The sequence below is a fragment of the Diplotaxodon limnothrissa genome, linkage group LG12 (assembly GCF_057381915.1).
Source record: "Diplotaxodon limnothrissa isolate DT_005_m linkage group LG12, D_limnothrissa_male_GT1.1, whole genome shotgun sequence".
In the NCBI taxonomy this organism is placed as follows: Eukaryota; Metazoa; Chordata; class Actinopteri; order Cichliformes; family Cichlidae; genus Diplotaxodon; species Diplotaxodon limnothrissa.
Window position 1 is genome coordinate 10,888,177 of NC_140607.1, and position 71,409 is coordinate 10,959,585.

General features: G+C 41.9%; 4 protein-coding genes across 4 annotated transcripts; 2 read left to right on the forward strand and 2 right to left on the reverse strand.

Moving 5' to 3' along the window:
* Positions 1 to 2,070: 2,070 nt before the first annotated feature.
* top3b (DNA topoisomerase III beta) lies at positions 2,071 to 28,061 on the forward strand. The gene is made up of 18 exons (XM_085367937.1): positions 2,071 to 2,240; positions 8,138 to 8,269; positions 8,604 to 8,710; positions 9,476 to 9,550; positions 9,798 to 9,988; positions 10,449 to 10,605; positions 10,692 to 10,805; positions 11,030 to 11,120; positions 12,307 to 12,461; positions 12,661 to 12,766; positions 15,112 to 15,258; positions 20,738 to 20,911; positions 21,936 to 22,064; positions 22,297 to 22,446; positions 22,856 to 22,956; positions 24,538 to 24,739; positions 27,185 to 27,372; positions 27,780 to 28,061. Exons 1-18 carry the CDS (start codon positions 2,171 to 2,173, stop codon positions 28,059 to 28,061), a joined length of 2,571 nt encoding a protein of 856 aa, XP_085224063.1. The 5' UTR covers positions 2,071 to 2,170.
* Positions 2,817 to 5,393, reverse strand: LOC146620894 (uncharacterized). The gene is made up of 3 exons (XM_085367669.1): positions 5,312 to 5,393; positions 4,729 to 4,909; positions 2,817 to 3,098 (listed from the first exon to the last, which is right to left on the reverse strand). Exons 1-3 carry the CDS (start codon positions 5,391 to 5,393, stop codon positions 2,870 to 2,872), a joined length of 492 nt encoding a protein of 163 aa, XP_085223795.1. The 3' UTR covers positions 2,817 to 2,869.
* A 4,174-nt stretch (positions 28,062 to 32,235) lies between the features above and the next one.
* paxx (PAXX non-homologous end joining factor) lies at positions 32,236 to 34,819 on the reverse strand. The gene is made up of 7 exons (XM_085367938.1): positions 34,533 to 34,819; positions 34,243 to 34,303; positions 34,123 to 34,172; positions 33,844 to 34,022; positions 33,692 to 33,751; positions 32,502 to 32,595; positions 32,236 to 32,416 (listed from the first exon to the last, which is right to left on the reverse strand). Exons 1-7 carry the CDS (start codon positions 34,817 to 34,819, stop codon positions 32,368 to 32,370), a joined length of 780 nt encoding a protein of 259 aa, XP_085224064.1. The 3' UTR covers positions 32,236 to 32,367.
* A 10,469-nt stretch (positions 34,820 to 45,288) lies between these two features.
* On the forward strand, positions 45,289 to 45,954 carry LOC146620896 (C-X-C motif chemokine 10-like). The gene is made up of 4 exons (XM_085367939.1): positions 45,289 to 45,340; positions 45,456 to 45,582; positions 45,668 to 45,745; positions 45,860 to 45,954. The coding sequence occupies exons 1-4, from the start codon at positions 45,289 to 45,291 to the stop codon at positions 45,921 to 45,923; spliced, it is 321 nt and encodes a 106-aa protein (XP_085224065.1). The 3' UTR covers positions 45,924 to 45,954.
* Positions 45,955 to 71,409: the final 25,455 nt, after the last annotated feature.

Genomic DNA, 71,409 nt, shown 5'->3' on the forward strand with positions numbered 1-71,409 from the left:
TGCACTGGAATAGTTTGCAGCTGAGGGTGAAGCGGTGGGAATGACAATCAGCACCTAGAAATCTGATGCTCAAGAAGAAGAAGGGTGGAGTGCCCACTCAGGGACGAGTCCCTGCCCTAAGTGGAGGAGTTTAAGTATCTTGGGGTCTTGTTCACAAGTGACAGGAGAAGGGAGCAGGAGATCAACAGACCAATTGGTGCTGTGGCTGCAGTGATGCTGACACTGTACAGGTCCATAGTGGTGAAGATAGAGCTGAGTATAAAAGTGAAGCTCTCAATTTATCGGTCAATTTTTGTCTCTACCCTCATCTATGGTCACAAGCTTTGGGTAGTGTCTGAAGAACAACACTGCGAATACAAGCAGTGGAAAAAGCTTCCTCCGAAGGCTGGCTGGCCTCTCCCTTAGAGATAGGGATAGAAGTTTGGTCATCCGGGAGGGGCTCAGAGTAGAGCTGCTGCTCCTTCACATCGAAAGGAGCCAGTTGAGGTGGTTCAGGCATTTGACAAGGATGCCTCCTGGGCACCTCCTGAGTGAGGTGTCCCGGGCATGTCCCACTGGGAGGAGGCCCTGAAGCAGACCCAGAAAATGCTGGAGAGGTTATATCTCTCAGCTGGCCTAGGAATGCCTTTGTGTCCCCCCGGACAAACTGGAGGAGGTGGCTTGGGAGAGGGAGGTGTGTAGCTTCTCATAGTAAAATTTATGGCACAGAGGTAACAAACTGTTTTCCCAAAATATACACAAGAGATATTTGGAAATTATAAAAGGTTAAAAAGACTTCTTTCCAGAATCCTCAAAGACTGTTCTGAATATTAGAATAAAAACATAGCCAGTTTAATAACCAGATAAGTGTTATTGGTTAGCAACACTGTCTTTAAGAGAAAATGGTAGAGCCAGAGACTGAGCCCAGAAGATCTGCCTATTCAGTGGGCAGCATGGAGGGAACGGTTGTAAGGATGCATTTAATTGATGACTTAGTTTGAAGTGTAGCGGAGGGGGTGAATGAAACAACACACACAATTCTTTCATCACCATCTGCCTGGGGTCAGCATCCCATCACCTTCCCCAAAGATGAAGAGAAGACCAGCTTCCACACCCTCAGTTCCCTGCATCTTTTCTAGCTCTTGCCCTTTTGCCCCAGTGGCCCACGCAGTTCTCAAAGAACACTATGTACTAGATGGATGGATGTACACACAGCTGTGTAGCAGTGTTTAAAGAAAAAAAAAGGTGGATCATAGAAGTGACAGCATGACATCTTTGTTTCTTATTCTGATCATTGTCACTGTTTGCTTTCGGCCTAACAGAATCCAGGCTGCCATTATTCACATGGCTGGTCTTCATCAGTACAATAAACACGTAAATAAAAACAACCAACCAAACACAAAGATATACGTAAAACTCTTAGAAAAACAAACACCTGCTCTGCTGAGATGATCTGTTTTCTCACTTTGGGTAGAAGAAAATGACTGACGTACCCGGTTATTTCGTGTCGTCTACCGCCATCTTGTGTCCAAATTTTGATTGACACACACACACACACACACACACACACACACACACACACACACACACACACACACACACACACACACACACACACACACAGTCGTGCCATTTTATTGTCGCAAGAACGACAACGCGGCATTAAGAAAAGACAAAAAGATATGATAGCTTTTTTTGTCTCTTTTGTTTTTTAAATTCACTTTAACCTAAACAAAATCTAAAACCTTTAGATTACGGAAGAAAACGACAGCGTTACCTGAAAATAAAAATTTTCTTTCAGATTTTTGGGTTTGTCCATTTGGTAAGCTTCTTTTCAAATTATGTTACGCTCCTCACGCATATATTTTTGTTAGTTTTGTTGAGTTAGCTGAGCTACGAGTCTGTATTTAATTTGTCACCTTATTTGTCACTACCAATTTTTAATAATAATAATAATAATAATAATAATAATAATAATAATAATAATAGCAGAGAAGACGATAAAGAAAATCAAATCATTAAAACTAATTAAATGGGAGGCAAAGGCCATGATGTTCACCCGGAAGTAGATCTCGTATGGTAGAACGCGCCATGGCCACTGCAGTAGTTTCTCACACAGCCTGTTAGCCGGTCAGTGTTTCCTTTTGACAAGATTGGGACAGTAAGCGACAGCTGAGGGAAACTGCTCATCATGAGAAGTGTGCTGATGGTAGCGGAGAAGCCGTCCTTGGCTCAGGCCATTGCCAAAATCCTTTCTAAAGGTGGGTACAGAGTAAAAGCTGTGTCGATCAGCACGCAGTGGAAGTATGGTGGAGCCGAAATGAAATTGATTAGCTTTGATCGGCTGACTTTTTGGCGTTTGATTGGTTTTTGTTTTGTTTTTGTTGTTTCTTTCTTTGTTTTTTCAGAATACAAGGATTTTTTAAATCTGGGCACTCAGCATATATAAGCCTGGCTGGCCTGCTTGTCTTAATTAGAGTAATCCAAATGATGATTCCAGTGTTGGACTTGTTGGTTTGTTTCCTGTGTTTGCCTGTACTGCTAAATGATATATTATATACAATAGTTAAAGCAGTACTCTCTTTTTTTAGACACTCTTAGACTGGATCTCGAATTAAACAAAAGTGTTGTGATAACAAGGCTGTCAAAACACTACACATGGACACAGAATTGACACCGTATAATATAAAGTGTCTCAGATTGCTTTAATGAGCTGTTAACAGGTGTGTAATAACTGATAACCTTTTCAGTGTCTTCTGGAAAACAAGCACAATGAGTGAAATGGGCTATTTCTCAGTAAAATTGATGTGAAAACTATACTTTGTCTAAACAGTGGATGTTGGTGAAGTTTTCCAGTGGCCCAAGTTGACCATAGCATGCTCTGTTGTGTTCAGCTGTGTCTGGAGATGGCACATATACATGCCACAGTGATGAGCTCAAACTCCAGAGAGTAGCTGGCTGAGGGGAAGCAGCTGGGGTTCTTTTTGAGGACTGGCATCCTCAGGGATACGGGGATGGTCTCTAAACCAAATTCACTGTCGAGTCCCCTGCAGGAGTGGCCGGTGTGGCAGCTGGCCTCATGGATGACCTGAGGCACCCGGTTCAAGTCGATGTTTTCCCTGGTGAGAGATGAAGAGTAGGCCTATACTGTGAATCTGGATTTGGGCTTATCTGGATTTTCTGTACTACAAAGGTGGTTCACTTCTTACTGAGGTAATTCACCATGGTAACTCATGCTGTGAATCTAACCTGCTCTGGAGCAGGTTAAATTCCAGATTAGAAATCACCACCTACTGGCCAATCAGTTCTCCAGAAAATAGCATCAGCATCCCTGGAAGAGTAGGAAGGTGTTAAGTTTTTTAACCTTGTCTAATGTCTTTGTTTCCCCATTGAGCATCAGTAACTCAGACTCACAGACATACGCATGCAACAGCTTTTTTGCAGCTTTTTTTTTTTTTTCATTTGTTATTCTTGAGTTTAGACATTTAAAATACGTAATTCCACTCTTCTAGTGATTTAAGGAATACCGGACTTCATTATTCATTCAGAAGTTTTCTGATGCTAAATTTTCTTTTGTCATTAATCAGCTTTTTCTAATTTAACTTTAAAGACGTTCAGGTACTTTCCAACTTTGAAACAACTTCTGTGTGAACTTCAGCTTTCAACAGTTTTGCACTTTTGCTTTCAGGTGAATGATTCAATGTATTTCAGCTCATTCAAGATTTTTTAAACTAAATATTCAGCAATTATTACATTTCAGCTCAAACCATTCAGCTGTCAGCATTCACACTGCATTTTCTTCAGGAAATGCATTCTCTAGTTACACCTTGATCTGCAACAAACAAGAGGGATGTCCACGTCTCCCGTATTAGGCTGTGAGCCAGTGAGTTTTATTATTAAATGGATCGAGTTTAAAGATCCAGAGCTCTAATTTGTAGGGCTGCAGCTATCGGATATTCGAGTAATCTATCGATTATTCCATTGATTAATCACATAAGAATAACTTTTTTTTGTTATTAATGAGCATTAATAAATATTCAAATTAGAAAAAAACACAGGTCTTTAAGAATGAACTACTCATTGGTTTCCATTTTTTTTTTAAGAAACCATAATCTTAAATGTAAAAATATGTAAATAGTCTCAAGTACAGACAAAGGTCAAAGTCAAATAAAATAAAATATACAATATACTAAGGCATAAGAAATCTACCTTTACTCTGTCTTCTTGGAAGGCTTTCCGATGTTAATTGGAGGAATGTTGTTGTGCTGCTGAAAACAGATGTTATGGTGGTGTAGACATTTTTATTAATATTAATTGCTGTCTAACCTAACAACCCTCACTCAGCTCATGGCTCAGAGTGTAATGGCTCATTGGCTTGTGAAAAGTGTGGAGTTTTTAAAAAATATATATTTTAATTATAAAAATTAAGATATTTAATTAATACAATAGTTTGTATTATTTCACTTTCGATCTGAAAAATGTTACGAAAGCCTCAACTTCTGCAGACATACTGGAGATTTTTCTCTGTGTAAAACAAACAGAGAAACAAAAAGTTGCTTTTCTTCGCAAAGTTTGTGCTTTAATGAAGGACTCCCGCAGCTTTTTCTGCTAATTTGTAAAGTTCCAATATGGAGAGATGCTTTTTCTTAGTACTAGACTTAACACTGCTGGATAGACCCATCCCATTCAACATTCTCTCAGCCAAGCAGAATCAGCATAAGAGTTTGCGTTGCAGGTTCCAGCACTTACACGTAGCTCCAGGTCGCAATGCTGCGCTCGTTGATGCGGGTGGGCAGGTTGACCAGCTGGCTGTGGTAGTCCTGCAGGCTGTACGTGCAGAAAGATTCGTCCACACACTGGCTGCTCAGTGACAGGGCCACGCACTGATGAAGGGCCAGCAGACACAGCAGAAAGACACGCAGCTGCTGAACACACAGTCAGCGAGTTTATGTTTTGATGGATTGATGAGTTTCTTATCGGTGAACCCAGACACATCACCAAGGTTTCTATACCTTCTAAAGGTGGCAAATGTAATACTGGTCTCCTATGATGGGATAGTTTTTGACTTTAGACTTCCTGTCCTACTTTGTAAGTTTTGGCTTCTTACAATTATTAAAGATTTTAGCGGAAGCCACGCTCATATTTCTTAAGGAAAAATATTATACAGGTGTCAAATATTCTGTCACCTCTAAGTTAAAAAACACGCAGCGCTACTTTTGCCTTGACATAATTTTGGAAGTTGGTTTGAAGTAGATAAGGTCACCCTGTTCAGTTCATCAGGTGTGACTGGGTCCTTTATCTAATTTGTCCACAGAAGGTAAATGGGTCCCACACTGAGCCTGGTTCTGCCAGGAGTTGTTAAACTCCTGCCTGTTAAAAGATTTCCTCACCACCACTTCACTGTGCCTGTTCATGGTGGGTTGTTGTGGTTCTCTCTCTTACATTGTCTGGCTCTCAAGATTGATCACATACAGCGATGTTACAGGGTTGCTCTTTTCTTTTTTACTGACTTACTTTACTTGAACAACACTCCCTACATTATCAGAGACCCAGCTTTTAATTACTATTATATTAGGAAATCTGGCATAACCTCTTCCTATTGTACAAATTACTTATTCTGAGCTACTGGTAGATATTGCCAGTCAGGTGAATAACATTCCTGTACTGGTCTTTAAAAAATGGACTCACAGAAATGTTGTAGTGGGTTCAGCATACAAATGTTTTTCTTTTTGTAATAGATTCATACACTTAACTTGTGCAGTCAGGATATGCAGATATTTGAACACCGCTATAGATGTCTAATAAAGTAAGTATGTAGAAAATAGGGGTGGGATTTTAAAAATTGATTTTCTAATTCAAATCGATTTTAGTTTGAATAATGCAATATCGATTTTTAAATATAAATGTATTTTGCCAGAAACGCCAGAATCTCAGGTTAAACCTCACAAAACTATTTCAACAACCACCAAACGGCTAAAACAGCAATTGAGAGCAGGTAAACAGATGTAAACACAAAGCACAGCTCATTCATGTCTGCGGACATGCAGTGGGGTGCTGAAAGCTGACATCTCACACATTCAGAAGCTGCCAGTTTGAACCAGCAGCAAAAGAAGAGCAAAAGTACGCTTCATGTTTGAAAAACATTTTCACTGCTCTCTCACAGTGTGCTCAAGAGACCAGTTTACCATCAATAATCTCTGTTTTCTGCATTATTTGCTTGCTTTTTACGCACCAGTATACTGTTGATTGCACGCTGTCACCCGCCATTTTTTATTTTTTTTTCCCAAACCAACCTCCGATAAGAGAGCCTAATTTCTGCGGTTCAATACCAAAGAAATTTAAGCTTTTACAAAATATGCTTAGATTGCAAAACACTTGGCTATTTCTCTTATAAAACCTCTGTAACTTTGCTCTGATTTTCACTTCAGCAGCATTGGGTAATGTTCATATACTGACTTGTGGTTTTCTTCAGTTTTTTAACTACTGCAAAATCTTTTTAAGGGTTATCTGCTATAAAAGCCAGGCCAAGAAAATCTACTTTATTTTTTTCTGTGTTTTATCCTCAGTCACTTTGATAAAAAGGCATCTGCTGTGATGCTTGCACCTCTAAAGTCTTACAATTGTCAGCTTTGTTTTTATACATATATAAAAATATGGATATGTACTGATAAGTAATAAGAATTATAATATTTCTGACTGTCTGAGTCAAAATCAAATCAATTCAGTTATAGAAATCTGTGACGATATCCAGCTCTAATAGAAAATGAATGTTGTTTAATTTTACTAACCTGCAGATTGAATTAAATAGAGTTGAAAGATGTGAAAACATCCATAAATCTACTAGTGTGTTCCTTAAAGCCCATCTGAGTTTAACGTTGCTGTATGTCAGTCGGCATTACTAAAAACCAAAAAGGCAGCATACTTACCTGGAGCTGTTCCATGGCTTGACTGTTTGGCTGGAGTTAGGTGCAGTGGAGCTTCTTTGCCTTTCTTTGGTGGTCACTCTGTTCTTTGGCTTGGAGTCGATCTGTGAACTGTTTCTGGACCTACCTCTATATATGTGCCCTGTTCTTGGCTGGATTTCTGCTTGTGTGCATTGTTGATTGGGTTGTTCACCTCAAAGAGGCTGGGGTAGCTGTGTCTGTGTAGGGGGTGGGGAATATATTAGTTACTGTCATAATAGTCATTATAATTCAGCCTTGAGAGAGTCATTTTATTCATAAGGACATCAGCCTGTACCAGAAATTTCATGTAAGCAGGGAGAGGACGCTTGCTCACGACCACTTTGGCCTCGTGCTAATGGCTGCTTCTATGACTCATCAGCAATTAGACTACAGTATGAGAGAACAAAAAAGTGAAGTAACTTTTCTGTAAAGTTTTTGACCGTGATTCAGAAGTTCATTTTTAAATTGATTTCTAAATGTAAAATGCTCAGTAGAAAAAAAAAAAAGCAAAACAAGTCATTTATTAATTCAGTTCAGTTTTATTTATACAGCACCCAGTCACAACAACAGTCACCTCAAGGCACTTTATGTTGTAAGGTAGACCTTACACCATAAAGACCCCAAACTAATACATCAGGATGTCAAGAGGGTGGTTAGGGTGGTGCAAGATATGCATGAGGGCAGATTGGTGATTACATCAGAGAAGTGCTCTGAGCCACTTCTTGTTTGCAGTGATGATGGACAGACTGACAGATGAGCTCAGACAGAAGTGTCCGTGGACTGTGATGTTTGCAAACACGTTGTGATCTGTAGTGAGAGTAGGGAGCAGGTGGACAAGATCTTGGAGAGTTTGGAGGTATGGTCTTGAAATTCCTATACAGTCTGGAGTGAAGACCATACCTCCAAACTCTCCAAGCCCATAGAAGAAAACGGAATGCAGGGTCGTGGAGGACATGCAGAGAGTTGGTGTGACAGAGGAGGATGCTAGAGATAGGATGAGATGGGATCTCCATAAAAGGAGCAGCAAAATGAAGGTGTAAGTGTTGACCTGTCAATTAAAATTCATCTGCTGTTTGAGCTGTTAAATTTGTATTAAGGCTTCTGGTTTTTTAACATGAACATTGAAATGTTTTGAATGACCTTATCTGTTTGTAATTATAATAAGATAACCGTGTAGCCTTTTTCATGCCTAATTTGCTCTCCTTTTTCTTTAGGAAACTGTACAAGTCGCAAGGGGCTCAATGGCGCATGCTCAGTGCACGAATACACCGGCATTTTCCAGGGCCAAACTGTACACTTTAAGATGACTTCTGTTTGTGGGCATGTGATGAGTCTCGATTTTATTGGTGGGTATCCTCCATGTTAGGTCTTGCTCAGCCTTGATCTAAATTTTCACTGTTTTTTTTTTTCACCTCCTAATTTTACATGGGAGGAGTAATTAAAACAGATTATTAGGGACAGTTTTATAAAATAATACAGTTCAAAACGCCACAACTTATTGGTGTCAGATGATGAAGGGGTTATTTTCTGTGAAGCACCATTGTATAAAAAAAAAAAGTGTCAGTCATTGTATTGTAGTACACTGCAGTGATCAAGTGATATGAACTGTATGGCTGATATCGGTCCACAGCAATAGTGTAGTGAATGTGAAGGATGTTGCACTTTTTCTTTATTTTCCAGGGAAATATAACAACTGGGACAAAGTAGACCCTGCAGAACTCTTTAGTAAAGCTCCTACTGAAAAGAAGGAGGCCAACCCTAAACTCAATATGGTCAAGTTTCTTCAGGTAGGTTGACCCATTAATTGGCTTTACAATACATCGGTACTAGTTGTTATGTGATTTCTTATTTTAATCAGATTAGAGTCTGGACTTTGATTAGTCACTCCAAAACCTATTTGGCTTTTTTTTTTTTTAGCTGTTCAGATGTAGACTTGCTGGTGTATTATTATGTTATCGATCTTGATGTAGTGTCTTTCCCTAATGTAAAGTGCCTTGAATGGTTTTGGATCATTGTCCTGCGGAATAACCCAACTGAGCAATACTTTTGAAGTTTTGGAGTTGGAGTTCAGTTGTAGGTTTTTTTCTATGTGTGGATAATAGCTCTCACCGTGGTTCACTTGAGTCCCAGAGCCTGAGAAATGACTTTGTTTCTGGGTGCCACAATACAAAAAAACCCATTATGTGTTGCTTTTTGAGATCTTTTAGCCTACTTGGTTTTATTTAAAAGATCTCTTGATTCAGTAGATCTGGCACTAATCAGGCTATCTGGCTAATCAAATTAAACTCAGCTTTCCAAAATGTAGTTAATCACATTTAATTCACTATCAACAAAGGGGCCAGGTATATTTGATAGATTTTGTTCCCTTAATAAATGAAATCATCATTTTAAAACTGCACTTTGTATTTATTTCAGGTTTTCTCTTTCTAATATAATTCTTTTGAAGATTTGAAACGTGTCACAGTTGCACAGCATACTAACAAATTTGGGAGGGTGCAAATATGTTTTCACTGCACTGCATTGTTAACCGTAAGTTTGTGGTATCATGTCAGGTTGAAGCCAGAGGCAGTGACTGTGTGGTTTTGTGGTTGGACTGTGACAAAGAAGGAGAGAACATATGTTTCGAGGTAATGCTGGTCACCACATCTGTTTCTTATTAGTACTCTCTATTAACATAAGGCTTTCAAACTTTTTGATAAAACTTATAGTTGTAGCTGTATCAGATGGCCTACAGTCATCCTTTAGTGACCTGGTACATGCTCAAGCTGCTGTCATTTAATTTTGTGTGCTCTTTCTAGTTTTGTCCTGTTCGTGTTCTTGATCTTTTTGTGCTGTTTGTTTCTGTGTTCTGCCTCACCTGTAATTCTCTTCAAGGTGCTGGATGCCATTCAGCCAGTGATGAATAAGGGAAGTGCCAGGAGTGTTTACCGTGCCAAATTCAGCTCCATTACTGACACTGACATCTGGAATGCTATGAACCGCCTTGGAGAGCCCAATCACAATGAAGCTCTGTCAGTAGATGCACGGCAAGAGCTGGATCTGCGTATTGGCTGTGCCTTCACCCGGTACACTGCTCTCTTCACCCACACACAGCTGTCTACTGATGTAGAAGGTTTCAAAATTACAATTCAAATAAATACCCTGGTGATACTGGAGCCTTATTGTCTCATCTCTCTATATACTGTACTGTATGTAGCAGAGATGACAATAAAGTTTACTTTGACTTTGACTTTGATTTCTCACGTAAGCTCAGAATTGTGTGATTAATCAAGCAGAAGAGGAAGGTTAGTTAAATACCACACTTTCAAACTGCACTAATTTAAAAAAAAAAAAAAAAAGGGGGTCCCAAACTCAAAATGCCACAGAGCACTGTTTTTGTGTGATTTCACCTCCATCCAAAGCTTAGTTCATCTGGTCAGAGGTTTATGAAATTCCAGAATCTTTGAAAACATGGTTGATTACAGCTGATCAAAGATATTTATACTGTTCATTTAAGGTTTTTTTCTTGACTAAACTAATTTTCAGGTTCCAAACAAAGTATTTTCAAGGGAAATATGGCAATCTAGACTCTTCGTTAATCTCCTTTGGTCCGTGCCAGACCCCAACACTTGGCTTCTGTGTGGAACGCCATGACAAGATCCAGTCCTTTAAACCAGAGACTTACTGGGTCATCCAGGCAAAGGTAAACCATGACCTCAGTTTCCTGCCACACTGTCAAAGATTCCTTTCTGCTGTGCGGTATTGACAGAAATGATGTGCTTTGTTCAGGTTTTTAAAGGAAAGGAGAGTCCACTGACACTGGACTGGAACAGAGTTAGGGTCTTTGACAGAGAGGTGGGTCAAATGTTTGTCAACCTGGCGAAAACATCCAGGGATGCGCAGGTGAGTGCAAAAACCAGACTTTGTGGTTTGTAGATAATATTTTTTTATTGTACATGTGCTGTCTGACATTATGAAGGTCATGATTATTATTCCGTTTCCTGTTTCACCAAATATTAAATTAACTACAAAGACAAACGTCTGCTTTATAAAACATTTTCCAGTCAATCTGAATTATAATAAATTTAGGTCAGCTTGCTTAAGCAGGTGTCTGCTCTCTCTCACAGGTGGAGTTGGTGAGTAAGAAGGAGAAGACCAAGCAGAGGCCTCAAGCCTTAAACACAGTGGAGATGTTGAGAGTGGCTAGTTCTGCCTTAGGTATTTACATATGTATATTTACATTTACAGCTATTTATATTTACTTTTTCATGAGCTGTCATTTCTCCTGAGCATACAAATACACTGAGGGGATGGGTTTGTGGTTTTTCATGAGTCATGGATAGGAAAAACAATAGTTTTTTTTTTCTTGTTTTGGTTTGTTTAATCTTTATGAAGTTTGAACTAAGAATGTTAAGCTTGATTAGATGAAACTGACTCAAATATAATTGAACACGTTTGGTTCCCTGGTGATTCTAAATTGATACATGTGTTGATGCAGGATGTGTTTTATGGATATGTGGTGTAGTGTAAAGTATTTTGAGTGATCGGAATAGGATATCCTTGGTGTATCTACTAGGAGGCTGAGGGGTATCCACTATTTTTAGCTACTGTGTTACGCACCGTGAGTTAAATTGTAATCAAATGTGCTTTATAAATAAAACTGTTATTGCCAATCGCCGCTTTACACAGCGTCCCAACTTCTTCGGAATTCGGGTTGTGAATATGGCTGCTATAACACTGACAGTTGTTCTGATCTTTGATTATTATGTTTGCAAAAATAAAATGATACTGTCTTTATATTTGATCCTTGTACTTTTAATATTGTTTCAATGAAAGGTAAGGGTCATGTACTGGAAAACCCACCTTACACTTTATCCTTTGCGATCGAGAGGAACAGTCACTTACTGGAGAGTATCTTCTGTTCTATTCTTACCTTATATCTAAACTTATCATAAAAAGTCTTTTGAATGGAATTTATATTCACAGGAATGGACTCAGGTTTTCTATTGTTTTAATGTTTAATGAGTTTGACCATCACACCCATTACTTATGTGATATAAGATATCTCAATGCATTTCTCTGTTAGATGATGTATTTCTTTGTACTTATTATATGTGGCATGAAAGACTGCTGGGTGTGCCCTTGTGGCAGCACAGGTGAATGAGTCTGTTAGAGAAGATGCTCCACTGCCTGTCCATAAATGGTGCAGATGGTGATCTGGGTTATACATAGATGGATAAGAGTTTGTTTAGTGACAGCCTCTATGCCATAGTTTCAAGTGTGTCCAGTTTGCAGCCAATCACATCCAGCCTTCCTCATCGGTGTACTCTGTCTGCTGGAAGAAAAAATGTGAAAGAATTAAAGAGAAAAAGGATGTGATAAAGGATGTGATATTATGTTTCAGGCATGGGTCCCCAGCATACTATGCAGATTGCTGAGCGCCTATATACACAGGGCTACATCAGCTACCCACGTACCGAGACGACCCACTACCCAGCAAACTTCGACCTGAAGGGAACACTGAAGCAGCAGACCAACAACCCCTTCTGGGTAGAAGAGGTGAGTACATTCATTCAAGGCTGCTCATATGTGTATACATAAAGTGATTCATTCAATTCAGTTCAATTCAATTCTATTCACACAACCCCAAATCGCAACAACAGTCACATCAAGGCAATCCTACAGTAGTACAAAGAAAGAGCCACTTAGAAATTAATGTGATTGAAAATGATAAAAGGTTTTTTTAATTTTTCATCAGGTAAAAGCTCTGCTTTCAACTGGAATAAACCAACCCAGGAAGGGCACTGATGCTGGAGATCATCCACCTATTACTCCCATGTGTGCTGCCACGGAAGCAGAACTAGGTGAGCAATACAGGCAAATAACTGAACAATATCACCTCTTTTTATGATACACCTCTATTTATATAGGGCATGCCTTCAAGGAGCAATGAGCAATATTGTAGACATATTTTCTGTTAGTCAATCTAGGAAATGTTAGGTTAATAAAGAGTTTGAATATTCAAAGCCCTATATATAACATGTTAGGATGTCTGATGGTTATTATAGTTAAAATATTATTATAGTTAAAATAAAAAATATCCTTTGTTGTGGAATTTGTGAATTTGGTTTAAAAAAGCAATTTGTCACAAATTAATGATGGTTTGGGCATTTTTATTGAGGCGAGTCAACAGATTTCAAAAGCAACCTGTGCACAAAGCTTGTCATCATTTAGAAGCATTAGGTGCTCTAAAATCTCACAAATGATAGTAGTTGAAAACTTCACACAGTTGGCTGTAGTTCAGTTGATAGAGCAGATCACTTGCTAATCTTAAGTTTGGTGGTTTGACCCAGTCTGCATGCCCCAAGTTGCTCTCTGATGCATCTGACAGAGTATGAATGTGTGCATGTTTTGATAGAAAGCACTTAAAGAGTAGAAGAAAGTGCTTGTTTGAGTGGGTGAAATGTTGTATAAAAATGGCTTTGAATGCTCTGGGGGAGTGCTATATGTAAGAATCAGTCCATTTAACTTGAACTCTTAAATTCTCTCTAGCACAGGGGTGGGCAATTAATTTTCCCACAGGGCCACTGCATGACTAACTGGTAGATGGTAGCACCAATAAGATGAACTCAGTTCTTTTTACAAACTGTTACTATTAAGATTAGATGTTACAAATATTCAACAAAAATGAGCAACAGGCATAGTAAAATCAATAACTGTGTGAAAAAATGTCCTGAAAGTGGGTCAGCTATCCTTTAAAAAATTAATTAATTAAACAGGAATTTTTATTTTCAATATATACATACACACTATTCCCTACCTGCTAGCATATTAGACCCTGCTGTTATGTGATTGTCTCAGAGGCATCTTTGCACAGCCTGCACCTGGCATCTTGCTTGCTGTGGTAGACCCCAGCCTCTATCGACTTCGTGCTTCACTTTTAAGTTGTGCTGTATTGTGTACTGTGCTGCCACCATTAGTGCCTCTGTGTTTCAGTTTAGCTTTCTCCAGGTGTCAGTAGGATTTTTCAATATCAGCCACTTCTTCTGTCTGCCAGTGGTACATACCATGCAGGGGCCTGTCCGTCGATAATGGTTTCACTTCTTGCTCCTCTTCGTTCATTAGTCACCTCCTCTCCATGAATGCCTCCATCGATGCCAGGTGTGAATGACACATTGTCTTATTGACAATGGTCACAGCTGATCATGTGCTTGGTGAATACCACAGACAGCAGAAACCCAAGAATGAAGGGGAGCAATAAGAGAAACCATTATTGAAGGACAGGCCCCAGCGTGGCAGACAGAAGAAGCCAGTCTTGTTAATGATCTGGCTGAGGGGGTTCAAGGTTATGCAGAACAACAGTGGGGACAAGGCACCTCCTTGGTACATCCCGGACTTGGTGGTGACTTGTGCTATTGATTTGAAGTTGTCCCTGTTGAATCGCTGATGAATCTTAGGGTCCTGTTGATCTTGTATATTTCTAGGCATTCCAAGATCCATGTGGAAGGCACTGAGTCATAGGCTTTCTTGTAGTCAATCCAGGTAGTGCACAGGTTGGTCAGTCTGGTCTTACAGTCTCAGGCAACTGCTCTTTCTACCAGGAGCTGGTGTTTTGCCCCTCTGGTGTTTCCTTTCTGTGTCCTACTCACGTACTGAGCCATGTGCCTTTTCATCTTAGCCACCATGATGCTTGACAGGAGCTTCCATGTGGTACTGAAACAGGTATATTAAAGGACTCGTCCCATCCCAGTAACAAACTGTTTCAACTTCTGCAATGAGGCAGAAGGTTCCGCACCATGGGGGCAAAAATCACGAGACTCTAGTAGCTTCTGTCCTCTGGTCCTAAATCAGAATGTGCCCCCACTCCCCTCACAGTATCCATAAGTGACTGAAACAGGACCTTATATTGTATTCTTGTCACAGAACTTTCATGGTCATATTTCATATCGTATCTGATTCATTTTTATGTTACATGCTGCTAGACTGATCATGCTGCTTCACTACTGTGTATACTACTCTGGTCACTTGTTTTAATTGCACTGCTCTGTCAATACATTACTGTGCTAATATGGCACAAGACACACTGTTCTAAAAAGTATTTGAAATTGAATAACCCAACATCTAACAGTGTGAAGTTATTACACTGTAGAATATTAGAATAGTACATCAATAACTATGTATACCCAAATGTGTTCTTTTCTTCCCACAGGAAGTGATGGCTGGCGGCTATATGAGTACATTACCCGGCATTTTATTGCCACTGTAAGTCAAGACTGCAAGTACCTACAAACCACTATAGAGTTCAGCATTGGCACAGAGGCTTTCTCATGTAGTGGAAGAACCCTTATATCACCAGGTAAACATAGATGATTGTTTTGCAGAATTTTGCAGTACTTACCTGCAGTAAACCATTGCATTGTATTAACATCATTGTTTGCTTAGTGTATGGAGTAATTGCTTGTGACTATGTAGCTGTCAAAGGTGCCTTATGACATCATAAACTTTGCTTATAGCCAGACTCTGTGATTGTATGCCCTTTTGGTGTAGACAAGATACAGACCACATGGTGGCACTATTCAGATGGAGTTTTTAGGATTTGACACCTGTCTATATTTTGTGGTTCTTCATAACTATTTTAGAATACAGCTGCAAATAATGTCAGCAGTGAGTCCTTAATCAGCTTTCTGAGTCCGTGAACGATGGCCTGACATTGTGCTTTAGAGCTGCTTGATTAAGAATTTACTGCTTCATTAAACATAGTCTCACCCATACTTCTTACCCAGATGCAGGAAAACAGGCCCAAACTGCAACAGTATTTCCCTTTCTTCCAACAAAATTTTTATCATTTAAACGTGCAGTCATGTGGAAGAAAAATTTACATGAGTCTATGCATCTCAGGCTTGAGTGTTCTTTTTGCAGAGCAGTACTTTGTTCCCCCATAGTCTAGTCGCTTTGCTGATATGATGAGTGACAAGAATCCTGCAGAAATGTTTTTTGTTAATGTTGTGTACACTTCCTTTAAACATGTCTTGGGAAGATCAAACCTTAATAGATCTTTACATTAAGAAAGGATCTATTTGTCTACTCCTCTGACTTGTATAACAATCAGATTATGGCTTAGATCTTCAGTGCAGAGTAGGGCTGGCAATATGGCCTAAAATCCATATCGCGGTATAATTTGAAGCATGTGCGGTAACGATATATATCGCGATATATTCTTTTCTTCTGTATAACGTATTTTCCACACTTTAAGGCACCAGAGATGGGCAGTAACACGTAACACGTTACTGTAATCTGATTACTTTTTTCAAGTAACGAGTAAAGTAAGGGATTACTATTGCAAAAACGGTAATTAGATTACCGTTACTTCCCTGTAGGAACACTGCGTTACTTAAACCGTGATTTTTTTTATTTATTTTTTTGCGAGAATGTCTCATGACAATGACGTAAGCGAGTGCGACGTTCGTGACAACAGCTGTGTGCAGATCAACAATGGATAATATATCGAGTGCGGGAGAGAGTATGAGCATGCAGCATTTAAAGCGTGGAAGTACTGACCTTATTTTGAGTTTGATTCCATAAAAAGTGACAAAAACATTTGCGTCCATTGTGCGTGGGAAGAAAACTTCTTTTTACAGCAAAAAAAACCCCTAAACAAGCACCGAGTGTGCAACGACGTAATGGGAAATTCACAGAGAAACTCGCGGATTCTTCAACTGACCACTGCGGCACACCTGCACCAGGGCAAACCTCCGCCAACCCCACTCCTGCTTTACAGGTGAAAATAGAGCAAAAGGACCGCTGAGTCTTTGATTTTATTTATTTTCTGCTGTGTTTTACTTGCATCTATTTGAAAGTGTAAACACAAAAAAATGTTGTCTGTGAAGGTTCTCAGTCATCCAGGTCATCGTAGTCAAAGGAGCTTGCAAAGAAAAGCGTCTGGACTTCTTTAAGTTGCGAGAAGCTAAAATCCTCTTTCGAGGATGCCAATGTTCACATTTTGGACAGAGAGGACAGATGGTTTGAAAGAGGAGTGAAAGAAGCCATCTATGTCCACTGTGAGCGACCATCTTTGAACAGAGGCGGGGGTTTACGACACCAACTCTCTGCCATCTATAATCCAGTTTTGAGATCCCTTCCCAGACGCCTTAACGCCCACTCACATCCTGGGCCAGCTGACCTCAGGAATTCGCATGATAAGATGGGGCCAGGTTTCACAATGAGCTCACCCGAAACTCTGGCTGATTGGGACTAGAGATGGCACAATACCACTTTTTTATGTCCGATACCGATATCATAAATTTGGATATCTGCCGATACCGATATGAATCCGATATAGTGTTTTTTTAATCAACAAAACTGTTTTTTAAATATCTTGCTGCATTTTGTATAAGTTCATACTCAAGTTTAAAACAACAACTACACCAAAGCTATTCTGTTATACCTGTATGCAAAAAAAAAAATTCATAGTTCAGCAATACTGATCAATCTAATAAACTTAAACCTACACCATCCTCCCTATTCTGGTATTTTAAAGAGTACTTAGCATAAATATTAAGCAACCTAACTAATAGGGTTCCAACTCCCAGCAACAACAAAAATAAATAAATAAAAAATAGGGAACCACCCCTCACGCTCCACCTCATGATGCTTAATCGACGTAATCAACCTTAATTTGATGCAGTGTGAAAAAAAATACACAGAAATCAATTCTTTTTCAAGAAATATTAAATAGATTCAACATCTTTCTTCAACAAAATTGCAGACTGCACAGATGGTACCTTCCCAAAGGAAAAAGTACTATAGACTTAACAGTTACTATATACAATAATGGACTTCTATACATTTTACATCAGATTAAAACTTTGGGTGTAAGATTCAGATAAATATTAAATAATTAAAAGCTCGACATTTTAAATGAGAATAAGAAAGAAAAGTATGTCTTTGTGCCCCCTTTTCCCTGTTAATGCCCTATCGGCCCCCCTGGCTAAACTTTGCTAGATCCGCCCCTGCACAGTTACCAGCGTCAGCTGTAGAAAAAGATCCTGGAGTAGAAAGTAATAATAAATAAATTCTAACAACAGCTGATCAAGCTTAAACGTGCTGCTGTTGTTTAGCCGCTGGTTTCCTCTGTCTGGTGCAAAGTGGGCCAAAAGCAAACAAGAGACAAACAAGAGTCGCGACAGAAAAGCCGATCAGCTGATCATTAAGCAGTTTCATGATTGAAGTAGCAGCCGGAGAGCGAGAGGCAGTCGCTCGTTAAGCTTAACGCAGGAATGCTTTACAGACATTCAGAGATGGACTTACACACTTGCTTTACTTCTCTCGGGGATAACTTTGTCGGAGATGAAATGCCGGGTTGCTAGCGAAGCTCCAAATGCTATCCAGACCACCGACAGGTCCCGCATGCCACAGCCGCTCTATCACGTGATGCATACTGCTCCGACGTGCTAACGTTCTGAGGTGAGTTACAGCGTGTTGCAAGTTTTGTGAGGTGCTTTCGTGATATTTAATGGATCGGATTACATTTTTTATTTTTCTCCGATATCCGATCCAGTAATTTAGGTCAGTATCGGACCGATACCGATACGTAATATCGGATCGGTCCATCTCTAATTGGGACCCACGCCCAGTTTCACACCTTGGCTCAGGCGATTAGAGGATCATCAGGGGGTCCTTTTCTCCCTCTGTGGGGGGGGTTACTCCCACTAGGTTTATATCTGGGACTCTCCACCATTTGACCTTAGAACTGAAGAAGCTTCTCGGATGAGAGGTGAAACATCTTCAAGCAACTTAAAGAAGTCCAGACGCTTTTCTTTGCAAGCTCCTTTGACAAAAAAAATTTATTTTATGTGCTGGAATGTGCAGAAAATAGGTTTAAATGTTAAACTAATTTCTTCAAGTCAGAGAATGGTGCATATAATTAAATTTTTCGCTTGATGCATAAAGTTAAAAGATTAAAACTGATAAAAACAAGTTTAAAAAAAAGAGACTTTTCCATTTGATTACATTTTGTATGATGGATTATGCAGAAAAAGTAGAATTGGGCTGAAAGATCTATCGCTTTATCACCTATTCAGGTTGTAAATCGGGTTTTTAAAAAGTGACTAAGTAATTAATTACTTTTGAAAATAAGTAATCAGTAAAGTAACGGGATTACTTTTTGGGGAAGTAATCAGTAATTAGTTACTGATTACTTTTTTCAAGTAACTTGACCAACACTGTAAGGCACACTTAAAATCCTTTAATTTTCTCAAAAATTGAGAGTGTGCCTTATGTATGAATTCTGGTTGTGCTTACTGACCTCGAATCGATTTTGGCGTGCAGAAATCTGTTAAAAAATGTTTTAGTACAACTTTGGTAAGCCGCATTGCTTGATGGATTGTCAGAGCATTACGGCTGCCGTAGTGAGGAGCTTCGCGGAGTAATCTGGGTCCAAAACTCCGTCTCTTCAGGTCCCAAAGTCAAACGAACACTGAGAGTTAAACACGGTCTAAATTCTTTAATCTTTAATAAAATCATCAGCGTTGCTGCTTTACCAGGTGTAACAATTAAGTTTAACATCCATGCATCCATGAAAACAGAATTTATTAAATTTAACGGAGTTAGAAGTTAACAGGAAGTTAGCTCGCTAGTTTACAGCTAAACATAACATACCATGTTCTGACTGAGAGACTTTTGAAACTAGTTAAAACGTACAGCTCTGCTACCACTTCCGACATAAATGAAGACAGAAAACTAAACAGCAAGGGCGTTTGCAGGGTTACTGAAGTTGGACTGCCTGGTATATAATGTTGTGCTACGTGATTGCTAGTGACACAGCTATATTAGCATAATATTAGCACAGTGAAGCTGGAGGATGAACGCCAACTTTTTTTCCCACGTTAACATTTATTAACTTTTTTTCCTACTCAATAAATGTTAACGTGACGGATTCTGGTGGTCAGGGACAAATGCAATCGCATAGCAGGATGCTATACATGGGGCAAACTTCAGTCAGGAGAACAACTGAGATTATTTATCCACAATACAAGGTTAGTTATTAATATACTGCAACAATATGGGAATCAGAAATCAGAAATCAGAATGGGTTTATTGCCAGATGTTGAGGTTTACAACATTAGGAAATTGCTGCGGTGCTTCAGTGCAGACAATAAGAATTAAAGTGCTATGTAGAAAGAAAGATATGTGCATGAGATATACATGAGATATATACATGAGAATAAGAATTATGAGTGCTACGTAGAAAGATATATACATGAGTGCAGGTGGTGATCAGTGCCAAACATGAAATGATGCAGTTACACAGCGTAGGGTCATATGTTAGTGGCGGGGACAATCATGTGGTTATTGTTCATGTGTCCAACAGCAGAGGGGAAGAAACTGTTCTTGTGGCGAGAGGTTCTGGTGCGAATGGACCGGAGCCTCCTGCCTGAGGGGAGCAGGTCAAACAGCTGCGAGAGAATTCAACATTAATGAATCAATGTTACGGAAGTGGAGGAAGCACAGTTTTTAGCTTTCCCCATATTTCAAAAAGTGCTTCATCTCTTTGCTATGACTGTCCCCCGGCATAATTTGTAGATGATAGTGGTTGCTACAACTACTGTTTTGGTCGGAAGCATCGCAGCTGCTACAGCTGCGATGCTTCCGACCAAAACAGCTTGATGACATCATCATCATGCGCTATCGCGGTACCGATATCGTTGGCCAAATTTATATCGTTTCTATCGTATATCGTTTATATCACCCACCCGTAGTGAAGAGATTTGTGAACATTAAAGAATTACCACGCCTGCAGCAAGCTAATCCTTGCTAAATGTGCATTTTGTTTTCAGGTTACACGACTGTAATGCCATGGCAGGGCATCCCTCTGGAAGAGTCCATACCAGTATGTGAGCGTGGAGACACTTTCTCAGTAGATGAGATCAAGCTGATAGAAAAGCAAACCAGCCCACCAGACTACCTGACTGAGGCTGAACTCATCACCCTCATGGAGAAACATGGCATTGGTATACTTAAATACTTTTTAAATAATTTAAGCAACAAGCTGGAGTTCAAGTATCTCGGGGTCTTGTTCGCGAGTGATGGGAGAAGGGAGCCGGAGATCGACAGACGGATTGGGGCTGCAGCTGCAGTAATGCGGACGCTGCACCGGTCCGTCGTGGTGAAGAGGGAGCTGAGTATAAAAGCGAAGCTCTCAATTTACCGGTCGATCTACGTCCCTACCCTCACCTATGGCCACGAGCTGTGGGTAGTGACCGAAAGAACGAGATTGCGGATACAAGCGGCAGAAATGAGCTTCCTCCGAAGGGTGGCTGGCCTCTCCCTTAGAGATAGGGTGAGAAGTTCGGCCATCCGGGAGGGGCTCAGAGTAGAGCAGCTGCTGCTCCACATCGAAAGGAGCCAGCTGAGGTGGTTCGGGCATCTGACAAGGATGCCCCCTGGGCGCCTCCTGGGTGAGGTGTTCCAGGCATGTCCCACCGGGAGGAGGCCCCGGGGCAGACCCAGGACACGCTGGAGAGATTATATCTCTCGGCTGGCCTGGGAACGCCTTGGTATTCCCCCGGACAAGCTGGAGGAGGTGGCCGGGGAGAGGGAGGTCTGGGCCTCTTTGCTTAGGCTGCTGCCCCCGCGACCCGGCCCCGGACAAAGCGGATGAAGATGGATGGATGGATGGATGGATGGATGGAAGCAACAAGCTGCCTGTGCACATTGCTTAATTTAAACTCAGCTGTTCGCTTAGATGGAAAGCTGGTCTGTGTCCAGGAAATGGACCTGCTGTGGGTTATCACTTCATGTCTGGTCATATTTTAATTGTGTGGTATTTGGGAAGCAAGGCAGAAACGGATTGCAGATGCCAGTCACCCAGTCTGTCATCTCTATTGCATGGATGATTCATTAATCTTTCTGCTCATTACACATGTTTATTATATCTTTGAGGACAACCTTTGAGGACTTAATGCATGACAGCAGTTCTTTGGCTGTAAATTCTGAAAACAGTCTTATAGATGTTGGTCTTTGTCCTCCCCCCAGGAACTGATGCTAGTATCCCAGTCCACATCAATAACATCTGCCAGAGGAACTATGTGACAGTTGAGAGTGGACGCAAGCTGAAACCAACCAACTTAGGCATAGTCCTGGTACATGGCTACTACAAGATAGGTCATTTGCTTAAGTTACCTTTGTATTCTCTTACTCTTGTAATGAATTTGTGCTTGGTCAGTAGTGGAGGGTTTCTGGAACATAACTGATTTATCTTTGGATGCTATGGCAACTAATGCAGGTACTTGAATATAACCAAATACCTGCAGGATATAGGACCAGACAGAGTGGTTTATAGAGCTAATAAAATACAAGATTATTATTAATGCAAATTTAATTGTGTTTTTCTCAGATGCAGAACTGGTGCTTCCCACTATACGCAGTGCTGTAGAAAAGCAGCTTAACCTTATTGCGCAGGGTAAGGCCAACTACCATCAGGTCCTACAGCACGCCCTGGATATCTTCAAGAGGAAGTTTCACTACTTTGTTGACTCCATTACCAGTAAGTCCAGTGAAACCACAGGAACGCAGTGTCACAAGTTCCTTAAAGGGATTATTGATTATTATTATTGGGATTATTATTGGTAGCTGTGGCTCAGAACAGGTTGTTTGCTAATCTGAGGAAATGGTGAAGTGGCTAGTGACCTCACATTGAATCTTTGAGTAAGAAAACTGTGCCATTAAAACTGTTTTAAGTCAGATGGAAAAGATCTCAGAGCTTTAAACAGGCTGGTTTCTGCTAAATGGGTCGAACATGGCAGGGACTGGGTAACAGTGCTGTAATTACAGTTTTACATCAACAAGAAACATGTGACCTGTGAATGCAGAGGAGACATATTATTAAAGCACACTGCAGGTTCCAGTTTCTTGTATGCAGCTGAAGCTCAGACTTTGTGTGTTATTTTTTCCAGACATGGATGAGTTGATGGAGGTCTCCTTTTCTCCCATTGCTGCTACTGGTAAGCCGCTGTCCCGCTGTGGCAAATGCCACCGCTTCATGAAGTATATCCAGGTGAGCAGTCAAAGCCACTAAACCCCGTCTGAAGCATTTGAAGACAGATTGAATTATCAAGACTGTTGGAGCATGATTGTAAAAGAAAATCCTAACACTATAGTGCTCAAGATCTGTAGATGTAAAATGCAAAAATTTCTCTGCAGTTCAAATTCTTTCAACATGATTCACAGCCTAAAATATTATTGTCTGGGTTTAAGGACAAGGACTTTGGAAATTCTGCCTTTTTTGATATATTGTGGCATTTTTGAATCATCTAAGAAATTAACCATTGCAATTCTAAATCACAGCCACATGGCTGGGATTTAGACACGTGAGTTTACCCTCTGTGCTTTTGTCATTTAAAGTAATAAATGACCATTTATTTATCCTGTGTGGACCACTCACTGTGGCCTTGAGAATTAAGCTCATGTGCTTCCTTTATTACCATCTCTGTCCGATGATGGAAGGACTTTTAAGTTCATGAATGAATCATGAAGCTGCAGTTCTGCTAATTATCACTATATGAGATATATGAGCAATGTACCAACACAGTGGTCTTCATTAGCTTTTTTTCTCCAGGAACGAGCAAGTGAACAAAATTTGGTTTTTGTATTTTTGTCTTCTTTGGAGTTTAGAAAATGCCTTTAGTGTGTCTTTTACTTTTACTGTTGGGGGAAAAAACACACATCAGGACACATTGGTATAATTCTATTTTTCATAGGGCAGTAAACATGGTGCACAACAGTTAAGCAGCTTTTATACTGAAACGTATGATCAATGTTATCATTGTGCACTGCACAGAGGCTGCTGCTTTGTGTTGATGGTGTTATTTCTTACACACTAGAGTCATTCAATACTTGATCTGTATGTTCCACACAAGACTGAAGAGGACTCATATATATATATATATATATATATATATGAGGATCGCAAGTTCGATTCCTGCCTGGGGCGTCTGTATCCAGTAAGGGTCCTAAGGCTAGACCCCCTATGCTAAGCAAGCCTACCGCAGACATGAGCGAGACAGATAAATATGAAGGCATGCCGGCTCGGACGTCGCCCGGATCAACAAGGTCCGCGTCAGGTGTTGAGGAACCAGGGCACCCTGACGAAAAGTGGGCTACTGGAACAAGAAGGCATCGGTGGGCAAGAGACGAAAACAGGGCGTTGTTGGAATGCTACTACGCAAGTAACCCCGGCGGAAGGGGCTACATGAATAGGAGCACTAGGTGCGGTGACTCCCAAGCTAGGCGAGTGGCTCCAGCAGATCCCGGGAATAACATCGGAGATCTCTGTCCAGAAGAGCGCAGTCCTGGGAACAGCTAAGATACTGCGCAGGACCCTCAAGCTCCCAGGCCTCTGGTAGAGGACCCGAGCTTGAAGGATAAACCGCCCGCAGGGGCGTGCTGGGTGTTTTTTTTTTTTTTTTTATATATATATAATATAGCTTGAAGCGGCGAAGACATAGATGTGTGTTTTCAGACTTGGTGATGATATTGATCTGAAGTGGCCTTTAGCCACTTTATGGTAAAATGTGTAACTGCCCATGAGTGGCAGTGAGTGATTCTTAAATGAAATGAAGCAAACATGTGCATGCAGGCCAAGCCCAGCAGACTCCACTGCTCTCACTGTGACGAGACCTATAGTCTTCCCCAGAATGGAGCCATCAAGCTTTACAAGGAGCTCCGGTGTCCACTGGATGACTTTGAGCTTGTGCTTTGGACTTCAGGGGCGCGGGGAAAGAGCTACCCCCTGTGCCCCTACTGCTTCAGCAACCCGCCATTCAGGGACATGAAGAAAGGTAAGGCAGAATGGGAATGTTATGTTAACCACTGCCCACCAACTATAGTTAACTAGCATGAGCCTTGAAACCCTCTAAGAATCAAACTAATCCGTAATATAATTTTCTGGTACTGGACTGATTCTTTTATATAACGCTTTTCTACTCTCCTGGAGCACTCACAGAGCTTTATACAACATGCCACATACACCTATTCACACAAGCACTTCTATACTTCTATACATTAAGTGCTTCCTAGGTAACATTCATGCAGCATCGGAGAGCAACTTGGGGTTAGTATCTTGTCCAAGGATATTTGGCAGGCAGACTGGGGGAGCCAGGGATCAAACCACCATCCTTCCGATCAGTGGAAGACCTGACCTGAGCTACATTCAACCTGAAAATCATTTAATCAAGATGGACAATGCTCAACTTTAAACAATTCAAAAATACAGAGTTGCTTCTTTCTTTTAACACTAAAAGGTTAGCATGGTCAATCAGGTATGGTCAAAAAAGCCGAGAAAGACGGGGCATCAGGGAGCCACAGTGAAGGTTAGGGAACTAAGAACCAGATGTTGTAGAGAACTGGTTCCCATTATTTCAGTCTGCTTGCCCATTGATTCTGCTTATCAATTATACTTCCACTTGCATTTGCGCTGAAATCAACTGAGCTCTGAAAGTTTTTTAATAGTATTTTTTAAACCTTTGTTCACGGTATTTACACATTCACCTAAAAATGCAAGAGCTTATCGGTTCGATCCTGGGGGTGTTAGGAAGGGCATCCATGTTAAAAATGTGGCAAATAAAACATGCAGAGCCACCTGCTGTGGCAGCCCCTTGTGAGCAGCGGAAAGTAGTTTGTAAGAGTGTTTCATTTCGCAGAAATACCTTTTTGAAGATGGAGGTCCAGAGTAGGGCTGGGCCATATCATACTGTTCACGGTAATACCTGTATACTGTTGGGCAACGATAAGGAAATGAAATATCGCAATAGAATATGGGTAAAACGCGCATGCGCAGTACCTTTGTTTTCATACGCACATGGCGGGAAAAGCATGGCGGTGACAGAGAATGAGAAGGGCGAAAGCGGATCGTTGAATGAAACGGATGAACCAGAATTGGTTTGTAAAAATGCTGCAACTCCAGTGGTGTGGAAATGGTTAAGCTTTTGTCAGATACACGACAAAGCACTATTTTTGGTAGAGCATGCTAGCGGGCCGTTGTTATTCCCGTGGGTTTTTTTTTTTTTAGAAAATACGGCACACTTAAAATCAATCCTTTGATTTTTCTGAAAATCAATAGTGCCCCTTATAATCCCGTGTGCCTTATGTATGAATTCTGGTTGTGTTTACTGACCTCGAAACGATTGTATGTGGTACACGGCGCTCGAAAATCTGTCAAATGTTTTAGCACGACTTTGCTAAGCTACGAAGCCACACCGCTTGATGGATTGTAGGAGTATTACGGCTACTGTGGTCAGGAGCCTCACGGAGTGATACGTACTGTGCTTCAACATAATACTACCGGATTGTGTGTGTATAACCTCTTTTTAAGTTTTGTGGATATTATATATGGTTATGCTGAGGATTTGTCGGCCAATTTCCACTGAAAATGCCTTTAACTTTAATGCACATAAAAAGCAGCTGCTTGTTTAAGTGAAAATACATTGATGGTTTGTTTGGGTTTTTTTGCACTAATAAAGTTGTGGAGTTGTAAAGTATTTTGTCTAGTGTCAATTATATCGTTATCGCAAATTTTCAAATGTATATTGTGATAAATATTTTTGGTCATATCGCCCTGCTCTATTCCAGAGTACTTAAACTAGGTGATCTGTACTATAGTAGTAGGATTACTGCCTAGTTCTATTTAAGCATACTGTGCCCTGGTCCTCTTCTTGAGGTGGGTCTGGGGGTGGTTCAGCTGAACTCAAGCACATTACACTTATATTATCTATCCATGAAGCCAGATAACACTCACCAATTAGACTGTAGGATTGTCTTAAAGACATAAAGACCTGTATGATCTCTAATTTTCTTCTTCTAAAGTCACATAAAACTGAGGTTATTGTACTTGGCCCTAAAATCTCAGACATATGATATTTCTAAGATTGTACCAACACTGTCTTAACAACAGCTGCCTCTGTAAGATTGCTGTGTTAAATAGTTAATCAATGTTTTAGGCATGTTTGAGGACAGTGTGTCAACTCTTCTAGCATGCTCCAATGAAACCACAGAATCAAAGGGAGACTGAGAGAAAGTGAGGAAACTACAAGATATTTACATGCTGGTTATCCCTTCATTGGAACTGAAGTTGACTGTGTAATGAATGAATAATTGAAGGAGCTCAATACACACAACACAATACATACAATACACCCACTACTGTCTTAGGAAAAGCGACCCTGTTTCTTTGTGCTTTCTGGTCTCATGGGCCCCTCTGACACTGTGGCGCTGTCTGCTTTTCTCAGGTATGGGATGCAATGAATGTACCCATCCATCATGTCAGCACTCTCTCAACTCGTTGGGCATTGGACAATGTGTGGAGTGTGATAGTGGAGTTTTAGTGTTGGACCCCACATCTGGTCCAAAGTGGAGGATGGCCTGTAATAAATGCAATGTGGTGGTGCACTTCTTTGAACATGCACACAAAGTGCAGGTAAGAAAATTGTCTTACCTACCTATTGTCTTACTTTATTATTGTCTATTATGGACTGGCATGTATAGATGTTTTCAAACTGACCACACTCTATACTACAGTAACGTTCAACCTTTCTCACATATTCATACAGCACTTCATTCTATGCACTTACACTCTTTATTGCCGTTGCATCCTCACCTAATGCCAAGGTAGAATCGTCATTTCGTAATACCCATGTTGTTTGTCTGTGGGAGAAAGCCCATTGTAAGTACAGAGAGCATGTAACCTCCTCACAGAGAGGTCAAACTGTTTCAGTTTTTTCCATACAAGCATCTTTGATCTATAGCATTACTGAAACCGAAGAAAGTATGAAACAGTACCCCAGTTCCTTGATTTATTTATTTTTGTTAATGCTTTTTTCTCAGGTTGCTCAGGAGAGCTGTGATGTCTGTGATGCCTCTCTAGTTGCAGTGGACTTTAACAAGACTCGCACTCCTCTTCCTGCCAGTGAGACCCAACACACTGGCTGTGTTTTTTGTGATCCAGTGTTTCAGGATTTGGTGGAGCTCAAGCATGCCACCATGCGGCATTCCATGTACCGTGGTGGGGGTGGGAGAAGAGGAGGACGTGGACGTGGACGTGGACGTCGTGGCAATGCTAAAAAACCTAAAGATAAAATGGCTGCCCTAGCTGCTTATTTTGTATAGTTTCTGTGTGTATATTGTCCTTTTGCATGTCATTACATGAACTGGTTTTCTTCTGATAATGAATCTAAATATGGTAAATGGCCTGTATTTGTGTAGCGCTTTACTTAGTCTCTGTTGAACCCAAAGCACTTTACACTACTTTCAGTCATCCACCCATTCACACACACATTCACACACTGGTGATGGCAAGCTACATTGTAGCCACAGCTGCCCTGGGGCGCACTGACAGAGGCGAGGCTGCCGGATAATAGCGCCACCTGGCCCTCTGACCACCACCACCAGTAGGCAACGGGTGAAGTGTCTTGCCCAAGGACACAACGACCGAGACTGTCGGAGCCAGGGCTCGAACCGGCAACCTTCCGATTACAACATGAACTACCAAGTCTTGAGCCCACGATCGCCCCATAAATACACAACAAATGTTTTGGGGTTTTTTTTAAATCATTTTTTCCCATTTTGTTAAGTGCTTTGAGTGGTCAGGTAAAGTTAAAAAAACACTATATAAGAACTAGAACCATTTGTCATTGTTACTAAGCACCTAAAAGACACATGACTTTATTCTATGCACTTTTTATCTATTATTCACACTTAAAGCCACCACAACAACAATCACCTAAAGGCACTTTATATTGTTGGGAAAAGGCCCTACAATACTACAGAGTATTGTACAGAGAAAACACCACCCCTATGAGGAAATGCTTTTGGCGAAAGAAGAAAAACTCCCTTTTAAAAGGAAGAAACCTCCAGCAGAACCAGGCTGCACCAATGAGATTAACTAAATTCATCTCAATATTAATTTTAACTTTTTATAAACTGCTACTGGCATTGTAAACAGGCTAACATTTTGTCATTATTTAATCAGCATTCTCCAAAACAATTGTGAAAAAGTTTGTTATTTTACATGTAGTTTAATTACTTGATCTTCATTTAAACTATTTCACTGCAGATTTTCCTCTTTGAAGAATTTTTCACATAAAAGGAAGGTATAATTACAGAATAAAATTATAGCAGTCTTACATTACTAATGTGTTTAAGTACTGCTTTTGGCAAAATGATGATACAACATGGGAACAAATTCATGACTAGGTGTAGCCAACCAACAGACTTAACACACATGAGACGCATTCTGCTAATTGGGGGTAATTGACTGATTCAGTGAAAGGGGTGTGTTCAAATTAATAGCAGTGTGGATTTCAGGTCATTCAATCTGTGAAGAAATGGGTGTCAATTAAGGCCCTTATTTAAGGAAGGAAGGCAGCAGCTGTTGTACCTGCTGGTTTTAGCCCTTGCTCAGTGAGTAAAATGAGTTGTTCCAGACATTGCACTGGGGGAGAAAGAACTTTAATCAAAAGTTGATTGGAGAGGGGGAAATAATTGGCTGCTCAGCTAAAAAGATTTCAAATGTTTTGAAATGGGAAAGAAAAAGGAATACTACCATCTGCCTAGATGATAGAATAACAAGAATGGCAAAGAAGCATCCAGTGATCAGCTCCAGAGAGATCAAGGAAGATATATAGATCTCCATTTACCTGTGAGTACTTTAACAATCAGAGGAGAGGATGCCTATGTGAAGCCAAATTATTTCCAAGAAACCTCGTAAAAAGTATTGAAAAGGTTACAGTTTGCCAAAGAACACATTGACTGGCCCAAAGAGAAGTGGCACAATATTCTATGGACTGATGAAAGCAAGATTGTTCTTATTGGGTCTGAAGATTGCAGACAGTTTGTGAGACGACCCCCAAACACTGAATACAAGCCACAGTACACAGTGAAGACCGTAAAACAAGGAGGTGCAAGCATAATGGTTTGGGGATGTTTCGCATACTTTGGAGTTGGGTCCATTTATCACAGGCACCATGGACCAGTTTCAGTACCTAAAAATACTGGAAGAGTATTTTTAGGTACTTGATCGAAACTTTTAACATATTTTTCAAACTAAATATAATTTGTTGGTTTGTTTTGTTTTTTGCCTTACGCAGAGAAAGAAATGCCCCTAAAATGGGTGTTTCAGCAGAACAATGACCCCAAACACACCAGCAAGCAGGTAACATCCTGGTTGCAGACCAAAAAGAGCCCAGCCCAATCCCTGGACCTCAATCTGATTGAAAATTTGTGGTGTGACCTCAAAAATTCTGTTTTTGACGCAAAACCCAAGAATACAGAAAATCTGTGGAATGTGGTCCAGTTAGCCTGGGCTGCAACTTCTGTTTGAAGGTGTCAAATGCTAGTTGACTGTAAATATTCCAGTTTGTAAATGAAAATACACACTTTTTTTTTTTTTTTTTTTTTTTTTGAACAACCTAATATTCTTTTTCTTCATTTTTAGTAAAAATAAAGAAAAATAATTGTTCATGATTTCATTTGAGAGTGAATTTGCATAGCACAACATGGACCTTTTCCTCTGTTTTTAATACACTGTTAACTGTACGTAGGACACCTGGGTCAAGTGATGGATTTTTTGTTAATGCTACAAACTATTTTTTTGAGGCTAAATGGAAATCTTCTAAATCAGCAAGATGTCGTTTCCTCTGCAGCTTACACATCATCTGCTTTAAGATGTGCATTAGAGAGTTATTTCCAGGATGTCAAGTACTTCAGATTTAAGGCTTTTTCAGGAGAGCGACCTTATCCAGAGTAATATGCAGTGTAAATCCTATTTAAAAAGACAATCTATTTCTGTGGGAGTAGTTCAGGTAGCTTGCTCTCCACAAAGATAATAACACTGAATTAATTATATTCTTAATCTTAGTTACAGCACTCTCAATAGAATAGAATAGAATTCAATAGGATAGAATTCAACTTTATTGTCATTGCACATGCACAGGTACAGGGCAACGAAATGCAGTTTGCATCCATCCAGAAGTGCTTTAGTGATATAGATATATTACAATATATATTAGCAATAATATAGATATGTGAGTATATTACAGAAATGGGTCTATTATGGTATGTTATAATGTACACGGTATGAAGTATGTTGTGAATATTCTATAACTATAAGTATGTACAGGCTGTAGTGAGTACAAGCTATGTACAGGATATGAACAGGATATAAATATGAAAAACTATACAGAATATGAAATAAATAACTTTACAGAATCTGGGATATACAGCTATACAGAAATGGGAACTATGCAAGTTGTAAACAGTTGTAGGATTAAAGATTATCGAATGTACAGAATGATTATTTACACAGAGCTATACAGTAGTGCAGTTAAGATAAGTGAGGGTGTAGATAGTTTCTACAGAGGCTATATAAAGTGCTAGTGGTTGTGAGTGGTGGTTCAGTCCATGTTATTATTGTGTTTGAGGGTACAGTTGTCCATTGTGGGTGTGTGTATGTTCAGTCCATGAGTTTAACGTGGGTCAGATGTCAGGAGGCAGAGTTCAGGAGTCTGACAGCTGTGGGGAACATCTACATCCTAACCCCTACATCAATAGGACATCTACTGGGAACTTTCCTCCCTAGATAACACCTAGCACAAACAGCAGTAACTTAAATAGAGTTGAATGCTACATCTTATCAAACAAAGTGGACAAGAAAGCAGCTCGGGGGCGATCGTGGCTCAAGAGTTGGGAGTTCGCCTTGTAATCAGAAGGTTGCTGGTTTGAGCCCCGGCTTGGACAGTCTCGGTCGTTGTGTCCTTGGGCAAGACACTTCACCCGTTGCCTACTGGTGGTGGTCAGAGGGCCCGGTGACGGCAGTGTCCGGCAGCCTCGCTTCTCAGTGCGCCCCAGGGTGGCTGTGGCTACAATGTAGCTTGCCATCACCAGTGTGTAAATGGGTGGATATGTAAAGCGCTATACAAATACAGGCCATATTTTGGCTGGCAGTAGCTCAGGAAGTAGAGCAGATCACCTATTAAATTGAAGGCTGGTGGTTTGACCCCCTATCTCCATCCTTTGGGCATGATACTAACCCCAAGTTGCTCTCCAATGCATTTGAGTGTGAATGCTAGAAGCACTTGCACAGCAAAACAAGTGCTTGTGAGAATAAGGCAAGTTGTGTAAAGTGCTGTTCTCAGAGTAGAAAAGCACAATATAAGAACAAGTCCTGAAAAAGGGGGGGGGGGGGGAATTAAAAGTGTGCAAATGTGTTTCTTATGTCATTTTATTACAAATTATCATTCAATCATTTATTGGAGACAACCATTATATAGCATTAAAAGTCATTGTTTAATAAAAAGCAGTTAAAGTTTAAGCTTTGATCCCATAAATATGCACTGAGGTTTTCATGTTCTGTTAGTGGATTAAAAGATCATTCATCTCTGGCTGCGCAGCAGGACTATGAGTACAAGGAGGAAGATCAGTCTTCATCTGCATCATCAAAGGCAACGCCAGTCGCTTGCTGCTTTCTGCAAACACACATGGACAGTAGCTTTATTTCACTCACATCAGTAGCATCACTGCTCTATTGAAGTCCTGTAAGAGACACCATACTTTTTAACCCCAGGGTTGATGAGCGAGGACCCCGGAAGTCTTCTCTTCATGGTCATTGCTGGAGCGCTGCTCTGCTGCTGCCAGGGCTCAAACTCTAAAGGAGAACAGTTTTGCATTAATGAAAACGTTTAATTGCCCAATTACCTTTTTAAGCATGACATTTACATGTCTCCTTTTACTGAAAAAGATGGAATACTTCAATGTACATATAAGCACCGGATATAAGATCATTATTGTATTCAGTACTTACCTCAAAATTACCCAACACTAAGAAAATCCCATTTTAAAATCACTTAAAACAGTTTTAATATATTTAGAAGAGATTGCATTACAGCTGAAAATAAATGCAAATTTATTATGATGTTAAAAGAAAATTTGAGCCTCTTTCAAGATTAAAGTTTATTGTGACTGGTAGTCCACACTTGCAGAACCACATCTATGTGTTGGGGTTCTGTACCAGTGGGCCAGTTTCACAAAACATGCAGAACAACTACTCCAGTCAAGGCATAATGGCGAATAAATATTTGTAGTACAGTCAAACTGAGTGTTTGAAACTGTTTACAGATGTCCACGGCAACCATCGTTTATGTGGTTTTGTTTTATTTTTTTCCCCTTACTTCTTCCTCATCATATGAGTTTTCCTTTGGGATGAATAAAGCTTTTCTTATTCATGATGGAGAACAAGGGAAACTTCCAATATGATCCACTATTAACAGGTACACCTGTAGCCCCAAAATCTTACTTTCCTTCTGGTAATTTCCATTGTCTTTACAAAAGATATACCCATTTGACATTTCCCAGGTATTTTGGTTGCAGCAAAAAATTATTATGGATTTCACAACAGATCACAACATGATCTGTTGTACAGCCTCTTGTAATTTAATTTTACACATGAAAATGAAGAGCAGCATCTCCTGATCCAAGGCAACTTCAGCTACCATAACCATACTGGATTACACATACGGGAAGCTTCTGTTGTGGTTTAATCATGTTTCTAACCTGCAGAGTGTCCTGCTTTACATTCCTGACTGAAAGCATGCATCAATGGAATCATTTATGAGCAAACATCCATTAGGTTGTATAGAAAAGTTGGCCACAGCCAGTGTGACATCACATTTAGATTTTGAATCCTTGGTATTGGAGATGGCCAATGGTTATTTGAAGCCAAGAGCCATTTCACAAATGTATACCTGTGGGCCGTCTTTGGTTTTTCACTGGACTGGCTGAGGGGGGTCCACTTGAGGGGCCACCTGTGAGGGGACATGTTACAGTCAGTACTGATCTAAAAGGAAGTTAGTTTTAATTCTGCATAAAATGAGTCACAACTACAAAGTGAATTCACTGTCAAGCTGTGTGAGGCTGTCAGCCATCGTGAACAGCAGCTCCCTCAACTTGTCTGTGGCCTGTGGACCTTCCAGTCTGGACAGAGTTACACTCAGGTCTCCTGGACTGGATCCCAAACGCAGCTCTGCACCAACCTCATGCACGGAAACAGACACATCTCCACTATTGCAGGATGCCCTGAGGAAAATAGAGATATATTCAGCCTCACTTACCTGACCACAGCTTTTTATAGTTCCATGCAAGAAGTGATGCATGCAGGAGTTGAGTGTGGTCTCACCTGAGTTTTAAGACATAATCCTCTGTAGATTTTAAGGCAAACCGCTGCCCCTGAACACACAGGGAAGACAGAAATTATGACAGTATACTGAGTGAATGAGAAGAAACCCAGAATACTTACAAGGTGCTTCAGACTGTCCTTAGTGTACTCCACACTCCAGACATTTGCAGCATCTGTCAGACTACAGCACACGATGTTTTAGTGCGCATGTGTGCCTAAACTAATGCGCTCACCGTCAGACTTTCACTGTCAGTTAAAACTAAATTTTATACCACCGGGGGAAAGGCCGTAACATCAACAAACTACTAATACTTCCATTTCCTAGCTTATGTCCAAGTACAAACGTATTTTTCCGAATAAAAAAGATTTAATTTCAAATGAACTCCGGCTAATAACAACATCTGACTCACCAGACACTAAGCATTCCGTCTTTCCTGCGAGTGTAACAAAGGAATTTAGATTGGCTTGTTTTATCCAACACGGTACAATAGGAATTTACACTAACATCCATGTCTCCACTGTGGTTCACAGAAGAACAAAAGAAAAACAAGCGTATGCCTCTTGCACTCTTGCAAGAGTACACCGTTTCATAGCATGAGTGCCAGACACCTTTGACAAGCGCCATCTTCTGGCTTGGAATGGTTACTTCACTGGCTTGCAGACTACGGGGACCTCTCCCTCTCGATGTAATCGGCATACCAATTGTTGAATGGAGGAGTAAAGATCTATACTTCTGTTCCTGAATCCAGAGCACACACTCAATAGCGGTTTTAGATACGGGCGGTTGCCCGGGGCGTAGGGTTGCCAACCGTCCCTTAAAATACGGAATCGTCCCGTATTTAGGAACAAAAGTACACGTCCCGTATTGAGCTAATAAGGGACGCACTTTGTCCCGTAATACAGTGAGAATCAAAAGTAGTCTATAAATGTTTATGGAATTAACGCTTTGTTTGAAAACATAATTCCCAGCCCCTCTCCTGCTTTGTGACCAATGAGCTGACAGCACACTTATGACAATTCGAGTATGACAATTCAGATTACCGCTCATCTCATTGGTCGAGGAAAGGTCGCTTACGGAGAAAATACCGGAAGACAACAGATGACCACAACAAGAAGCATGGCCAACAGGGAAACAAACGCCGTCACTGCGGTGCAAGTCTCGGACGACAGTACACCTAAAGCTGGGCAGACACTGTGCGATTTTTTCAGTCGCGTTATTCAGCTCCTGCTCAAACTGCACGATTGACTCGCAGGGGTTAGAAGTTGGTAGGTCACGATGCAGGTCTCACACTATACCGCCCGATGCTCTGATGCGACCTGAGTGCTCACACTGTGCGTCCATAAAATTAAGGTTATAACAGAAAATCTGTCGCTCGCTCTCTGTCTCTCACTCACACAGACACACCACCACCATCAACTTTGCTAAATTGCTAATGAAAAACATGATCAGGCAGCTGTGATTTAGCAGCGATGTAGATCCAACTATTTTCACGGTTGTTGTGGTCGTGATAATTTTGTGAGGCCACATCGAAAAGGCTCGGATGAGCTTTTCAAAGTTCTACAAGTTGTGCCTCCATCGCTTGTGTCCAGATCACACGCTGCACAGCCGTGCTGCTCCGTCTTTTTCACGGCGTTTACGTGTTTGCGCGCGAGCAGTGTGAGCGCCTGTGGTAACACCTTCACGAGCGATTGATGATCGGGAGCTGGTCGTGAGGTGTTAATCACTTCTCGTTACCCCACGTATACTACACGATGAAGGCCAAAATCGGTCCGATCACTCAAAAATCGGCTCAAAATGGGCCTAAAACCGCACAGTGTGAGCCCAGCGTTAGAGCAGCAATGTTTGTTCCCCTCAGAGAAAGGGAAGAATGGGAAAAGGAAAACACCTGGCTGGAAAAAGGTAATATGGGCATGTGCAGTGAATATCAGCGCTATGTGGCCAGAAGTGTGATAATATAATTTATTTTGTGTAATAAACGACTGCAAGGATGGATGATTACAACAAATAGATGACTAATACATAAAAGTAATACATAGATGAATAATGATGATGAGTTAAGATGCGTAATCATGGGAACAAGCGGGTTTTCAAACGGGAGCAGCTGATTAGCATTAGAAAAGCTGAAATAATACCTCAACTGAAGCCAATTGTACTAAATGCACTAAATGTGCACTGTTACAAGAATATTTTTCTTTCTATTGTTTTCTATTATTTTAAGTTAAGCAGGACAGAGTTCTTTTAAAGAAAGATTTACTTATATTCTCAAAAGTTAAGCATGACAGGCTTCTGTTTAAGAAAGAGACCTGTTTTATGTGTTAATGTTGTCATTTTGAGCTAAAAATAAATGGCTAAATGATCATTTGTTTCACATGTGTTCATATCACAAAGAATACACATCTACTTAAATCAAATTCAAGTCAAAGGGTTAAAAAAAATAATTTCACACACAAAAAAAGAGCTAGAAAATTCACCACACTGGGAAGGGTGAAGACAACTGGGTCGCCCGGCCCTGGCCACGAGGTGTCCCTTATTTATTTTTCAGGGAGTTGGCAACCCTACCGGGGCGGCATCGTGGTGAGGGGTGGCATCACGGGCATCGGCAAAAAAGAAAAAAATGCTTGAACTCATGCTGCCCCGACGTCAGCCAGGGAATGGCACAGGCACCGATCGGTTTTCTATCGCCCATTTGCTGGGGGTAAGGGCGCCCTCCTGCTGCTTCCGGCACGGGGAGGAGAGGCCGGGGCGGCGGGGGATTCTCTGGCTGGTTGGAGCAGCATCTAATAATAATCTGGGTGGCTGTAGCTCAGGTGGCAGAGCAGGTCAGCCATTAATCAGAAGGTCGGTGGTTCGATCCCAGGCTGCCTCCTGGCTGCATGCCAAATATCCTTGGGCAAGATACTAACCCTGTGTTTGCCTACTGGTGGTGGTCAGAGGGCCCGGTGGCGCCTGTGTCCGGCAGCCTCGCCTCTGTCAGTGTGCCCCAGGGCAGCTGTGGCTACAATGTAGCTTGCTATCGCCAGTGTGTGAATGTGTGTGTGAATGGGTGAATGACTGAATGTAGTGTAAAGCGCTTTGGGGTCCTATGGACTAGAAAAGCGCTATACAAATGCAGGCCATTTACCATAATCAAAACAAACCAACAAACACGAAAACACCAGACGTCCAGGGCGCCAAACAGGCTAGGACCGCCACTGCACACACTTGTACACCTGTGTTAGCAAAATAGCACTGGACCATGCCCTGTGGACATTAACTTTATTGAAGAGAATACTTGCACCTAATTCAACTTCTTTCCCCCTAAGAGGAAAATCTAACAATTCCACTGCACATCTTACCTTCACGTGTTGCTTATTTACTATAATAATTCCATATGCATTTTCTTCATCTTATTGGGTTGAAACTTTCTTGATACCTTATATCTCAATCTGTTGCCATGTCACCATCACTAAGTGAAACATCATAAATAAACTATATGTTTTGAATATGTCTGTGAAGGTTCTCAGTCATCCAGGTTATCGTAGTCAAAGGAGCTTGCAAAGAAAAGCGTCTGGACACCTCAGGGTGTCCTGTGGGAGGTGCTGTGGGAGTATGGGGTGTCTGGCCCATTGCTATTTCACTGAGGGAAAAGGGAAAGAATGTTAGCCAATGGAAGAGGAAAGGGATCAAACTTAGTAGATATAATGTAATAAAAAGTTCAAAACAAAGGAGCTTGCAAAGAAAAGCGTCTGGACTTCTTTAAGTTGCTTGAAGATGTTTCACCTCTTATCCGAGAAGCTTCTTCAGTTCTAAGGTCAAATGGTGGAGAGTCCCAGATATAAACCTAGTGGGAGAATCCCCCCACAGAGGGAGAAAAGGACCCCCTGATGATCCTCTAATCGCTTGAGCCAAGGTGTGAAACTGGGTGTGGGTCCCAATCAGCCAGAGTTTCGGGTGTGTTCATTGTGAAACCTGGCCCCACCTTATCATGCGAATTCCTGAGGTCAGATGGCCCAGGATGTGAGTGGGCGTTAAGGCGTCTGGGAAGGGATCTCAAAACTGGATTATAGATGGCAGAGAGTTGGTGTCGTAAACCCCTGCCTCTGTTCAAAGATGGTCGCTCACAGTGGACATAGATGGCTTCTTTCACTCCTCTTTCAAACCATCTGTCCTCTCTGTCCAAAATGTGAACATTGGCATCCTCGAAAGAGTGTCCTTTATCCTTAAGATGCAGGCATTCTAACAGCTTGGTAGTTTGGTCAGGTAGCTTTGTAGACCCCATTAACTGCTTTGATTTGCTGTGAGCTTTGTCATAGCTTGGTTCCATCTTTGTTTGGCGTCTTGGACACTTTGGTTAATGTGGATGTCATTGTTGTTTGTAGGAACCTTTTGCTGTGCTACTGTGATTGACACTCATACATTTATTCCAGCTTTGTTGGTTTGTTGCTGGAGTTTTGGCAAAACAGTGTTGTGTGGGGGTGTTTGTAGCTGCAGATTATTTAGTGTTGGACACTTGTGATGAGATCTGGTGTTCATTTAGGTATAGAGTAGATATTTATTTGCTATTGCTGTACAGGTTAACTGTGTCTCCTGTTGAACCTATTTGCAAGGATAGACTTGCTATCTGGAGCAAAGAGTGATGGCCTGCTTGAAGCTGACGCCTGTGTCAACCCCCCCCCAACATACTGCTTCAGAAGCACTCCTTTGAGGCTTTGGAGGTTTTTCCACAGTCACTTGATCAGTGACATCTGAAGCTTCATTTAGAACTTTTAGAAGAATTTTTAACTGCTTGATTCAGTAGTTTATAAAGAAGTCCATCATTTGCGGGATTTGTGGAGTGTTTTGTGGTGAGCATTTTTCCTTTCCAGTTCACAATCAATTCTACCCCCTGGTCAAAAATATGTATAAGAAAATTGGCCTAATATAATATTATTTATAAACATACCTGTCCACTGATTGTCCAGTTAATTGCATAAGTACAAGGAGGCAGGACCTCACAGCAGAAGTATACTCCATAATGTGTTGTACATTATTATATGTATATTATATGTATTTTTTATCTATTGTATTTAACAACACCAAGAAGCTACAAGCAAAGAAAGACCACACCATGGCACATGTTTAAACAAGGAAAGTTTATTGATGAAAATTATTTATTTAACAAAAAAACATAACAATTTTTTCATCCCAAATAAGTAAGTTCAAAGCAACACAATGGTGGCCCAATATCAGACAGAATTGTGAACTCTGGGTGGCACGGTGGTTAGCACTGTTGCCGCACAGCAAGAAGGTCCTGAGTTCAATTCCACCATCAGGCCATCAGGAGTTTGCATGTTCTCCCCGTGTTTGCGTGGGTTCTCTCCGGGTACTCCGGCTTCCTCCCACCGTCCAAAGACATGCAGCTTGTGGGGATAGGTTAATTGATTAATCCAAATTGTCACTAGGTGTGAATGTGAGTGTGAATGGTTGTCTGTCCCTATGTGTTAGCCCTGCGACAGACTGGCGAAAAGGATAAGCGGAAGCGAATGGATGGATGGATGAATTGTGAACTCTGTTCTGTGGAATGGGCAATCATAATGGAAAAAAATCAAAGGAGTGAAAGGGTTTGACCCTTACGAGCACACAGAGTGGACAAAATACGTTAGCGTGCTGCCCAACTTTCACCACGCTCATATTTATAATTATACGGTTCTTGGAGTGAGTGCATACACTCATGAAGTTTAGTAACTTCAGGTCACTGCAACAAGCCGACGGATGGGTACAGGACCTTGAAATGCACCATGTAGAGCAAAAGACCATTGTACATATCACAAGTTTACCAGTCTCACAAATAGTCTTCATAAATACACATTCGTTAACCGTTTATTAATAGGACCCTTGGTAGGCCCTTAAAAAATGCACCCTCTAAAGGCCCTAATGGACCAAAATGTCCACCCCCCAAAAAGTGCAATAAAAAGATTATATATTCATATTTTTTTCCACTTTAAATTGGTCAGTCTTTTAAAACTACTTCTCCCTGAAATATTCATATAAAGTTTTAATTACATTTTCGTTGTTTTAACCCTTTAAATCCCAGGTTTATTACATGAGCGCCCTGTTTTTTTAGGCCCAAAAAACAAAAAAACTTAATATTTAAAAAAAACAACATTTGAAGTAATATTCGTTTGTTATTATAATTAGGCCTTTGGATGGACTAAAGATTGGCACCAACAGTCATTTCGATCGCCTTTTATTTTTTTTGCAGGAGCGCATTTCATAAAATGCACACACTATCGGTCCTAATCGACCACACCCAAAAAAGTGCTATAAAAATTTTATATATTAATATTTTATTCCACTTTAAATTAGCCAATCTTTTAGACCTACTTCTCCTTGAAATATTCATGTCAAGTTTTAATTACATTTCGCGGATTTTAACCCTTTATATCCCGGTTTCGTCACATGAGCGCACTGCTTTTTTTGCCCCAAAAAACATAAAACTTGAATATTTTCCAAAAAAAACATTTGAGGTAATATTCAATTGTTATTATAATTAGGCCTTTAGATGGACTAAAGATTGGCACCAACAGTCATTTCGATCGCCTTTTTTTTTTTTTTTTCAGGACCAGAAAATGGTCTCCAGACGGCAAATGCTCCTCCTCTAGGCCGAAAAAAGTGCATGTTCCCGGGGTAAGTCGCGACGATGACCGGGGCACGATGACCGGGGACTCCTTTTTCCAGCACACACGTTCGATACCACGTGACAAAAAATACGTCATTTCCTGTTGACTAAAAAAAAAAAAAGCACCCTCTCATGGTCCTAGGGACCGAAAATGGTCCCGCCAGATCAGCAGGCGAAGCCGCTGCTGCACGCCGGAAATGAGGCTTCGTTTCCCGCAGGTCTGTTACGGCAGCCCGCTGTTTTCCAGCCCGCTGTGCTCCAAATGTGGAGCAAGGGCGCCACCCGGTGGACAAATAAAAAAAATTACAACTCTAAGGCCAATAGACCAAAACGAGACGGAGACATAAGTAATCACCAGGACATTAACGGTAATAATTCTGCAGTGAAAAATAGCGTTTATAATGGAAGTCAATGGGACGAAAACGTCCACTAGGGCTCTAAGAGGATGTGTATTGTTAGCTTAGCCACTGAAGCTAATTTAAGGAAGTCAGACTTGAATTTTGAAATAAAATTATACCAAACTTTTTTTTGGAGAATTTGGCTATATTCAATTAAACACAGTGCAAATGGCTTGGAATCGAAAAATGCAAAAGCCACAAAAGGTCCCCAGGGCCTTTCAGGTGTTTTAAGCTCAACGGCAATTAATTAGTAGTGGAAATAATTTCTGGTTCGCATTACAGAAATGTAGCAGTGACAATAATATTGTATGCTGTAATCGTACTGGGCAATTAGTGATACAAAAAAAACCTGTTTTATCCTGTGAATAAAAGTATGTTTTTGTCAATGTACCATAGTAATAACAGAAGTGAAACACAATATTGTGTCAGGACAATTCACTATTTATGCACAATAAACAAAGGAGCATAGCGTGACAATTTCTGTTCAGCGCCAGACTTGCTTGTAACCTATATCACCAATTATGTTAAGAAAAATGATGTATTAACTACTACAAAACACCTTTGTGGAAATGCTTGGAGCAGACTAACATATGAGCTGGAGTGTTCTGGGATGTTATATTTGGTCTTCGAATGGCTGCAATCCAGTCGCCTCTTTGTTACTTCGGAAACATGGCTTGAACAATTTCTCTTCAACGACGTAATCCGATAACAACCGATCTCTTTACCCGTCAGCTTCCCGTGGCTGTCATGCGACCGGCTATTGCAGTTAATAATACAACAGCTTCTTGCCATTTTTTTTCTTTTTATCGCTGTGTAATGTAATTTCAATTGAAAGCCTGCGTGCGCTAGTACCTCTTGCCACGAGTTCCCAGAATCCTTTGCGGTTTTACCCCTGAATGATGTCACATTTTCAATCTCTATTCATTCACTCTCACATTCACACTGGTGGAGGTAAGCTACAGTGGTACCCATAGCTGTCCTGGGGCAGACTGACAGAAGCGAGGCTGCCATATCGCGCTATCGGCCCCTCTAGCCATCACCAGTAGGCGGTAGGTGAAGTGTCTGGCCCAAGGACACAATGAGCGAGACTGTCCAGCAACCTTCCGATTACAAGACAAACTGCCAATTCTTGAACCACGATCGCCCTTTTTGAACTTGGTTTATTGGAAATTACCCTACACTGCATACTTTAAATCTCACTGCGCATCTGTCATTCTCCTTTGCAGACCCCTTTGTGTAACCCACCTCCTCCCCATCTCCAACTCTCTTTTTTTAACAATATTTTTAGTCATTTATTTTCACAAACAACCCATAATTACATAATATGATATGGTGTAAAATTCACAGCAATGAAAAACAAAAAAAAGGAACAAACAAACCGAAAACCAAACACACAACACCAGCTCAGATCCATCTTAACAATACAATACCTGTGGTTCCAATAGTATGCAGTTCGAACACTCAAGGAAATCCTTGTAGTAAAATATTAGAGACATCGGGTTATACATGATTCACGTATGGTTCACAGACCTTAAAGAATTGGTCTGTTTTTGAGTGTAATATACTCCAATGCTCCTCTTTGCCAGCCTTTAACAGTTGGTGCTTTTTCATTAATCCACTGCAGTTTGAATATTCTTCCTCGCAGCTTAGGTGAGAATACAATACAACCTCCTATTAGTCTTGGATATTAAATGCTGGCTCATGAGATGACACATGTTCTCAGACAAATCATACATGACCCAGCAGTTTTCAAAGAATGCAAACTTTGTTATTACAACAGCTGCCAGAAAAGAAACTGGTTGATCTTGATCGGTGGTCATTGCTCTCTCTCTCTGGATTTTAACTAGCTAGTACTGCTGGCTATTTTTCTAAGCCAAGATGATCTTAAAAGAGATGCTAGCATTAGCCATGTTAGTCCGTTACCTTCAACAGATGGTCAGGCTGTCCACAGGTGCACACGTGGAGTTTCAACTGCATAGTCCCTTCATCCTTCATATATCTGTGTTAGAAAGAGTGTAAATACTGAGGTCCAATGGTCTTTGTACATACAAAATTCAGTAGTAATTAGGACTTTTTTTCTAGGCATTCGTTAAAAATATATACCTTATTTATTTTATACCAATTAAAGGGATAGCTCAGTAGGTAGAGTGGTGGCCCCATGATCGGAAGGTCGGGGGTTCGACTCCACTGAACGGCTACCCTTAGGTACCCCAGAGCTAGGTACCGTCCCTACACACTGCTCCCCGGGCGCTGCATTGGTGGCTGCCCACCGCTTCACTGGGTGAATGGGTTAAATGCAGAGGAACTATTTCCCTATGGGGACAAACACATACACATTACAATACAATACACATTACATTACAATACTACACTAGTAATGGCTTTAGACTTCCATGTGTGAAACTCTTACTAGTTTAGTCACACTGCTTGCGTAGAAACCTAGACTTGCAATGATTTGAAGTTGTGAACGCTCAACTGGATTTATGACATGTTCATTTAGTTCTGCCATAGTGCCTTCTATATGGCATGACATCCTACTTTTGAAATAATTAGCATGCTACAAATTCTTCATAATCTGCAAATTTTCTTCTCATTTCTCAATTTACATGAAATTTTTATTTATTTATTTATTTATTTATTTTTTGGATGCACTCGGATGTGTGGATCCAACTTGATTTTTTCCAAAACACAAGGCCCTACTTTCATCGAGTTCATTCAGAGTTTAACTGAAACATTTGGCACGGTGTTTTCGTCAGTCTGTTTGAGTTTCACATCACTTTTCCACAGAAATCACTGGTGATAATTTGAAATGGGGACACATACTGACAATACAAAAGCAATTGCTCTGGGATGTAATCTATGTGAATGTAAAGTTGTGACTTAGCATTCTTGTAGTTTCCTAGCTAACTAGAGACTGTGTGGGTTTGTATACAGTATACAAGTGGAAACATTATACAATATTTGAATGAATGAAGAAAAGTGCATATACTGTTAGCATGGAGTAATAAGTTGATTTTAACAAAATTAAAGAAACATTTTAACAGCTATTTAATACATTAAAATACCCTTTCCTTTAATGGTGGGCATTTATAAAACAATGTCTATTCTTGACTACCCACTATAAGTCATGATTAGACTTTGTATGTCAGTTACACATGCTTTATGGAACATGCATGTTGTCCATCAGCAATTAAATGCACAGCTCATTTATACTCAAAGATTCTCTCTCTTAAAAACAATTGTCATTTCAGTTGCTCATAACTGGACTCATTTTAAAGGGCTTGCGGAAAGGGAGTCATGATTGTTCGGGTTTTCTCTGCTTTCTTTATTATATTCTCATATTTATTATTATTTAATAATATCATTTATTATTGTATATACAATAATAAATTATATTATTGTGCTTTCTTTATAATAGAAAGCACCTTGAATAATTTTGATTTGGTACTACTTAAATAAAATAAAATTGAATTGATCTGAGCTGTCCTACCACGATTACCTTCCTCACCCAATCACTAACTCAGTCAAACTATATACTGTTACCATCCATCTGGCCTGTGTTGCTTGCAATCTGATTGTAACCTTTTTAGTGTCTGCCTTCAGTCTTTTAAAATAACAATTGTATTAAAAAGTACAACATAAACACATACAATCATAAAACCTTTTCCCTTAACATTAAAGTTACCTAAGTGAGAAAGTCAGGGAGAGCTCAACAGGTTTGTGCAAGTTTATGCTTGGAATCCCACCATGCACTTAGAAATGTGGAAAAGCCCTCTTTTGCTGTGTGCAAACAATTCAATTTTCAGTATAACAAGTTATAATTTATTTTCCTCATTGACCTCTGTTTGGACAATATCAGAAAGAACAGTGCCCTGAGGCACCTGTTGTTGTTTTCTTTTGTTGTTCCAAAGCTATGGGTGAAGTCTATGATTCTGGGAAATGGGCTTTGTAGAGGGGAAAAAGAAGAAGAAGAAGAAAGTGAAAGCATTCTGGAAAGTGAAATTAATGTTGCAAAACACCTCTTGGGGGTGGGACCACTTGTGCAGGCAGCGTGCTGCTTACTTCACAGCATCAGGAGCCATACTCAAGACAGAAACGGTGAACAGCGGATCTGCCATACAGCCACAACTATGAACTCAGTCACTGCCTTCATTGCCTGCCTGCTTATCGTAGGTGCACAAGGTACTGTGAAAAAAATTTTTTTTTTCCTTCTTTGTTTCTTTTTTTCCCCTTCATCCTGTTTATGGATATTTTGGCTGCTGATCAACGGGTAATGCTCTTGTCTTTTCCTACACAGGACAACCAGCCAGCAAATCTAATAAATGCAAGTGTTACAGTTACATTGGCAGGATCAGCCCAAAGCTCATCAAGGCTGAGCCAGTGATACACTACCCAAGTATCTTCTGTCCACATACAGAAATCATGTGAGTCCACAAGATCATCTGAGGCATGATTCTGCTGTGTTCTCCAGCTCCTTTCTAATACACCTCTTTTTAAAAAATCTTTCAGTGTTACCACAAAAGCAGATATGAAGAGGTGTGTGAGTCCAGAGTCCCCACTTGGACGACACATTCTAAAAAATCGTACTTACTAAAACTTACTAAAAAAAGTAAGTCAGAATGACACGCACGCACAACTCTGTGTGAAGATGACAAACTAAAGGTCTGTGTTGCTTGTCACTGATAATCTCACTTGTTTCTTCAGGCAAGGGAGGAATGGAGCTGTAAAGATCACGACTGCTGGTCAGAGTACTGCTGCGATTTAAACAATACACTGCACAACCTACAAGCTGCACTCGTGACACATGGTTGTTGAACTAGAAGAACTCACAGCAAATACAAGACAGCCAATATTCTTTTTGGTTACTTTGCCAGTTTTGTTCCCATGTGTGTGTATGTCTATATAGTCTGGACTTGAACTTTTTTTTACATTTTTGTACATATGTTTTTTAAATAAATACCAAAATAAAACTCATGTGATGGGACTTTCTGTTCTTTGTGTCTTGCTTTGTTTCCAGTGTATCAACATAAGACAAACTAAACTCTTACACATATATTTTTTAGGATTTAAAAAGAGTTTTAAAGTTTTCTTTAATCTGGGAAAATACAAACTGAGTGATAATTCCACTTTGAAACAAATGAGCGTACTGTGTGTGCAACAGTAGTGCTGGTCATAGCTGTTAGCTAACTGGGTAAGGGTGTCATGAGTCTGTAGCTCAGTCCACCGGTTTATTTAGTTTTAAAGTAAGTTACAGCCTGCCTTTTGGAGGGGTTATATTTCACTTAACACTATCTAATATGCATATCCACATAATTGTGGATTATTATAATCATGATAGAAAAAAACGCATTGTTTTAAAGAAAATATATTAAGAAAAAGATTGTTAGATTTATATTTCAAATATAACAAAATGCTGATTTTACATCACCCAAATTATTGTATCTCTACAGTTTAAACATTTAATAAGATTTTGATGATTATTGATTGATTATGCCTTTAATTGTCACTTGCGGTGTTACACGTACATGTTACCTGCAGTGAAATGGGACCCCTTCCCTGTTTGAAACAAACTGAATCATTATAAATAAATTATTTTATATTTATTACTTTAAAAAATTCTCAGTACTCATACTATATGACTAGGAATAAACAGTAAGGGAATGATTCTGGATCAGCACCATGATGAAAACCTGTTGCTATACAGTATTCTGAAAAAAGTTGTACAATGTCACACTATGTGCATGTGCGTGTTCAATTCAATTCAATTCAATTCAATTTTATTTATATAGCGCCAAATCACAACATAAGTCGCCTCAAGGCGCTTCATAGATACAGAGAAAAACCCAACAATCATATGACCCCCTATGAGCAAGCACTTTGGCAACAGTGGGAAGGAACAACTCCCTTTTAACAGGAAGAAACCTCCGGCAGAACCAGGCTCAGGGAGGGGCGGCCATCTGCTGCGACCGGTTGGGGTGAGAGAAGGAAGACAGGATAAAAGACATGCTGTGGAAGAGAGACAGAGGTTAATAACAGATATGATTCAATGCAGAGAGGTCTGTTAATACATAGTGAGCGAGAAAGGTGACTGGAAAGGAAAAACTCAATGCATCATGGGAATCCCCCGGCAGCCTATGTCTATTGCAGCATAACTAAGGGAGGATTCAGGGTCACCTGGTCCAGCCCTAACTATATGCTTTAGCAAAAAGGAAAGTTTTAAGCCTAATCTTGAAAGCCTAATCTGTCTCCCGAATCCAAACTGGAAGCTGGTTCCACAGAAGAGGGGCCTGAAAACTGAAGGCTCTCCCTCCCATTCTACTTTTAAATACTCAGGGAACAACAAGTAGGCCTGCAGAGCGAGAGCGAAGTGCTCTAATAGGGTGATATGGTACTACAAGGTCATTAAGATAAGATGGGGCCTGATTATTTAAGACCTTGTATGTGAGAAGCAGGATTTTGAATTCAATTCTGGATTTAACAGGAAGCCAATGAAGGGAAGCCAAAACAGGAGAAATATGCTCTCTCTTTCTAGTCCCTGTCAGGACTCTTGCTGCAGCATTTTGGATTAGCTGAAGGCTTTTCAGTGAGTTTTTTGGACATCCTGATAATAATGAATAACAGTAGTCCAGCCTGGAAGTAATAAATGCATGAACTAGTTTTTCAGCGTCACTCTGAGACAGGATATTTCTAATTTTAGAGACGTTGCGCAAATGGAAGAACGCAGTCTTACATATTTGTTTAATATGTGCATTGAAGGACATGTCCTGGTCAAAAATGACTCCAAGGTTCCTCACAGCGTTACTGGAGGCCAAGGTAATGCCATCCAGAGTAAGAATCTGGTTAGATACCATATTTCTAGGCTTTTCAGGGCCGAGTACAATAACCTCAGTTTTATCTGAATTAAGAAGCAGAAAGTTAGCGGCCATCCAGGTCTTTATGTCTTTAAGACATTCCTGCAGTTTAACTAATTGGTGTGTGTTATCTGGCTTCATGGACAGATAGAGCTGGGTGTCATCTGCATAGCAGTGAAAATTTATGCTATGTCTTCTAATGATACTGCCTAAGGAAAGCATGTATAATGTAAACAGAATTGGTCCTAGCACTGAACCCTGTGGAACTCCATAATTAACCTCAGTGTGTGAAGAGGACTCTCCATTTACATGAACAAATTGGAGTCTATTAGATAGATATGATACAAACCACTGCAGTGCAGTACCTGTAATACCTACAGCATGTTCTAATCGCTCTAATAGGATATTATGGTATACAGTATCGAATGCTGCACTAAGGTCTAGCAGGACAAGCACAGAGATGAGTCCACTGTCAGAGGCCATAAGAAGATCATTTGTAACCTTCACTAAAGCTGTTTCTGTGCTGTGATGAGCTCTGAAACCTGATTGAAACTCTTCAAATAAACCATTCCTCTGCAGATGATCTGTTAGCTGTTTGACAACTACTCTTTCAAGGATTTTTGATATGAAAGGAAGGTTGGAGATTGGCCTATAATTAGCTAAGACTGCTGGGTCTAGAGATGGCTTTTTGAGTAAAGGTTTAACTACAGCTAGCTTGAAGGCCTGTGGTACATAGCCGATCATTAGAGATAGGTTGATCATATTTAAGATCGAAGAATTAATTAATGGCAGGACTTCTTTGAGCAGTTTTGTAGGAATGGGGTCTAAAAGACACGTTGATGGTTTGGAGGAAGTAATTATTAAAGTTAACTCAGAAAGATCAATTAGAGAAAAAGAGTCTAACTTAACATCAATGGTACTAAGAGTAGCTGTAGATAATATTACATCTGTGGGATGATTACTGGTAATTTTTTCTCTAATGATAAACATTTTATTTGTGAAGAAGTTCATGAAGTCATTACTAGTTAACGTTAAAGGGATTGTTGGCTCAAAAGAGCTCTGCCTTTTTGTCAGCCTGGCTACAGTGCTGAAGAGAAACCTGGGGTTGTTCTTATTTTCTTCAATCAGTGATGAATAGTAAGATGTTCTGGCTTTGTGGAGGGCTTTCTTATAAAGCAGCAAACTATTTCTCCAGGCTAAATGATGATCCTCTAAATTTGTGACACGCCATTTCCTCTCCAGATTACGAGTCATCTGCTTTAGGGTATGTGTTTGAGAATTATACCACGGAGTCAGGTACTTCTGATTAGAGACCTTAGTTTTCACAGGAGCTACAGTATCCAGAGTTGTACGTAGTGAGGAGGTGAAATTATTAACAAGATAATCAACTTCTGTTGGGGTAGCGTTCAGATAGCTGCTCTGCTCTATGTTGGTACAGGGCATTGAAGATGATAACAGTGGGTGGATTATATTCTTAAACTTAGTTACAGCGCTTTCAGAAAGACATCTACTTTGATAAAGTCTACTCTCCACCGCTGTGTAATCAATTATTGTAAATGTAAATGTTATCAGGAAATGATCAGACAGGAGAGGGTTTTCAGGAAACACTGTTAAATGTTCAGTTTCTACGCCATATGTTAAAACAAGATCTAGAGTGTGATTAAAGTGGTGGGTGGGTTCTTTTACATTTTGAGAGAAACCAATTGAGTCTAATAACAGATTAAATGCCATGTTGAGGCTGTCATTTTTAGCATCTACATGGATGTTAAAATCACCCACAATAATTATTTTATCTGAGCTCAGAACTAAATTAGATATAAAGTCTGAGAAATCAGACAGAAACTCTGTGTAAGGCCCAGGTGGACGATAGATGATAACAAGTAAGACTAGTTTCTGAGTTTTACAGCTGGGGTGGACGACGTGTGTATGTTTTATGTGTATAGATTTTTCAAAATTATTACTCCATCCATCCATCTTCATCCGCTTTATCCGAGGCCGGGTCGCGGGGGCAGCAGCCTAAGCAAAGAGGCCCAGACCTCCCTCTCCCCAGCCACCTCCTCCAGCTTTTCCAGGGGAACGCCAAGGCGTTCCCGGGCCAGCTGAGAGATATAATCTCTCCAGTGTGTCCTGGGTCTGCCCCGGGGACATGCCTGGAACACCTCACCCAGGAGGCGCCCAGGGGACATCCTTGTCAGATGCCCGAACCACCTCAGCTGGCTCCTTTCGATGTGGAGCAGCAGCGGCTCTACTCTGAGCCCCTCCCGGATGGCCGAACTTCTCACCCTATCTCTAAGGGAGAGGCCAGCCACCCTTTGGAGGAAGCTCATTTCTGCCGCTTGTATCCGCGATCTCGTTCTTTCGGTCACTACCCACAGCTCGTGGCCATAGGTGAGGGTAGGGACGTAGATCGACCGGTAAATTGAGAGCTTCGCTTTTACACTCAGCTCCCTCTTCACCACGACGGACCGGTGCAGCGTCTGCATTACTGCAGCTGCAGCCCCAATCCATCTGTCGATCTCCGGCTCCCTTCTCCCATCACTCGCGAACAAGACCCCGAGATACTTGAACTCCTCCACTTGGGGCAGGAACTCATCCCGACCCGGAGTGGGCACTCCACCCTTTTCCGGATGAGAACCATGGCCTCAGATTTGGAGGTGCTGATCCTCATTCCCGCTGCTTCACACTCGGCTGCGAACCGTTCCAGTTCGAGCTGGAGGCCCACACCCGATGAAGCCAACAGAACCACATCATCCGCAAAAATCAGAGATGAGATTCTGAGGCCACCAAAGCGAAAGCCCTCCGTCACTTGGCTGCGCCTAGAAATCCTGTCCATAAAAATTATGAACAGAACCGGAGACAAAGGGCAGCCCTGGCGGAGCCCATCACCCACTGGGAACGAGTCCGACTTATTGCCGGCAATGTGAACCAAGCTCTTGCAACGATTGTATAGGGATTGAATGGCCCATAGCAATGAGCCAGACACCCCATACTCCCGCAACACCTCCCACAGGACACCCCGAGGGACACGGTCGATTGTGGATTGGGTCGAATGTGTTTTGTGGACTTCTCCAAGTCCACAAAACACATGTAGACTGGTTGGGGAAACTCCCATGCACCCTCAAGTATCCTCGAGAGGATAAAGAGCTGGTCCAGTGTTCCGCGACCAGGACGAAAACTGCATTGTTCCTCCTGTATCTGAGGTTCGACTAGCGGACGAACTCTCCTTTCCAGCACCTTGGCATAGACTTTCCCAGGGAGGCTGAGGAGTGTGATTCCCCTGTAGTTGGAACACACCCTCCGGTCCCCCTTCTAAAAGATGGGGACCACCACCCTGGTCTGCCAGTCCACAGGTACTGCTGCTGATCTCCACACAACATTGCAGAGGCGTGTCAACCAGGACAGCCCTACAACGTCCAGAGCCTTCAGGAACTCGGGGCCGGACCTCATCAACACCAGGGGCTCTGCCACCAAGCAGTTGTTTAACTGCCTCAGTGACCTCGCCCCCGGAAATTGGCGGGTCATTCCCCTCATCCCCAGACTCTGCTTCTTCCTCGGAAGACGTGTCAGTGGGATTAAGGAGGTCCTCGAAGTATTCCTTCCACTGCCTGACAATTTTCTTAGTCGACGTCAGCAGCGCTCCGCCAGCACTATACACAGTGCAGGTAGAGCACCGCTTTCCCCTCCTGAGATGCCTGACAGTTTGCCAGAATCTCTTCGAGGCAGTCCGAAAGTCTTTTTCCATGGCCTCTCCGAACTCCTCCCACACCCGAGTTTTTGCTTCAGCCACTGCCCGAGCCGCATTCCGCTTGGCCTGTCGATACCTGTTGGCTGCCTCCGGAGTCCCACAGGCTAACCAAGCCCGATAGGACTCCTTCTTCAGCCTGGTGGCTCCCTTCACCTCTGGTGTCCACCATTTGGTTCGGGGATTACCACCACGGCAGGCACCAACCACCTTGCGACCGCAGCTCAATGCAGCAGCTTCGGCAATGGAGAACATGGTCCATTCGGACTCAATGTCCCCAGTCTCCCTCGGAATGCTGTTGAAGCTCTGCCGGAGGTGTGCGTTGAAGATCTCGCGGACTGGGGCCTCTGCTAGACGTTCCCAGCACACCCTCACTATGCGTTTAGGTGCACCAGGTCTGTCCAGCGTCCTCCCCCGCCACCTGATCCAACTCACCACCAGGTGGTGATCAGTTGACGGCTCAGCCCCTCTCTTTACCCGAGTGTCCAGAACATATGATCGCAGGTCTGGTGATACGATTACAAAATCGATCATCGACCGATGGCCTAGAGCGTCCTGGTGCCACGTGCACTTATGGACACTCTTATGTTCGAACAGGGTGTTCGTTATGGCCAAACTGTGATTAGCACAGAAGTCCAATAACAAAGCACCGCTTGGGTTCAGATCAGGGAGGACGTGCCTCCCAATCACGCCCCTGCAGGTCTCGCTGTCGTTACCCACGTGAGCATTGAAGTCTCCCAGTAGGACAATAGAGTCTCCAGGTGGAGCACCTTCCAGCACCCCCCCAGGGACTCTAAGAAGGCTGGGTACTCCGAGCTGCCACTCGGCGCATAAGCGCAGATGACAGTCAGGACCCGTTCCCCGACCCTAAGGCGCAGGGAACAAACCCTCTCATCCATCGGGAAAAACCCCAACGTACCAGCAGCAAGCCGATGGGATATTAGAATACCCACTCCCGCCCGCCGCCTCTCACCAGGGGCAAGCCCACCACCTGCAGGAGGCGCCATAGGGGTCGGGTCCATTGTGTGCCGGGTGGCGGCCAGGAGCACTTATGGACACTCTTATCCATGGGGCCCGGCCGCATGGACTAAGGCCCGGCCACCAGACGCTCGCCCTCGGGCACCCTCCCCGGGCCTGGCTCCAGGGCGGGGCCCGGTAACCCTATCCCGGGCAGGGTAAACTGTTCCCTCGAGGGAATTATTACTCATGATATAATATTCTCCAGACATGCCATGTAAGGACATTGGGAGTAAAAAGTGACAAAAGGAGCTATGTGACGCTGCTAAAGGCATCGGATCCCTCTCCAGCTGGATTAAAAAGAGTACAGGTAATAATACACATGTACCAGTTGTTGCATTGCAGAGCTAAGTATAAAAACAATAATAAACATAATTGCAATGTTTTGGTTCTATAACATTTTCTATCATTACTTTATTGTGGATTGGGTGCAAGAGTTGTTAAGTGTGGATAATTAAATAATAAATTAATGCAATAGCAAATTGTGCCTTTTTCTCAGATGGACAGCATATGAAGAGTGATAGCTCAGATGAGGAGATGGAAGGAGGAAGAGAGGCAAAGAGTGTGTCACAGGCAGAGCCTAGTATATTTTTTAACCTCTTGCCTTATGATTCCAAGCGCTGTCACTAATCTTTGCATTTTATTATTATCTCATAACACTTCTTTAATCAGCTACCATCTCTCCTATGGACATTTTATGTCTACTGTCTCAGATCAAGACTGCAGGAGCAGCAGCAACCCCTCAACAGCAACATCTTACCCCATCAGATAAAACATAGGCTACGTTTGCATTGTCCCCACCTTTAGACAGTGATATAATATGATGCTATTCCATATTAGATTCTTGATGAATGTGGTTTGTTGTTATTCAGCCTGGTTTCTATGTGTCCCTTTTTAACTCTGAGCACCTGCCCCTTTAAAAATCCCTGCATATCTATATCTTCAGTTCAGTTCATCCTTGAACACTTCTCCCAAAGAGAAAATTATGACCATGTTTTTCACTAGAGAAAAACATCTAGAGATTGACCTCCAACAACATTGCACTCAAAGAGATTTCATATCATTCTACAGTGTCAGAAAAAACAGTTTCACACTTTAATGTTCACCCTCGCTCTCACTATCCTCATCTCTGTCCCTATCCTCAGCCTGTAACAGGGGTAACTGCAATTTAGGAGATTCACCTTCTTTTATCCTACTCTTTTGCATGAGATGAAGCAACAGCCACAGCACATGAGTATGGCAACAAAGGTGGATATGGACATTAACAAAGATACTATTATTGCTTTATTCTTACCAAAATGACTACTAAACCAGTCATCCAAGGGGTTATTTACAGTGGGGCAAAAAAGTATTTAGTCAGCCACCGATTGTGCAAGTTCCCCCACTTAAAATCATGACAGAGGTCAGTAATTTGCACCAGAGGTACACTTCAACTGTGAGAGACAGAATGTGAAAAAAAAATCCATGAATTCACATGGTAGGATTTGTAAAGAATTTATTCGTAAATTAGGGTGGAAAATAAGTATTTGGTCACCTCAAACAAGGAAAATCTCTGGCTCTCACAGACCTGTAACGTCTTCTGTAAGAAGCTTTTCTGCCCCCCACTCGTTACCTGTATGAATGGCACCTGTTTGAACTCATCATCTGTATAAAAGACACCTGTCCACAGCCTCAAACAGTCAGACTCCAAACTCCGCCATGGCCAAGACCAAAGAGCTTTCGAAGGACACCAGGAAAAGTATTGTAGACCTGCACCAGACTGGGAAGAGTGAATCTACAATAGGCAAGCAGCTTGGTGTGAAAAAATCAACTGTGGGAGCAATCATCAGAAAATGGAAGACATACAAGACCACTGATAATCTCCCTTGATCTGGGGCTCCACGCAAGATCTCATCCCGTGGGGTCAAAATGATCATGAGAACGGTGAGCTTTGATCCCAGAACCACACGGGGGGACCTGGTGAATGACCTGCAGAGAGCTGGGACCAAAGTAACAAAGGTCACCATCAGTAACACACTACAACGGCAGGGAATCAAATCCCGCAGTGCCAGACGTGTTCCGCTGCTGAAGCCAGTGCATGTCCAGGCCCGTCTGAAGTTTGCCAGAGAGCACATGGATGATACAGCAGAGGATTGGGAGAATGTCATGTGGTCAGATGAAACCAAAGTAGAACTTTTTGGTATAAACTCAACTCGTCGTGTTTGGAGGACGAAGAATACTGAGTTGCATCCCAAGAACACCATACCTACTGTGAAGCATGGGGGTGGAAACATCATGCTATGGGGCTGTTTTTCTGCCAAGGGGACAGGACAACTGATCCGTGTTAAGGACAGAATGAATGGGGCCATGTATCGTGAGATTTTGAGCCAAAACCTCCTTCCATCAGTGAGAACTTTGAAGATGAAACGAGGCTGGGTCTTCCAACATGACAATGATCCAAAACACACCGCCCGGGCAACAAAGGAGTGGCTCCGTAAGAAGCATTTGAAAGTCCTGGAGTGGCCTAGCCAGTCTCCAGACCTCAACCCCATAGAAAATCTGTGGCGGGAGTTGAAAGTCCGTGTTGCTCGGCGACAGCCCCAAAACATCACTGCTCTCGAGAAGATCTGCATGGAGGAATGGGCCAAAATACCAGCTACTGTGTGTGCAAACCTGGTAAAGACCTATAGTAAACGTTTGACCTCTGTTATTGCCAACAAAGGTTATGTTACAAAGTATTGAGTTGTATTTTTGTTATTGACCAAATACTTATTTTCCACCCTGATTTACGAATAAATTCTTTACAAATCCTACCATGTGGATTCATGGATTTTTTTTTCACATTCTGTCTCTCACAGTTGAAGTGTACCTCTGGTGCAAATTACTGACCTCTGTCATCATTTTAGGTGGGGGAACTTGCACAATCGGTGGCTGACTAAATACTTTTTTGCCCCACTGTATGCCTCCCCTTTCTCAGCCAAGAGCATGTCCAGGGCCATTCTATTCTGCCAGGCTGTGAATCTCTCAACTTCCTTATTAGCTCTTGGGTAATACACTGAGGATCTCAGATGTTGGATTGCCCTGCTTTCGAGAAAGTCAGCAAACTCAGCAGAGTGAAATTGAGAGCCATTGTCACTTATCAATGTATTTGGATTCCCTTCATGAGATAAAACTACAGAAAGGAATTGGATGATAGTAGCTGTATCAGCTCGGGAAGCAAAAGCTACCGGTACTTCACTTTTGTATCAGTGAGTCTTTTCTGCAATGAGTCAGGCACTAGCAATCGATGTGTACCTCTGACTGTGTACCTCCAACAGATGAGCTGACCATCTGGCTATGCGTAGACCAGCTCTGTTATTGCCCTTAATAGTCAGCAGTGTTGTAAGTGCTTGGTGATCTGTTCCTAGGAGGAATTTTTTTCCCCAGAGCCATGTGTGCCATTTTTCAGCAGCCCAGACGCAAGCTAGGGCTTCCTTCTCAACGATTGAGTATTTCCTCTCTGCATCAGAATACTGCGAGATGCAAATGCAACAGTCTGTTCTGCATCATTACTGTCAAGTTGAGTCAAAACAGCACGCCATAGTCTGAGGCATCTGTCGAGACTATGGTTGGCTTACTGGGGTTGAACATCACCAGAGTAGGGCTGTACGCGATTAACCACTTGACTTGATCAAACGCTGCTTGAGCTGCTTTGTTCCAGGTTGGCCTCATGTTCATCTTCTGATATATGATGACATCATCAAGATAACATTGCACCCCTTTTTGGCCACTTAGGATTTATGTCATCATCCTTTGAAACACTGCAGGCACCGTAGGGGAGTCTGCAGTACTGGTACAGTCCTTCATGTGTAATGAAAGCAAAGAGCCCTCTACTCTCTACATGTAGTTTCAGCTGATGGTAGCCAGATTTAAGATCCAGAGTGGAGAACACGACAACTCAGACAATAGGTCCTCAATAAGTGGCAAGGGATGACTGTCACCAGACTTCCTTCTAGTGACTACAATCGGGGAGACCCATTAAGATGCATCAATTTTCTCTAAGATTCCATGTTCCTCATGGTTCTTGAGTTCTGTGGAAACAGCATCACGGACTGACAAGGGTAAGCATCGACATTTCTGCTGTATTGGCTTCACTCCCTGGTCGCACCTTCACTTCGTGTACAAAGTCCTTTGCACATCCGAATGCAACTGCAGTAAGTGGGCAGAGATGAGGTTTGCGGAAGTGTAGCACAGACCTTGGGACTCTCAAGGACTAATTATTCCCCTTTTATGTGTAGCTGGAGGGCAGTCACTAAGTCCATGCCTAGTATAGATGTCTCTATTCTCACAATGTAGAGATATGTGGAGGCACTCATGCCATTGTAAGTAAGATCAGCTCTAAGACATCCTAATGCATTCAGTTTCTCTTTTGAATATGTAATAAGCTGAGCAGCAGGATTACATAACTTAACTGAGCTGGAATTTATACTGTAAACATGTTCAGGCAGTATAGAAACACCAGACCCTGTGTCTATTCGTAGCTTAACAGTACATGCCTATACAGTATTTGGTACAGTGACAGTAACAGTGCACATCAGTTCAGATTTGCAGTTTAAATGCACATGCGTTCCTTCAGGTGATGGGCAGATTCTTTCTGCCTATCAAAGGGATGGACAATAGCTTGATTTATCAGAGTGTGTGCATGCAAAGCATGATGTCATGGGCAAACCAGCCTGCAGCTCCATCTGGAGTCCAGTCCTCCCATCTTCAATCTGCCCAGAACTGGTTCTCCTCTTCTTTCAGCCCTTTGGAGTTTCCAATTGGGACAGTCTTCCTTCTAATGTTCTCTTTTTCCACAAAAGCGGCAGTGTTTGAGGTTGATGGGTTTGTCTGGCACAGACCTGCCGCTGGAACGAGACTAGGGATGGGTATCGAAACCCGGTTCTTGTTGAGAACCGGTTCCCATTGTTTCAATTCCTTGGAATTGTTTGCCATTTTTGCAAACAATTCCCTTATCGATTCCAGTCGCCCCAAATGACGTCACCATGTTGCGGAGCGTCATTTACTAAGCGGCTCAAACGCTCAAAAGTTTGGTTATACTTTACGAGAACGGATGACGACAGGGCAACTTGCAATACTTGCAAGTAGATATTTCATTTAAGGGAGGAAACACTATGAATATGCAAAAGCATTTGCTCACAAAACACGCGATGACCTTAAATGAATGTCGTGTTTTTAATTCCGCTCCGGACTCATGAATCTCAACCCAGCAGCAGCGGTAACGTTTGTACGTCCTCTCCCATTAATGCGGCAGGGAGTGCAAGGCTGTGAAACGGAACGGTCTAGCCTTCAGATTTGCGTCACCGCTGTCTCGGTGGAGTTTAATAAACTCGGCCGTCTGCTCCTTGCTATCTAAAATATAACAGGACACTGGTGTAAATTCTCGACCGTCTCACACTTCTGTTTAATCAGTTTTCTGTTTGACGTTTATTCAGTTGTATGAAAATCCCGGAGGAACCCACCAGATAGATTAATAACGTTTTATTTAATCTAATAATCTAATAACTTTGATCTCAGCCAAACCGATTTACTCCGGATCAAATAAAACACCAAAAGAAAGGCAAACAATTACATTTTTAAGTTATCCGGTCTTTCGCTACTCAGGTAGCGAAAGACCGGGGATCTGAAAACGACGAAGCTGCAATTCCGCTGCTCTCGCCGGCTCGAGTGACCACTGAACCCCTCCGGCTTGCTATCCAGCGGGTGGCTAACAGACATCTCCAAAAACGTTGGTGCACTTTTGCAAATATGCGATGTCTTGATAAACCAAGCAGATATTTGAAATTTACACAGCTTCTTTCTCGCCTGAAAATATGTTAAAAGTTTATTTTGTGACCCAGAAAGAGTAATAAGACTAATTTTAAAACTTAGCAGCGGCCGCCATTGTTGGCAGCTGAAATTTGGCTGGGCCGCGCTATGAATTCTGGGATATGGTGGGCCATGAAGGACACACCCAACCCATCCTTCAAATTCGGGGAAATGAAGGACGCATTTGTCGGCCGCATTTGAAGGAGTCGACGAATTGGTTGGCTCAGATGCTGGCAGTTCTCGCTGCAGTCTACTGTTAGCATCTTCTTTCAGGCCAGGATATACGAATGTCATTGAGCAGTGTCTAAGTTTGTGGTAAAAGGCTTGCACCCATTTGCACCCAGAAGTGTGAGACGGTCGATTTTCGGTAAGTGAATGTGTTTAATTGTAGGCAGGGACATTACTGGATATCCATCCATCCATCCATTCGCTTCCGCTTATCCTTTTCAGGGTCGCGGGGGGCGCTGGAGCCTATCCCAGCTGTCATAGGGCGAGAGGCGGGGTACACCCTGGACAGGTCGCCAGTCTGTCGCAGGGCTAACACATAGGGACAGACAACCATTCACACTGACATTCACTCGCACATTCACACCTAGTGACAATTTAGATTAATCAATTAACCTACCCCCCACAAGCTGTCATTACTGGATATTCCTGTGTAATTGCTACAGAACAATTTATGTTATACTTTGTTATTGCTACAGAAGAATATTAATTTTATTATTTTACATTTACAATTTTTTTTCCTGGTGACCCCATGACACCCCATTGAAGAGCCATAGGCTGGATCTCTTAAGATCTCACTGTTGGGTTTGTAAGGCCATGTTACTCCTAAATTTCTATCTTGTTCAAAGAGAAGATATAAAACAAAGTTCTAAGCTAATCAACCTTAGTGTTCTCCTTTTTTTTAAAAAAAGAATCGATAAGAGAATCGATAAAGAATCGAATCGTTAAACAGAATCGAAAATGGAATCGGAATCGTGAAAATCTTATCAATACCCATCCCTAAACGAGACAATTCTACTACAACAGCAAAAACAAGACACAAGTCACCAAAGTTTTGTGTTACTTGTGCACAAGGGAGAGAACTGTGACAAGCGCCGTTCCTTCTGCTCGAACACCAGTCGCTCTAGTCTGCTCCCTCATAACACTGTTCTTTATTGAGGTTACATGAATATGCATAAGTTCATTAACATATGACGTCTTACATAGGCATACATGTGAACAAAGAATACCTTGTCTTTGCGTTCGTATAGGTGTGTGTGTGTGTGCGCGTGGGGGGGGGGGGGGGGGGGGGTGTTAGGATGTGACCCTGTGAAGACTCCCCACACCTACTGGCGCTGCAGTCCAGCAGTTCACTTGAACAGAAGGCTCTTACAATCAAACAGATATGCGTGTGCTTGCTATACCACATATCAGCAAGAGAAGATACAACCTCTCTCATGACCCTAGGAGGTGTGTGATCTATGCCAGAACACTGAAGAGGAGTGAACGTACTCCCCTCTTCACGCTACACATGGTTGTTACCAGTGTTGGGGAGTAACGGAATACTTGTACCGCCGTTACGTATTTAAAATACAAAATATGAGTAACTGTATTCCGTTACAGTTACCGTTTAAAAAGGTGGTATTTAGAATACAGTTACTTTGTTGAAATAAATGGATTACACGGCAGTACTTTCCTGTTTCATATTGTGGCGGGTCAGGACTGTTTGGGTTTTGTTTGACAGCTACGTTCTGTAGTTCCAGGCGGCAGTGTTGCGGTTGCCATGGTTACAGGGTGACGCTCTCGCTCTGCGTGTTTCCTGGGTGAGAGAGCGCCTTTTTGTTGTTGTTGTTGTGCTAAGCTAATAGGCAGAATGCAGAATGTAGCATCATGGGCAGTGTAGTCCGTGCTGCAGGGAGAATGGACTGCCATACTTGTTATGGTGGGAGAAAAAGGAGAGTCGAAAGTATGAGTTGTCATCGAGCAAAAACAGGAGCTGGAAGCATGTAAATATAATAATAACCACTGCAGCCAAGAAGAGTGCCTGATGAGCCCAGCTGTAAGTAAGCCAATAAAACTCGACAGTACGCTGTGTTCGTGTTTTCCTCCGTTGGAGCAGCCTTTCAATGCCTCTCTCTGTCTCTCGCAAGCAGAGTTGACCCAGACAACAAAGTAAAGCTATTTTTCAGCTAAGAGCCCTACACGAACCCGTATTAGTCAGAGGTCCCTTTACTACGGTTCGGAGCCGCGGACCTTCAGTAATAGTAATAAATCACACAGCAATAGTACATTCACGTAGTTGTAAAATGCATGATAATATGTTAAGTAATCCAAAGTATTCAGAATACGTTACTCTCATTGAGTAACGTAACGGAATATGTTACAGAATACATTTTAGGGCATGTATTCTGTATTCTGTAATGGAATACATTTTAAAAGTAACCTTCCCAACACTGGTTGTTACAGACCTCCTAGGATGAGACACTCTTTCAATCTACAAACGACTATATACTTCTAAGCATAAATGATTATATATTTCTAAATACAAATGACAATAATAAAATATAAACCCAAGTCACTCTATAGTAGACACGCACAGCCTCCTCTCCCTCTGCCCTGTCCTCTGTCCTTTCCTCTTCCTCTGCAACCCATGTTTCCACTCATCATGGCACGACCAGCATCAGCGCTGCATTGTGCAGGTCTGTACTTTGCATCTCTTCCTTTGCTGTTTTCTTTGTCTCCAGCCTTTTCTGGGCATGTCAGGTCTCAGTCCTTGGAAAATGTGTCCACAGAGCTGACTCTCATTGGGGTCATCTTCCACTTCTGTGGCTTAAACATGCCACAATTGGCTTTGAATGTTCTTTGCAGGTGTTTAATTTAACCATGTTAACTTTGTCAGGGGAAGCCTGTCAAAAAGCAAGAGTCAGGTCAGCTATGGCATTCCAGTAATCCTAGTTGTCGCCATGTGTCCAGGACTGTGTTCAATATACGTTCTTAGGTAGGGATGGGTATTGATACGATTTTAACGATTCCGATTCCATTTTCGATTCTGTTTAACGATTCGATTCCTTATCGATTCTCTTATCGATTCTTTTTTTTTAAAAAGGAGAACACTAAAGTCGATTAGCTTAGAACTGTGTTTTATATCTTCTCTTTGAACAAGATAGAAATTTAGGAGTAACATGGCTTTACAAACCCAACAGTGAGATCTTAAGAGATCCAGCCTACGGCTCTTCAATGGGGTGTCACAGGGTCCCCAGGAAAAAAAATGTATATGTAAAATAATAAAATAAATATTCTCCTGTAGCAATAACAAAGTTTAACATAAATTATTCTGTAGCAATTACACAAGAATATCCAGTAATGTCCCTGCCTACAATTAAACACATTCACTTACACAGGCCCGATGGCGCCTGTGTCCGGCAGCCTCGCCTCTGTCAGTGTGCCCCAGGGCAGCTGTGGCTACAATGTAGCTTGCTATCGCCAGTGTGTGAATGTGTGTGTGAATGGGTGGATGACTGAATGTAGTGTAAAGCGCTTTGGGGTCCTATGGACTAGAAAAGCGCTATACAAATGCAGGCCATTTACCATTACCAAAGTGAAATCGGGGGCATCTGCTGTGGCAAATGGGTGCAAGCCTTTGACCACAAACTTAGACACTGCTGGGTGACATTCGTCTATCCTGGCCTGAAAGGAGACGCTACCGGTAGACTGCAGCGAGAACTGCCAGCATCTGAGCCAGCCAGACTCTGTCTCTCTCATCATGGTTAACTAAATGCAATGCACAGTAATAGCAGGTTTTGTAATAAGGTAAATCGTGCTAACATAATATGCAATGCTAATTGATTAGTTACCTGCAGTATTAACGGGAGAGGACGTGGAAACGCTACCGCTGCTGCTGGGTTGAGCTTCGCTAGTCCGGAGCGGATCAAAAACACGACATTCGTTGAAAGCAATCGCGTGTTTTTTGAGCAAATGCTTTTGCATATTCGTAGTGTTTCCTCCCTTTGATGAAATCTCTACTTTGCAAGTATTGCACGTTGCCCTGTTGTCATCCTTTCTCATAAAGTGTAACCAAACTTTTGAGCGTTTGTGCCGCTCAGGCGCCGTGTTTCCTACTGGGTAAAAGACGCTACTCAACGTGATGACGTCATTCGGGGCGACTGGAATCGATAAGGGAATCGTTTTTAAAAGTGGCAAACGATTCCAAGGAATTGAAACAGTGGGAACCGGTTCTCAACAAGAACCGGTTTTCGATACCCATCCCTATTCTTAGGTATATTGATTCTATTAATATCCATCATTTATTTATTGCATGTTTAAGGACTTTGTTTTCCTTTCAAATAAACATTCCTTTAAACATCTGCCTGCCTGCTAGACTGCATTTGGGGTCCTCAGGCATTAATTTGATTTATGCTGTTATCAGTGTTTGCAATGATACCATGGCTGTGGTGTCATATCAATGTATGCTCTCGGTGTTTGCTGATATCAAACTGTGGTATGAGGACCACTGTGGGTTAATCTTTGTAGTGATACTCACTTTTTTTTAAATTTAGACCTGGTTTAATTCTGGTATAGTTGAATATTTGTATATAATCCTCGTAGCTGTCAGACTCTATAACAGGGGTCACCAGCCTTTCTTAAAACAGAGCTAGATAAAATTGTGAACAGTTTGGTTTATCTTTAGTTATATGGTTCTATATAGCATATTCTATCTTGATAAGCTATGTCTTATCACAGGTTAATTTTTCAAAAATATTAACAATGATTTAAGCAAGGAAAGGGCTACATGTCAACATACAACTCTTTATTTCTATTAATGTCTTACTTCATTCCTACCTGATTGACATGTTTAGGAATTGTGAGTGATTGGCACACTGTAGTGGCAAAAGTTGCTACCAATCAAATTATGATATGGTAAAGTTAAAACAAAACACGACTGTTTTATATTATATCTAATAATAATTATGTAATTATTCTTATAATTACAAAATGTTTTATGTAAGATTTATGTTTTGTAATTTAAATCTGACATCACAAAAGTATTTTGGAATTTGAATAATTTTGTAACTGCAGTACACATAATACTAATTTTGAATAATTTTGTCCAGGTTCCTTGCCACCGGGGACTGCTTCAGGACCATCGCGTTCAGTTTCAGAGTCGGTGTGTCCATGGTGTGCCAGATCACCCCCCAGGTAGCGATGGCCAACTGGGACGACTTCATGGCTGTGTCCTCATCTGGAGACTGGCGGTCCATCACAGAGGGATTCCAGGAGCGCTGGAACTTCCTTCTTTGCTGTGGATCTCTGGATGGGAAGCACGTCCAGACAAAGGCACCCCATATATTATACAGGGAGTGCAGAATTATTAGGCAAATGAGTATTTTGTCCACATCATCCTCTTCATGCATGTTGTCTTACTCCAACCTGTATAGGCTCGAAAGCCTACTACCAATTAAGCATATTATAGGTGATGTGCATCTCTGTAATGAGAAATGAGATGTGCATCTCTGTAATGAGAAGGGGTGTGGTCTAATGACATCAACACCCTATATCAGGTATGCATAATTATTAGGCAACTTTCCTTTGGCAAAATGGGTCAAAAGAAGGACTTGACAGGCTCAGAAAAGTCAAAAATAGTGAGATATCTTGCAGAGGGATGCAGCAGTCTCAAAATTGCAAAGCTTCTGAAGCGTGATCATCGAACAATCAAGCGTTTCATTCAAAATAGTCACCAGGGTCGCAAGAAGCGTGTGGAATCAGAATCAGAATCAGAAAGGGTTTTATTGCCAAATGTTGAGCAGGTTTACAACATTAGGAAATTGCTGCGGTGCTTCAGTGCAAACATACTGTCATAAATTGCGCTTAAATAGACATGAAAAAATAAAAGTAAGAATAAGAATTAAAAGTGCTACGTAGAAAGATATATGCATGAGATATACATGAGATATATACATGAGAATAAGAATTAAAAGTGCTACGTAGAAAGATATATACATGAGTGCAGGTGGTGATCAGTGCCAAAACATGGAATGATGCAGTGAACACAGCGTAGGGTCATGTGTTAGTGGTGGGAACAGTCGTACGTTTATTGTTCATGTGTCCAACAGCAGAGGGGAAGAAACTGTTCTTATGGCGAGAGGTTCTGGTGCGAATGGACCGGAGCCTCCTGCCTGAGGGGAGCAGGTCAAACAGACTGTGTCCAGGGTGAGAAGGGTCAGCTGAGATCCGAGCTGCACGCCGCAGTGTCCTGGAGGTGTACAGGTCCTGCAGAGATGGGAGTCTACAGCCAATCACCTTCTCAGCAGAGCGCACAACACGCTGCAGTCTCTGTTTGTCCCTGATAGTGGCTCCAGCGTACCACACGGTGATGGAGGAGGTGAGGATGGACTCGATGATTGCGGTGTAGAATTGCATCATCGTCCGTGTTGGCAGGTTGAATTTCTTCAGCTGCCTCAGGAAGTACATCCTCTGCTGGGCTTTCTTGATGACGGAGGTGATGGTGGGCTCCCACTTCAGGTCCTGAGTGATGGTGGTACCCAGGAAGCGGAATGAGTCCACAGAGGTGATGGGGGTGTCAGTCAGGATGATGGGGGGGAGTGGGGCTGTGTGCTTCCTGAAGTCCACAATAATCTCCACTGTCTTCTGGGCATTCAGCACCAGGTTGTTGTGGCTGCACCAAGACACCAGACGTTCAACCTCCCTCCTGTAGGCAGACTCATCCCCGTCCGAGATGAGCCCAATAACGGTGGTGTCATCTGCAAACTTGATTAGCTTGACAGACTGGTGGGTGGAGGTGCAGCAGTTGGTGTACAGGGAGAAGAGCAGAGGAGAAAGAACACAGCCCTGAGGGGAGCCGGTGCTGATGGTCCGAGAGTCCGAGACATTCTTTCCCAGCCTCACATGCTGCTTCCTGTCCGTCAGGAAGTCAGTGATCCACCGGCAGATGGGATCAGGCACATTCATCTGGGAAAGCTTGCCTCGGAGATGGTCTGGAAGGCAGAGCTGAAGTCCACAAACAGGATCCTGGCGTAGGTTCCCGGGGGAGTCCCAGGCGCAAAAAACCAAGGCGCAAAATAACTGCCCATGAACTGAGAAAAGTCAAGCGTGCAGCTGCTAAGATGCCACTTGCCACCAGTTTGGCCATATTTCAGAGCTGCAACATCACTGGAGTGCCCAAGAGCACAAGGTGTGCAATACTCAGAGACATGGCCAAGGTAAGAAAGGGTGAAAGACGACCACCACTGAACAAGACACACAAGCTGAAATGTCACGACTGGGCCAAGAAATATCTCAAGACTGGTTTTTCTAAGGTTTTATGGACTGATGAAATGAGAGTGAGTCTTGATGGGCCAGATGGATGGGCCCGTGGCTGGATTGGTAAAGGGCAGAGAGCTCCAGTCCGACTCAGACGCCAGCAAGGTGGAGGTGGAGTACTGGTTTGGGCTGGTATCATCAAAGATGAGCTTGTGGGGCCTTTTCGGGTTGAGGATGGAGTCAAGCTCAACTCCCAGTCCTACTGCCAGTTTCTGGAAGACACCTTCTTCAAGCAGTGGTACAGGAAGAAGTCTGCATCCTTCAAGAAAAACATGATTTTCATGCAGGACAATGCTCCATCACACGTGTCCAAGTACTCCACAGCGTGGCTGGCAAGAAAGGGTATAAAAGAAGAAAAACTAATGACATGGCCACCTTGTTCACCTGATCTGAACCCCATTGAGAACCTGTGGTCCATCATCAAATGTGAGATTTACAAGGAGGGAAAACAGTACACCTCTCTGAACAGTGTCTGGGAGGCTGTGGTTGCTGCTGCACGCAATGTTGATGGTGAACAGATCAAAACACTGACAGAATCCATGGATGGCAGGCTTTTGAGTGTCCTTGCAAAGAAAGGTGGCTATATTGGTCGCTGATTTGTTTTTGTTTTGTTTTTGAATGTCAGAAATGTATATTTGTGAATGTGGAGATGTTATATTGGTTTCACTGGTAAAAATAAATAATTGAAATGGGTATATATTTGTTTTTTGTTAAGTTGCCTAATAATTATGCACAGTAATAGTCACCTGCTGTGATGGCATCAGCCACACAGGGGTAAATTAGTCCATTTTTCACTTTATTAGTTTGCTTTGCAGTTTTCTTCATTAATCATTTGGTTAAACCTAACACTGGTATTATGAGGCGCACACATAGTAACATTGTGTGGTTTTTCTAAAATGTTTTGTTATATTAATTATGTTTCTCTTTCTTTGAGTTACCTGGGTTTGGGCGGTGGCTGTTTCCTGTCTGGGCAAAAGGCGTGGCTGAGGACTCTGGGGACAAAATGCCTGCTCAGCAGGACCAACCATGGGCTTACCAGGAGCAGGGGTGTTTTAGGTTTAGTTAGGTTATTCTGTGCTTAGTTAATATTAGTGTGTGTTTTTGTTTTCCCCCTATTGTGTTCAAATGGTTTGGCCAAATCATTATAAAAGCTACCCTCATGTGTCTTTTTAATTAGGTCAGTTTGTGAGTTAAGTTGTGTCTCACTTTGTTGTTTAAGTTTCTGGAAATTACTTTTTGTAGAGTTATATTTAGTTGACCTGTTTTATGGGCCTGCTAAGTATGGTTTTGAATTTTGTTAATTTTGGACTTTTTGAGGGTTAAAATAAAGAAAACCCTTTTTGAAGATATTTTTTTGCCTGTGTCCTCTTTGCTTTGGCTGCTTGGTCCCTCACACCTGCACACACAGATATCCCCCTAAAATAGCTAAAGCTAAAAACTACTTCAAAAAACATTCAGCTTTGATACTAATGAGTTTTTTGGGTTCATTGAGAACACGGTTGTTGTTCAATAATAAAATTATTCCTCAAAAATACAACTTGCCTAATAATTCTGCACTCCCTGTAGAGGAGACACACACATTGATATACACTAAATATTTATTCCATTTCTTTTTTTGTGGTGCCCAAATTTATGCACCTGCTTGATTTTGTTTAAACAATTGTTGCACACTTTTTGTAAATACAGTAAACTTATTTTCACTTCTCAAATATCACTGTGTGTGTCTCCTGTATGATATATTTAACTGACATTTTTTATTGTAACAACCAACGATTTATACAGGAAAATAATGACTATTAACAAGATTGCCCAAACTTTTGCATCCCACTGTATTAGTATATATTGTCATTAGTATAATATGAAATAAATTCTGCATGTGTCAAGTCGTGTGCCAACATTTGCTGTATAGTAGAACTGAGACATTAGTCATTATAAAAATTTATTTGAAATAATATTAAAATTCTCACACAGAAAAACATTAAACATAAATATATAAAATATAAGTATTTACAGAGAGACAGGAATAAAAAGGACCAGCTGCTCTCCAGAGCAGGAACAAGGCTGAGGAGGAAATGCTCCATTGGAGACTGGTGTTGCCTTTTCAGGGACACCAGGATGGCCAGCTCCACCGTCGATGGACCGTCCTGGGACCCGTCCCTCATCTGCCTCGGAGCTGTCCTCCTCTGTGGGCCTGTAAAACACAGCACAAAACACAAAGAAATGAGAAGGCTGCTACTAGATTTTAATTTCAACATTGAAAAAAACCCAAAACAAAACAGGATAATTTCAGATTGGTTATAGATATTTAGTAAAGGTTATCAGTAAAGGGAATTCCACTGAGTAAGGCTGGGTCATATCATACCATTCACAGTAATACCGGTATAATGTTGACAAGGACAAGATGGCGCCTGTGTTTGGCTTTGCCACTTGTGCCGCTACAGCTCGCTGGTATAGTTTTATACTGGCCGCTATTGTCACTTGCAAGATTATTTTTACCGTCCTGTGTTTTGATTTTGTCTCTGCCACCAAAACTTATGATCGGGGCATGATGTTGTATATCAAAGATTCAATGGAGAGCTACTGTGACAGCTGGGACAGTTACAGGAAATTTTTCCCTCCACCCTTTGTGTGTTCCTCACCTGACTGCATGTTACAATACATATCGGTGGGATTTAACACGAAGAAAAGAAGAAGTAGGGGAACCAGGGCCGGTGTCCAGGTTCGACTGAGAAGGTACTGAAGATTAGCTTCTTGCATGTGGGAAGAGTCCCGGTGCCTACAACCAATTCATCTACTGTCACCTGGTGCCGACGCTACACTTCAGTTCCCAGCTCGGAATCTATGGTCTGATGGCCCCATGTTCACTTGGCGTCCCTCCTTCGACCGCCGTTTTTGTTGTGGTAAGGACTAATTCAATGGTTCATGCAGCACCCTCTGGTGGTGGTGCCGTGTGTATTTGTTGTTGCAGCTTGGCAATAAACGGAGTCGCTACGTTAAGACAGAGCTGTCCCAGTCTCGTTAATGGTGCTGCTATTATAAACCTGAGATCTACCAAAACATGGTGTCAGAAGTACTCTAGAGGGAAGAAGAACGTCACGAAAACGGAAGCTTTCTCACCGGAGAGAACTCGCCCTGCAAGTTTGCATTAACAGCCACAGTAGGAGCTAAGCTAACAAATTAGCAAACGCTAACTAGCATCTTGCGACTAGCAGCATGACAGCCGAGCCAGCAGCCTTCCAAGTATCACCGCCGCCGAAATTTGACTTTTCAAAGCCAGAAGAGTGGCCGAAATGGATCCGACGCTTTGAGAGGTTCAGGATAGCATCCGGACTCGAGCTACAATCGGACGAAAACCAGGTTAACACTCTGATATATACAATGGGCGATGAAGCTGAGGACGTGATCACTTCGTTGAACCTGACCGAAGAGGAGGCGAGTGAGTACCACACTCTCAAAGACAAACTCGAGGCACACTTTGTAGTCAGAAGAAATGTTATCTTTGAACGTGCAAAGTTCAACCAAAGGCAGCAAGAAGCAGGAGAGACTGCAGACGGGTTTATTACATCCCTATATGCCTTGGCTGAGCATTGTGGCTACGGGGCGCTGCACAGTGAAATGATAAGAGACGTGGACTGTGCCACAAACCACAGAGAGGAACGTGAAAAGCCAATGCAACCGCTGTGGAAAGACACCCTTTCACAGCAAGAACCTGTGCCCAGCCAAAGAGGTACTCTGCAATCAGTGTAAAAAGAAAGGTCACTATGCAAGAGTGTGCAGGTCTGGGGCAGTGGGAGAAATACGTGCAGCAGGTGGTGACAGTGAAGAAAGGGAGGTAGCATTTTTGGGAACAGTAGCCTCAGAGAGAACTGAGGATGCGTGGTTGACTAAAATAAAAGTTAACAATGTAGACTGCTGGCTCAAAATTGACACAGGAGCGGACGTAACCGTATTGCCTGAAAAAGAGTACAATGCTCTAGCACAAAAACCACAGCTGCAACCCACAGATCTGAAACTGTATGGGGCGGAAATGTCTCCACTAGCCGTTAGAGGGACATTTACTGCTAACCTGAGCACTCCGAGCAAAACTACAGTACAGCCTGTGTATGCAGTAGCAGACCTGACGCAAGGGTTACTTAGCCGCTTAGCAAGTGTAGCACTTGGAATAGTGGCCAGAGTAGAAGCAGTGTCACTCACTTCGGTAGAGGCAGTAAAGCAGCAGTTTCCAAAACTATTCAACGGGTTAGGCCGAATGGAGGGGGAATACAAAATTGAGCTTAAAGCAGACGCTAAACCATTTGCCCTGTCAACCCCAAGAAGGGTCCCGTTTCCCCTGTTGCCCAAAGTCAAAGGAGACCTTGCTCGTATGAGTTAGGTGTAATCTCCAGAGTAGAGCAGCCTACTGACTGGTGTGCAGGAATGGTTCCAGTACCTAAACCAAACAGAGATGAAGTGCGTGTGTGCGTGGACTTGACCAAACTAAACAATTCTGTGAAAAGAGAAAGACACATGTTGCCATCAGTTGAGCACACCCTAGGACAGCTAGAGGGCGCAAAGTTGTTCTCAAAACTCGATGCTAACTCAGGGTTTTGGCAAATACCTTTGTCCAAGCAGTCAGCTCTTCTCACAACCTTCATCACACCATTCGGAAGGTACTGTTTCAATAGACTCTGTTTTGGCATATCCTCAGCCCCTGAGCATTTTCAAAAACGAATGTCTCAGCTTTTGGAAGGGCTGGACGGTGTTGTCTGCCAAATGGATGACATTCTGGTTTATGCTGACACACAGACCCAGCACGACAAGAGGCTGGTTGCAGTCCTCGAACGGCTCACAAAAGCAGGGGTGACATTGAAAAGTGAGAAGTGTCAGTTTGCAAAGACCTCAATCAAGTTCCTCGGACAGATCATTGACACTACAGGAGTCAAAGCAGACCCAGAAAAAGTGAAAGCGGTCAGCAACATGGAGGCACCCACCGATGTGGGTGGAGTGAGACGATTCCTAGGAATGGTTAATCATCTAGGCAAGTACCTTCCCCACTTAGCAGAGAAAACACAGCCGTTGAGAGAACTACTCAGTACCAAAAAAATTTGGTGTTGGAGTGAGGCTCAACAAACAGCGTTTGACAACATTAAGGCAGAACTGAGTAAACCACCGAACTTGGCACTCTACAACCCCAAAGCACAAACAACAGTATCAGCTGATGCATCCTCCTATGGACTAGGAGCGGTGCTACTTCAGAAACAAGAGGATGACACAACCAAGCCAGTGGCCTTCGCTTCAAGAGCATTAACCCCCACAGAACAAAGGTATGCTCAAATAGAGAAGGAAGCGTTAGCCATAACCTGGGCATGCGAGCGATTCTCTGATTTTCTTATAGGCATTGAGTTCCATGTTGAGACAGATCACAAGCCTTTAGTACCACTTTTGGGCTCCAAGAACTTAGACGAACTGCCACCACGAGTACAAAGACTGAGAATGAGATTAATGCGGTACTCTTTCACCATCTCACATGTCCC

Excerpts from the sequence above, each read along its gene's own strand:
- top3b (XM_085367937.1), top strand. The coding sequence starts at position 2,171 with ATGAGAAGTGTGCTGATGGTAGCGGAGAAGCCGTCCTTGGCTCAGGCC. Across the intron at positions 2,241-8,137 it reads TGCCAAAATCCTTTCTAAAG|GAAACTGTACAAGTCGCAAG; the intron begins GTGGGTACAGAG and ends CTTTTTCTTTAG. Across the intron at positions 22,957-24,537 it reads GCTTCATGAAGTATATCCAG|GCCAAGCCCAGCAGACTCCA; the intron begins GTGAGCAGTCAA and ends ATGTGCATGCAG.
- LOC146620894 (XM_085367669.1), bottom strand. The coding sequence starts at position 5,393 with ATGAACAGGCACAGTGAAGTGGTGGTGAGGAAATCTTTTAACAGGCAG. Across the intron at positions 4,910-5,311 it reads CTGGCAGAACCAGGCTCAGT|TTCAGCAGCTGCGTGTCTTT; the intron begins GTGGGACCCATT and ends GCTGACTGTGTG. Across the intron at positions 3,099-4,728 it reads ATTGCGACCTGGAGCTACGT|GGAAAACATCGACTTGAACC; the intron begins GTAAGTGCTGGA and ends ATCTCTCACCAG.
- paxx (XM_085367938.1), bottom strand. The coding sequence starts at position 34,819 with ATGCCGATTACATCGAGAGGGAGAGGTCCCCGTAGTCTGCAAGCCAGT. Across the intron at positions 34,304-34,532 it reads GACGGAATGCTTAGTGTCTG|TCTGACAGATGCTGCAAATG; the intron begins GTGAGTCAGATG and ends CGTGTGCTGTAG. Across the intron at positions 32,596-33,691 it reads AAACCAAAGACGGCCCACAG|AGTTTGAGCCCTGGCAGCAG; the intron begins GTATACATTTGT and ends GTTCTCCTTTAG.
- LOC146620896 (XM_085367939.1), top strand. The coding sequence starts at position 45,289 with ATGAACTCAGTCACTGCCTTCATTGCCTGCCTGCTTATCGTAGGTGCA. Across the intron at positions 45,341-45,455 it reads GCTTATCGTAGGTGCACAAG|GACAACCAGCCAGCAAATCT; the intron begins GTACTGTGAAAA and ends TTTCCTACACAG. Across the intron at positions 45,746-45,859 it reads CACATTCTAAAAAATCGTAC|CAGGCAAGGGAGGAATGGAG; the intron begins TTACTAAAACTT and ends CACTTGTTTCTT.